This window comes from Amphiura filiformis, chromosome 1 (genome assembly GCF_039555335.1).
Source record: "Amphiura filiformis chromosome 1, Afil_fr2py, whole genome shotgun sequence".
NCBI lineage: Eukaryota > Metazoa > Echinodermata > Ophiuroidea > Amphilepidida > Amphiuridae > Amphiura > Amphiura filiformis.
The window spans coordinates 91,314,953-91,387,041 of NC_092628.1; the positions used below are offsets into that span (position 1 = coordinate 91,314,953).

A 72,089-nucleotide genomic window follows, 5' to 3' on the forward strand; every position below is an offset into this window, starting at 1 on the left:
AGCTTCAATAGAGGCTTTCTTGGGTTATCCAGGGTTGTCAACAACCCGAACAAATCAAATCAAAATCAAATCGTTTTGGTAAAGAGACCTTTTCATATGAAAAAAAATACAATTCTTTAATTCTTTTTAGCAATAAAACAGAATAAATCGATTCAATAAATAGCATCAAATATTGCACGTTTCCCAACGACATTATACATCATATTCATAGAATGATTTGAGCAAGAACATATGTTTCTGTTGTGTCATATCTGGTCCGGAACAGCCTCAAATAATACCTCAACTTTTTACTTTTTAGTAGTAATTTAAATTAAGTTTGTCCAGGCCTTAAGCCTTATCGGTGATTATTATTGTCGTTGCATTCTACTCGTTTTGCAATTCGCTGTTTCATAAAAAAGAAGAACACCGTAAAGAAAGTGTACAGATCACCAGTTTCACTTTGAACTTTGCCCTGAACTTGAAATTTGATCTTTTGTACTGAGTTACATAATTATTCGTGTGCGGGATCCTTTGGAGAGGAGAATGCAATCAACCATAATTATTGTGCTTATGTAAGTTTTCCGTATAACAATATAATGTGCATGGCATTGGTAGCCAAACGAGCAAAAAGGAACATTATATCGCTATAAGATTGTTTGCGAGTCGTATAAAGCAGGTAAAATTTTCATTAATTTATCTTTGATCTCCAACATAAGTGATGTTTAAGTCATTATAAAGGCGAACACGTATTAGACTTGTTTTCCAAACCGAAACAGTGATTATTTCACCTAAAGCATGGCAGTCAAATCTGTATGGAAACACCTTTGCATAGAAGTTACATTCTGATGCGTAAACAGGTGGTTTAAGTGTTAAACAGGTAGTTGTTTAAAGCACTACCCGTTATTATTGGTTAAAAGTTACAGCAACAATTGTATAAGGTTTTTAAAATGCATTTAGCTAATAATTAGAGGAGAGGGCCACGTAACAAGTTTGTTTATCGAGAAAATAATGAATGTGGACACACAGAGATGCCAATGCCTATTCCCTTTTTCATTTTAAATCAAGGTTTTTCCTGAAATTGCTTTAATCTATAATAAGTGCTGATGGATACTTACACACGCCTCTCTGCGAACACTGGGAATTGTGTAATTACATGTGCTAAGATGGTTGGCAGTGTTTTCATATATGTCAGAGTATAGGAGAAATGATCTTCTGAGATTTACTCCATAATATGTGCAGTTTTTTGATATGTTTGCACATTTAATATTTTGCAGATAAACATCTCACAGAAAACAGCATAGCAAATGCCAGAACGTGAAACAAATGACAAAATGGAGCTACAACAGCAAACCAAGGTAATTCTATGACTACTAAATAAATTAAGAATTAAAGCCATTATGTGTCACAGCGATGCCCTCATTTTTCTCGAATTTCTACTTTGTGCATAATTGTAATGCAAAATAATGTACTAAAATATCATGCGAAAGCCTGAAGTGCTGTAGTTACAGTAAAATTTTATAATACAACCGGCATTTATTAACCGATTCTTTTATAACTTAAAATTATCAGAAAACCTCCTTGACAGTCGTTACAATTATTAATGTATGCAATCATTTTTGACAAAGAGTAGCAAAATTAAAATTTAACTAAAATCAAATATTATGGCTTTAAAATAACTAAATAAAATCGAGATAAACCACAATAAAGTATTTTCTCTCATTTGTATGCAGTCTATATTATTCGTACCAGTGGAAAATTATATATTACATACTTTACATAAAACTGCAAAAATTGCCATAACCATAGTGATACTCATTTGTAAAATTTCATGTAAACAAATCCAATAGCTTATTTGGTAAAATGATGTTAATCATACCTTACAATGATGTTTTGTGCTACATCGTAGCACTTTCTCAAATCGACTGACCAATTCTCCCAGCGGAGGACAATCATGTGATCAACTGGGATGACGCAAGCATAAAGGAGAGAGAGAGAGAGAGAGAGAGTAAAACAAAAATAGAAGACACATAAAAGAAGCGATTTGGATTCGGAAAACGGGGGCCAACACACTAAACCGGGATGAAGGGAATCACTTCCTGCCGCACATCTATGACCAGCTCCTAATACCCAAACCAGCGCCACCAACGTCAAGCTCCAACAGGAAGCAAACGAGGAGGACTGGGAGAATTAGAATTGGTTAGTCGATTTGAGAAAATCCTACGATGTAGCACGAAATGTCATTGTTAGGTATGTTTAACATCATTTTACCAAATAATGGATTTGTTGACATGAAATTTTACAAATGATACTGACAATCTTGATGAACTTGTTTACGGACCATAGTGGTACTGCTTTTGATTCCAAGAACATATTAGTTGTGAGTAAAGTGTGATGTGCTCTGAGTAATTTAATTTGATCATTGAACTTTGTTTACATTTTAAAGCTATTTTATGAAAGATGGGAATCCCCGCTCATGTAATAAGCCAGTTAAAAGATCACCCACCACTTATCGCATTCGTCCATCTCCCAAAAGCTCACACAAAAACGTATTCAAAGTCCCGAAAATCCGAGTTGTGCAACAGTGCCTATTTGGCCTAAATCGAAAATCATGGCCGCTTATGCAATGGGTGAAATTTCAAATTTGGTCAAATCTTGTTAAAAATCATTCCAATGTCATACTCTTGTCATGAAGATTCAGAAAAAGTATAGTTTGACCTATCTCCGATGTACATTTCTTGAGCTATAGGGGGAAAGGTCAAATGTCAAAATTTTGATTCCACAGAGGATAGAAATTGAAAAACATTTTATAAAAAGAATAGTTTGTCATATCTCAGGTGGTTTGCTACCTTAGTAACATGGCAAAGAAGATCGAAATCCATTGAGCCGTGTTGACCTTGACCTATTTTGTGATGTTACCTATCTAAAACAATGTAATTTTTTCGGATTTTGATTTATTTTTGCCAAATGAACAATTTTAGACCCGTTGGATTAAAATTGGAGCATATTTCCGATAACTCAAGAACTATATATCGGGGACTAGTCAAACTATACGTTTTCTGAATTATTATGATGAGAGCAATACATAAATATGGTTTTTAACAAGATTTGACCAACGCTTTTTGAAATTCGGGGAACTCAAGTTTTGAAGTGAAAATGCAAGCGTCAGGCAAAGTGATCCTCATCACCAAGATCACTGCTTTAAGTAACGTTTCTGATCCCAGGAATTAATGACGTAAAATATTAAAACATTGTAACTTTCTTGCAGGTTTTAAACGGCGGTTCATCAAATGAAGACGAGAATACCAACGAACACACCTGTGGTTGGCTGTCATGGCGTCCTAAATTGCTTCAAACATGCACCAACAGTCGATGGCTTCTCTTTATCTCAGTGGTCTTGCACTATCATCAGGCCTCAGCATAAACGGCCTTACCAATGTAGCCATTACAAGCATTGAAAAACGTTTTGAACTATCGAGCTCGCAAACTGCTCTTATACCAATTATGTATGAAATATCTTCATCCGTTCTTATTATTGTTATCGGGTATTTCTTTGCTCATGGAAACAAACCAAGATGGATCGCGTCTGGTGGAATTATCGTCACAGTTGGTTGCTTCGTCTTTGCGCTTCCACATTTTTTAACAGGAATCTACGTGTATGAGGGAAGCGGTGGCAACATCACTAATGTAATGTTGTGTCCTAACGAAAATAATGCAACGTCATGTGAAGCCAACGAGTCGATTCCTGAAGCTAGAAGTATATCAAGGCTATCCAAATATCTCTATGTTTTCATGGTAGGACAAATTCTGATGGGTGTAGGCAATGCACCTGCTAATGCACTGCAGACTGTTTACCTAGATGAGAGTGTCAAGGCAAAGAACATAGGAATATATTTGGGTGAGTATTTTTTATTTGCAATCTGAAACATAAAAAAACTGAGTATGTGTTGTTTTCAATTTTGCTACGTCTTTCACCAATTTGGCGTGACATGCCTATAAGCTTGTTCCCATGAGGGAATTTATGTCCAAGTATCTATATCAATGTCGCCATATTTGCCTCGTCTGAGCCTTTCAAAACTATTAACTGTTGATACCGTTTAGAATAATAACCAAGCAAACGTTTTGGACATCATTCGCGAAATGTTTGAAAAGGTTGCCAGAAAACGTTTAAATATTGGTTTATGTAAAGGGTAGGCTACAAAGAGAATAAAACATTTTCATAACAATAAAAAACATTTTTTCATAATGAAAACTTTACCAAGAAAATGGACAAAAACTAAGTGTGAGCCAGAGGTCTGTGGGGACACTGTTATCTTGACTCTGTGACCTATCTTGGTCCACATGTATGGTAAAACATACTAGCGCGTGGGATACTCCGCACAGTCAGTTCTGATGATGTCACAGATTTGAGCTCAACACAGAGGCTAAGTTCGACTGGAACACAGTTTTTCAAGCTAAAAAAAACCATAATTATTTCTGCTTATTCAATAGGAATGAGGTTTATATTATAAGCTGGAGAATTTCAATGGCATATCAATGCAATTTACCCCAAAATGCAAAACCCAAAATATAACCTGTTGTTTTAAAACGTTTTGTGTAATGCTGGGAATGTCATAGTTCCGTAACTTCATTATTTTTTGTATTACAGGTATTCAAGGCGCTGTGACCAATCTGGCCTCTGCAATAGGATTTATTGCTGGAGGAATTATTCTGGAAGTACTTTTTACGGACTACATACATGTGGACACCAAAACGTAAGAAATTATTCATTAATATTATATAAATTTTGCGAAAAGGTTAGAGAATAAATAAATAAAAAGGGAATAAACAAACCGGTCCGACTTCATACAGCATGTTTCCTCCGCAGGAAACGCAGGCCTTTGAAACTGTTCCGAATTCGGCATTCTAGCCTAAAACTATTCATGATGACTTAAGGTTAGCAATTATTTCCAAACTGTTGCGATTTGGTAGTTCAGAGCACCTTGCGAATGGTAGTGAGCTTTGGCAAAAATTACATTGATCATTTCAAAGCGAGTGTGTAGAAGAATTCAAATATTACATGGTTTTGTCGGTCCTATAGTTCTTGAGTTGTGGTGTAAAGAGGGCTGAAACAACAACACTTTTGTAAAACGTACGTTAACAACAATAAATCAAGCAAGTGTTTAAAGTATAATGTATGATTTGTAGAATGAACTTTTGCAAAACATCAAAGCGTTATTTTTGAATAAGATATTAATTTAGATAATGAAAATCGCAAGTCTATCCTTAAACTGATCAGAGGAAATTTTAAATTTACATATATGAGTTACATCTAATTTGACAATTTTTACTAGGTGAAACAAAAATATTCTAAATAATAAAACAATTAACGGCTCCTGACAATTTATTGGAAGGCATTATTATTTTCATAAAGTGAAAAAAATTATGTTTTTAACCATTGTCTTTTCTTTTTAATTTCAAATTCTACGTAATTGTAGTCTTCATTTGCTTTTATTGGACTTAAATCGGACATTACATTTAGGGACCGTTCACAAACACTTGTAAGGGGGGGAACAAAAGCAAAAAGGGGCCCTGAAAAATTTTGACCCTCCTAAGGCCCTGAAAAAAAATACCCACAGATTTTTCTGTGAAAATTGAGTTTATATGCTTTTCTATGGGGTTGATCGATAATTTTCATGTCAAAAAGGGGGGCCCTGAAATTTTTGAGGTCTGTAAAGGGGCGGCCCGAAAAAATGTTGCGATACAATTTTTTTGCATCAAGCCCCCCCCCCTTACAAGTGTTTGTGAACGGTCCCTTAGATCAAACGTTATGGCTGTTTTAACCTAAATAAAGATTTATCCTACACTATTATGTGCGTATACACAGCCGCTGTGTGTTGGATCTTAATTTCGTCTTCTGTCAATCACTATACTTGACCTACCTCAGACCCCGGGGGGGGGGGCACTCACATTTCCCAGCTATACGGGTATGTGCCGCGGCGACGACCCCCTTTTTCAGAGCCGCTGGCCGTTCCTTAGACCCTCTGAATTCATTGTTTGCCCGCTCTGAAGCCCCAAAATTTTTCTAGCCGTTCCATAGACCCTCAGATCATCGATTTCCGCTCTCATCGGCATCTTGAGAGGCGTGTTTACTGTCCTACTATTTCAAGCCCAAAAGCAGACCCAAAAGCTACTTTTGCGAGCCCAAAAACTTCAAAGGGAATTTTCCAATTATTTCTTCCCCATTGAAACACATTGTAAAGTGAACTTTGGGCGGGATTTTGGGCTCCTTTTAGAGTGGCAACACTGGTTGACTGTTCATAAACATTGCAGCACTGCCGAGTGCTTGCAGACCGCGATGCTTTAGTTCCAGCTGGTGAACATTTAGCTAGAAATAAATGATTTTGAGATCTCTTTTGGGAATAAACTTGCAAATATGAGGAAAAGTACCGTAAATAATTATGTACACATCCTTGCAGCTCTCCATAAACAATGAATTAAAAGGTAATTTACGATCTACTGGTCTAGTGAAATCGGGAGTTGAATGGCTGTCAAATTCTGCACACTTCACTCAATCATCTCACACATCGATGTTAAGCATGGCAGTTCAATGTTGTCCAAATGTTTTTCTTTTCGGCACTGAAAAAAATAATTATTCCCGGTAATTATTGTGGGTTTGTTTTTATGGCGGGCTGCTGCTATAATTATTAGTAGGTTATAGCATAGATTGTAGGTCTACAGGGTCTAGTCATTTTTGATTTCAATGCTGTTTTGCTTTGTTGAGGTTTCCATCGTATAGGCCAAACCAGACCTATTTTGCATTAATGGTTTTCCTGATTAATAATTTAATGCACAGTTTAAAGTGAAATCGATTCCTTCAAAAATCTGTGGCAAAAACGCAACAAAATTGAACCCTGGTTTGGCCTGCGGGTTTAGTTTCCGAGATTTTTCGGATTTCGGCTGCCGATCAGTTCCCAAGACCCCCTTTTGGTCGGTCAATCAGTTCCCAAGACCCCCCTTTTTGACCGGCCGATCAGTTCCCTAGACCCTCCTTTTTGGCTGTCCGATCAGTTCCTTAGACCTCAAGTTCGAAACTGGCGGTGGCACACCCCTACCAAAAAAAACATTGAGTGCCCCCCCCGGGCCTCAGACATACTTTGATCGATTTTGACTATACTTGGTCACACCAATGGCTGACCTTGACCACATATGCCACGTGACCCCCGCTAGATCAAATGTCACAGAGGTCAAAAACGCAATTTTCAGCTTAAAATACCTCTTCCACAAATAACACACTAACACACCACTTGCACACATGTATTGAAATCTGCTTCTAATGTGATTTGACATTTTGATTTCTTATTCTATATAGCCTTGGTCTAAGTCCCTCTGATCCTCAGTGGGTAGGCGCCTGGTGGTTAGGCTTTTTATTTTGTGCAGCCGGAGCTTTGGTGTTTGCTATTTTCATCAGTTGTTTTCCACCACAAATGCCAGGTAACTATGATCACTTCGAGGTTAAAAGAAATTGTAAACAACAAAGCACAATATCCGATGTCACCCCCGTAGAGCAGGAAGAAAATTGCTACAAAAGCGTCTGACATTCCAAAGCATACGTGAGTGCCATTGGTAAATTTAGAGGGGAACTACACAGAGAGCCAGAGTGTACTTTGATCAAACTTGTATTGTCAAAAGTGCACAAATTTAGAGGGTAACAACAACAGACAAAAATGTAAAAAGTCAAAGTTTAGGATCTAAAGGGGTCAACGAAATTGGTTTGCACCGGCTAGAATGCTGCGTTACCTAGTACTAAGAATCACAAAATTGTTCATAGGTATTGGGTTGTATGGGGGTACGGGTGGTCCTTTCTAACCATGTTTCCATAGTAATGAACAATATTGAAGCAATCTAGACGGTGCGAAACTATTCATTTTACGACTTACCTTTACATGACGAAAAATTTGATACCAGTTGCCTTGAAAATGGAGCACTTGGTAGTGTTTTAACCCAAAAGACATTTTTGCTTATAAAGCGGAGACCACTGACAGTGTTGATTTCCTGTGCAGCTTGTATCAAAATGAATGCTAGCTAACATGTTTGATTACATTTTTCACAGGTTTTGAAATCTATCGTAAAGAAAGACAGGGGCAGGAGCAGAAGGTGACCGGGTTGGAAAGAGCATCTCAACCGGGGTTTGGAATTACCTTTCGTGATATACCAGCAGCAACTTTGGTGCTATTTAGAAACCCTCTGTACCTTTTTATAATGTTTACCAATATTTCTGATATATCGTTCCTGGCTGGAGCTGAAGTATTTTTACCCAAGTTTCTTGAATTGCAATTTGCTCTCAGCGCTGGTGACGCCGCTATTACAGTAGGTAATTATATTCATCACGGACAATTACATGAACATTTCTTGATAAATGTATCCAGAAACGGGTGAAACAACATTATTATAAACTTAAAGCAATCTCAATATTCATTAAACTTTGTTTTATGGTCTGGGGAGTGTCATAATAAAAACACGGATTTCAACGAATGTGGTTATATTTTTAAATGTGTTTTCAATTATATTTAATTTGACAAACAAAGGTAAAGTAATGTACCAAACTCCTCTAGACTTCTCCGTAGTCCACTTGCCCATTTTGCATACTCTGGCTATTACATTTAAGCATAAAACGCTGATTTATATCTGATATTTTCAGTCACTGTATACTCACTCTGTTTGTTAGCTTCCCAAGTGCACTACTTACTTTGGATTACGGTTAACATTCTTATCACGTGTCTCTGTGTAACTAAAATTGGCCATAATGTAATGGATCTTTAAATGGATCTGATTTGTGATTGGTCGCCCAGATCTCGCTATGGTTTAAATCCTCCGTGCACGTGCCATTACCACTAACTACATCGTACACAACAATCTGTGGAATTTGTGGCACGTTTGTGCTGGCGTGAAAGTTAAACTCCTACTTGGTGCAAGGACGTACGTTGTCTCGGTCCCAGCCGGTTTGTGTTCCTCCGTCACGGTTTGTTTAGTGACGAAGGAGCACAAACCGGCTGGGACCGAGACTAGGACGTACGTTTAGCGCGCCTTCTACTTACACCCTTTGTGCTTGCGATTAAATTGGATTGATAAAGAAGTATGATTGATAGTGTCGGGGTAAAGTGCTGCTTAAAATCCAAAGTACATAATCAGATTTTTTACTCGGGCTTTCGCGATCAATAAACTGGTAGATTCCAAAATCAGAATTGAAAGAGTATTGAAGCAAGCCATTATAATTATCAAGTACTTTTATTGTCACTAATTATATGAACTCTTTATGACCATTTTACTATTGAACACACACTTTAATTTTAATAAACATCAGTACAATTTTGAGTTCAACGGAATGCGTTCATCATGATTAATAATAACATATTTTTATTTATCAAATTTCGACTATAGCATAGTCTAACCAAAGTCACAAAATTGAATCTCATGAAAAATAAAAAATCTGGTGGTATTGGTGACAATAAAAAATAATATATTAGTTATACTTTGACAATGGAAATATTTTACCCAATTCTTAAATAAGTTTAAAAGAATTCATAAAAGACTACCGTCACGTCTGACGATTCTGTCAATCAAAACCCCGTGATTGGTTAATAATCCCGTAAGTAGGAAAGGTACCTTCCTAATGCCGTCCTAGTTACGCTATTAACCCAATCACCGGCTGTGCTGGAGTTTATCGACAGAAATCTCAAATGCGAACTTTTTTTCGGATATTTTTAGGTCAGATTTTAAGCGATGATTGATAAATGGGGTTAAATGTGACATTGTAAATGGTCCCATTTTGGTTTTATAATGAGGATATAGTGTTAATAAAAAATAAATGAAATTGATAAAATAAATAGAATAAATAAATGAAATGAAAGAAATAAAAGAAATAAAATACAATAAATAAGAATTCATAAATAAAATAAATAAAAATAAAAATAAATTGATAAATGATTTATATTGCGCAATTTTCCAGATGATTCAAAGCGCTGTAATAATCGCTGCCACTACTCGCCAGCGAAGTGGATACGTAACTCTCTGGTAACTGGATCACACACCTTTCGGAATTGGTAGTACATGCCATAGACGTTGTGTTGCGATCATTTCGATCGTGGTGCAGAACTCAAAAGCGTGATTCAGTTGGCATTGTGATAATCGGATTACATGTAACACTTCGCTGGCGAATAGTGAATCATCACATTCAGATTGCATCAACTAGGACCGGTTGCTGCCCCGCAAACCCATCCGCACTTAGATTGTAATATCCACCTATTATCTATGCAGCTCCCCAAACTCCATTGGGTGAAGGGAGTTTTTAATAACTAAACAACTAATCACAGATTTTGTACAGTATATCGCTCTCATATGGAACTATATTTCTTTCTCTTCCCACTGATATTTAGGTGTTATTGCGACTGTATTTGGCACTATTGCTTTATTGTTCGGCGGTTGGTTGATTAAGAAATTTGACCTCAAAGTCCGAGGAATGTTAAAAGTGTGTCTCGGAAGTAACATCGCCTGTGCATTCCTGCTATTCACCACCTTCCTGCGTTGTCCTGAGATACCTCTTGCTGGTTTCAGTGTGCCGTATGATACCGGTGAATATGATACCGGTGAATATCAGTAAGTAGGTTTTTGATAGACAGAGATGTATTGTTGAAGAAGTAGATTCACCCTTTGCAATGATTCACCATCGTGCTACCAAAACGAGGTTATCCCTGCAATCGCCACGCATGGCAAAATGTGTAGTTTGTTTCTCGCGCTTTTCTAGCAACGCGCCAGAAGGCTTTTTGAAAGCTTACGCGATAATTAAACCATGCGTTTGATAGGCGTACGCACTCACAGCACGCACTTTCAGGTAGAACCCCGTTTTGAGATGACCGTGCGATCGGCGAATTGTGTTCTTGCTTATACTTGTTGGGAGATAAATTAGATAAAATAATGCACGCGCGCTGATGTTGATGCGTATAATGCACGAGCCCCGAAGCCACAAGTTGACAACGTAGACATCGTCTACATCGCTAGGTCTGCTCATAAAATAAAATTAGTTTCAACGCCCATGTTAACCTGTACGTGACAGCCAATGCAGTTGTGCAGTAGTGAACATAAAAACTCATAGAGGCAGTAGGGAAACATTACCGGCTGTAGACGTATGTAAATGTTAGGCTAAAATCTCCTAGTTGCCGACGAACGTGACTTCATCGGTTGTTCAGACAGTACAGTAGACTATGCCATAGTCGATTTTTGATAACATTGTCCGCACGTTCATTTCGTCACGTGTAGAATTTTCAATACTGGTTAAATACGGTATGCGGCCTAGCTCCGTCATAGGAGGAGGATTTTGAATAGATAGGGCGATGATAGGCGTACAATATTGTGTACGATCACGATGTTGCATTCACGCGCAGGGTATGAAGATCTTATCTGGTATAGGTGTAGAGCACCAAATAATCATCTTATCGTTTTATGTTTTTCTAATTTATATACAGAATATCTAACAACCTGGTTGATTTAGAGGCCCAATGTAATTCCTATTGCAACTGTTCTACTACTAAATTCAATCCGGTGTGTAGCTCAGAAGGTATAACATACTTCAGTGCGTGTCATGCAGGGTGTGAAGTTTTTGACCAACAGGTACTAGTATAATCATGTTTTGTCACCAGATTTCAATGACGAAAAATATTTATTATTATTTATTATTATATTATTATTATTATTATTATTATTATTATTATTACTATTATTATTATTATTATTATTATTATTATTATTATTATTATTATTATTATTATTATTATTATTATTATTAGGCTAGCCAATACTCTAATTGCTCGTGTATTTACGTGACTCAAGAAGTATTGAACCAGACAATGCCTAATGCAGCTGTATCTGGTACGTGTGGTGGGAGCTGTGTTCAATTTTACATTTATGCGGTGTGTCTTAGTGCGCTTATTTTTTTCTATTTACTAACGGGAGTACCTAGGGCCAACGTCATGTTAAGGTAAGACAATTTGAATCTCATATTTTGTAAAGAGAAATTTGTATAATGTAATAGTATATGAACATTGTTATAAAAACGAGCACATTTTGTCAAATTTCGGATGAAATTCGGGTTGTCGGGTGGGCTGACGAGGGTACTAATTCTTGAGTTTTTGATGCATAGCAGCTAGTATCGCAGTGAATTACATGATATTTTTTCGGGTGTTGTTTTCAGATGTGTACCTCATCGACTACGGGCTTTTGCGTCAGCTCTCAACTCGCTGATTGTGCGAATGCTAGGTAAGTTTCCCAGCAAACACAAAACGTTTTCGACATCATTCGCAAAAGGTTATAAAAGGTTGTCAGAAAACGTTTAAATGTCGGGTTATATAAAGGGTATATTAAAAGTATAAAACGTTTTCATAACCTTAAAAAACATTTTTTGATAATCTACTGCTCAGCAAATAAAAATGTTTTATAGAAATCGTTTAAATGTCGGGTTATATAAAGGGTATAAAAACGTTTTAATAACATTCCAAAAACATTCTTGAAAACTTGATACAAAACATTCTAAACAGAATGTTATTTTGGGGTTGAAAAATATTTTTCGAAAAATGTTTGGCCAAAATATTTTCAATAACGTTTTAAAAACATTTTCATGACCTTTATATAACCCGACATTTAAATGTTATTAAAAGGTTTTGAAAAAAACATTTTAAGAACATTTCTGTGTTTGCTAGGTTCAAATATTTTAACATAATGTTATTTAAGTATTGACACAATATTTGGCAAAAATGTTTGCAAAAATAGTTTGTGATAACATTTTTGAAAACATTTAAAAATATTGTTGTAGTGTGTTTTCATACAAAACGTTTTAAAACGTTATCATGACCTTTATATAACCCGACATTTTAATGTTATTAAAACGTTTTTACCTAAACCAAAAGCCAAAATATAACTTATTTAAAACGTTTTTAAAACGTTTTTGTGTTTGCTGGGTTGTTTGTTTGTTTGTTTAAACGGTCGCTCTGTGTGGAGACACGCTTGGGTCCTGATGGGACCAGGCTCAAGCAAAATGCTCTAGCCAGGCTAAAAAGCCTATATAAGCATGCTGGCCTGTATGGAAAGAGAAGTGAGAAACAGATTTGAAGACAAAGAACAAGGAAAAGAAGGCCACTCCAAACAATCAAGTTAACAATTTTACTGTCAGCCTTTGGGTCAAGAGAAAGGAAGTGCTTAATCCAATCTCAACTGCCACCGAAGTTTGGACCATAAGATATTGAAGTCGTGTTCACACGGTCGGATATAAGTCACTATTACCGGTAATAAGTCACTTATGTCCGACAGTGTGAACACGACTTGATTCTCCGTTATTGTATACCTCATAGTGGCTTTCTTCATGATTAATTTTGGGCTTATAAAAAGAACGCTCTTCTTTTTGCGATTATAAATGCTACGCTAGCTCCATCTGTTACAAATGAATACCTGAATACAAAACCGACTCATGGCTTATGTCCGATGCAATTAAAACTTTTCCGCTAATCCCTCAGCGCGTCCACATTAGTCGGCTATGTCCGACGTCTTTATTTATGTCCGTCAAGCTCGCTCTTCAGCAATGAGAGTGTTACAAGTCCTAGACTTGGGTTGTTCTTTAATACATGCTGGATTACAATAAATGTGTCACATGTCTCCTAAAGTCCTAATACTCATAGTCCGAGTTGTCCAAAAAGTCACTCTCCAGCAATGAGTGTGTTAATAGTCCTGGACTTTTGTTGTTCTTTCATACATGCTCCATAGATCCACGTAAAGGTGGCCGGTTTTTGTATTGTTGTTTTATATTATGATAGGCCTATGTATAAGCAACAATTACCCATCATGCTTAAGCCAATTTGGCCAAAGTATCGACTTGGGTGGGTTTTGTATTCAGGTATTAATCAGTAATAATAACGCGATGTCTGTTTAAAATACGCGCTCGTCAACGCTCGTTTACTGCAATTGCTTATAGATCAGGTTAAGGGGGTACTACACCCCTAGCCAATTTTTTGCTTATTTTTGCGTTTTTCTCAAAATTATAGCGCATTGGTGACAAGTAAGATATGTATATTATAGGGGCAAGGACTACAACTACTGCACTGAAAATTCAGCAACTCAAGGCAAGTAGTTATTGATTTATTGATCAAATATTGGTTTTCCTCATTTTTGACTGTAACTCCACAACTGTTGTCTGTGCTGAAATAAAATTTCCAGTGCAGTAGTTGTAGTCCTTGCCCCTATAATATACATATCTTACTTGTCACCAATGCTCTATAATTTTTGAGAAAAATGCAAAAATAGGCACAAAATTGGACAGGGGTGTAGTACCCCCTTAAGGGGTCAGAGTATACAAAAAGTGCGTTTGATGAACTAAACGTTATTTGTTCATTTGTTGTTGTGTTTCCTGGTTGTTTGATTGGGTTTTAATTACTGAAAGTTCTGCTTACAGGTAGCATACCGGGCGCAATTATCTTCGGTCTCATTCTCGACAACTCATGTGTTCTGTGGAATGAAGAATGCGGGGTCAGAGGTCGGTGTCATCATTATGATCGGTTCAAAGTGGCCTATTCAGTTGTTCTGTATGGAGTGGCCATGAAAGTTGTTGCCATTGTATGTTTTATTGGAGCGTTAGTAACGTACAAACCTTCAAGAGAAGTTAAGGAGGAAGACTGAGTTTTAGCAATATTTTGATAGTGGCTTCAATAGTGTGAACATTTTGTTGATGAGTCCTGCGCAATTTTGCTAACCATTCAGACGTGAGACGTTGAGAGGTACCCCATGCATCAATTTGAGGGATCCTTCACGAACCATGTGTGGCTACGTTGTAGGAGAAAAGTACCCTGTACGGTAGAATTAAACAGTATAGTACAGGGCACTCTGCGGAGATATTTGGGTTTGCATTTTGATTTTGCTACATTAGTGGAACCAATGATTTTTGGCATCCTTACACCTCAAATGATAAAACTAGAATTGGTTCCATTTTTTTCAATACCCCTATGATTCCCACGAGGGGTTGAAGGTCATAATAGGCCCAAAATTTAAAATTGTTCTATCATGTTGCAATATACCTCATATTATTCCTCTCAATGTTAGGAATACAAAAAAGGCAATTGTCATAATGTACTAGGGTGCTTAGTTCAGGAGTTATAGAGTAAATTAGGTCAAATGTCAAATATCTCATGCACAGATGCCGAATTTTTGAAATGCGCCGATTCAATCGCGTTTTGTCTCAAATTACTGCTCTCGACAAACGAAATAGGAAAACAATTTGTTTGAGAAATTTGTAACCTCGGAATCTGATGAAATCATGGGTCAAAGGTTATGCATGGACATATTTCTATTGGACTTTGGCTGCATTAACTCTGAAATGGGACATGACAATACAAATTGCACCAAAATTGTGCATTACGTATATGTTTGGGGTTTCTTATGTTAAGAGGAGTAATTTGACACCAGTTTCGATGAAATTGGACCATTTTTTAATTTTCACCTATGTGTATATAAGTTTTGACATTTGACCTATTCGACCTTATAACTCTTGAACTAAGCACCGTAGAATAATATGACAATTGACTTTTTGAGATATTTGTAAGTTATGGCTTTCGCTGGGATCACTGAATGGGGAAACGCTTGTGATTACACTTACCCACTTAAGGGTAGACGAGGTATTGTTGGTCGAAGCAACCTAAAAATCGATTTTCATTATCTATATCAATATATTATTGAAAATTAACGCCTTGATGTTTTGCAAAAGTTCATTCTACAAATCATATACTTTGCAAACTTGCTTAATTTATTGTTGTTAATGAGTTATGTACGTTTTACAAAAGTGTTGTTGTTTCAGCCCTCTTTACAACGTAACTCAAGAACCGCAGCACCTATAAAAGTGTATCTGTGATATTTTAATTCTTCTACACGCTCGCTATGAATTGAGCAATGCAGTTTTTGCCAAAGCTCACTACCATTCGTAAGATGCTGTGAACTACCCAATCACAACAGTTTAAAATAATTAATAACCTTAAGCTAACCATAGATCCATCCTTTGCGCTCATTTCGGTGATAAAAATGTTTACCCACCACCTTATACCCGGAGGTAGGACCGACCATTAAAGACATCCACCATTTTAAACTAAAAGGTTAATTTAAAACTTTCACATTTATCAGAAACTCTTATGTTCGTTTGATATTTAGCCGAAAATCAGTTTTGCCAATACTTTTATACAAAGCCAGAATTTCCCAATTTTGCGAAGGCGTGCACAACTTATGACGTCATATCGACATTATGTGGGGAATATTTGTACTTATTTTGGTATCACTGTATAGTAAATAGAGAACAACCATGGCTATATAATAATGTTAAATAAATTATTAACCCTTTATCAAATTATGTAGCCAGCATTTTTCGATATCTTCTGCAAATAAACAGAATAAAGTTGTAATATCTCTTGTAATTTATATATAGGTCTATGTGTTTCTTGTATAAAGCAATTCGGCCGTTTGGCCACGATGTTAATAAAATCATATAATATCAAATCATAATCAAATATTGTTAGGATCAACCGGGTTTTGACTTTTAAAACCTACATCTACAAAAATTGTGTGTGAATAGGCCGTTTTCAATACATTTACCACGTTCCGCTTTGCTATAAACATTGAATTGCGCGATCTTTTGTTCGATATAAAAACTTTTATAAATTGCTTAAAAGTGCAGTATAAGTCAAAAGAAAGAGAGCAAGGGGGAAACAAGTAAAATACAGACTAGACGTGGTACGCGGGGGGGCCAAAAACAGCAAATGTAGGCATTAGAAAAAGGTAAAATTCGATAGCCAAAGATTACCAGTTGTCCAGTTCAAAGGCCCGCAGAAGTGCTAAACCTGTAGAAACAACATGAATCAATGGGAATACAAAAGTACACTGGAACAAGTGATGGAAATCACTGTGCACATACACATATACGATAAATCAAACAACCTATGTAGACACAAAAACAGACAAAGTTCGATGGTCAAAAATTGCCAATTCCAGAGCCCATATAAGAGTCAGGATAACAGTACAAAAGTACACAGAGGAGAATCACTATACACGTAACAGTCAAACCAAACCAAACAGACAAACAAACAAACAAACAAACAAACAAAAAGCAACAGACGTTTCGAGCAGATAAACTGCTCTTCTCCAGACAAAGACAACAAAATATAAAAGCAAACAACGAAAACTACATGCTGTGGGTTAAAAACAAATTGAACAAATGAAGGCAGGTTCAAATACAACTCAGTAGCAAATAAGACAGCAAGCTCAGAGCAAAATACATGCATACAGCCAAAATTGTGCAAGTAAAAAGCGTCCTCTTTGGTAATTAGAAAATACCGTTGTGACATGATACTTACATTAACTTCAAGGGTATAGTCTTAGCTCTCAAAAGTTTATAAAGTGTTCCTTTGTCATGTTCGTGAAATCAAAAGAATGCATCATGCCATCATTACACAACAAAACAAAATTGTTCTTACTATTTTATTGATGATTCTCTTTTTCCACATAAAACAGATTAAAAGATAAATAAATATTTCACATTCTGCTGTAAAATTAAATACATGTGAATGTAAATGATTTTATCATGGTAAATGCTTTTCTCTTTGTCACGCCATGACAAACAAATATTGCACACTTATAGATTAATGAACGCGTATTACTTGTTGGGAGAAAAAATTAGACAAAATAATGCACGCGCGCTGATGTTGATGCATCTAATGCACGAACCCCGAAGCCGGGAAGTGCAGTAGACGCATCAACATCAGCTATCATTGAATTACATGTACAGCCCTGTTCCCTATTAAAAGTGGCACAATTGGTGATTTTACCCTTTCATTGTTAACGGGGTTTTTTTTAGACAGGCTGTACACTTATATGCATACACTAATGTCATACCTTTAAAAACATTGTTTACATTATATATAAGTTTGGTTTTGCCACACATTAATTATTGTAATATTATTTGGGCTGATCAAAATAACTGTAACTTAAACAAAATTCACATTAAGCAAAAGCGAATAATTTTTGCTTCATTCAATAGTCTCACAGTTTATGAAATCCACAAACTGCAGAAAGCAATTATCATGTATAAATTTTACAATGATCTTCTATCAGATATTTTTGCAAATTATTTTATTAAAGCTAGTACGATCCATGCATATAAATTATAGTATTATACTAGGTCATCGGAAATGTATAGAGCTCATCATTTTAAAAATGATCTAGCCCGTAACACTGTTAGACGACAAGAGTCTATACTATGGAAAAATATTAGTTTAAATACCAAAAATTCACTTACTCTGACAAGCTTCAAAAATAAGTACAAATCTGAGTTATTATATCGTTAGTTTGTAATTTCAAAATTATTATTACTATTATGTATAATAGGTAATCTTAAACCATAGCCAACATTGTCTGTCTCACGTGTCCTGCCCGGTCTTTGTCTGCACATAATTATGTCCTGATACGTCTTTTGATTGTGTTTCGTCCTGAATGTTTAACTTAATACTGTAAAGGGTGGCCAAAAATGGTCGAGCTCTGCTCTGTTTGGTCTCCTACCATATGATTTTGCTTTACTTTGTAATAATTATTAAAGGTGAAATAAAACTGAACTAATATGCATAAAGTATCCTAAACCATGGATATTGTTGGAAAAGACTGTTAAAGAACGATGCATACACTAATATGCATAAAGTATCCTAGACCATGGATGTTGTTGGAAAAGGCTGAACGATGCATACACGAATATATACATATATTCCAGACAATGGATGTTGTTGGATAATACTATACTGTTAAAGAACGATGCATACACTTATATGTGCATAAAATATCCTAGACCATGGATGTTGTTGGAAAAGACTGTTAAAGAACGATGCATACACTTATATGCATAAAGTATTCTAGAAAAATTAAACAAAATAATGCACGCGCGCTGAGGTTGATCCGTCTTATGCACGAACCCCGAAGCCGGGAAGTGCAATAGATGCATCAACATCAGCTATCATTGATTTACATGTCCAGCCCTGTTCCCTATTAAAAGTGGCACATTATTGTGAATTTACCCTTTCGTTGTTAACGTTGTTTTTGAGACAGGCTGTACACTTATATGCATAAAGTATCCTAGACCATGGATGTTGTTGGAAAAGACTGTTAAAGAACGATGCATGCACTAATATGCATAAAGTATCCTAGACCATAGATGTTGTTGGAAAAGACTGAACGATGCATACACTAATATACATATATTCTAGACAATGGATGTTGTTGGAAAATACTACACTGTTAAAGAACGATGCATACACTTATACGGTATGTGCATAAAATATCCTAGACCATGGATGTTGTTGGAAAAGACTGTTAAAGAACGATGCATACATTTATATGCATAAAATATCCTAGACTATGGATGTTGTTGGAAAAGACTGTTAAAGAACGATGCATACACTTATATGCATAAAATATCCTAGACCATGGATGTTGTTGGAAAAGACTGTTAAAGAACGATGCATACACTTATGTGCATAAAATATCCTAGACCACAGACGTTGTTGGAAAAGACTGTTAAAGAACGATGCATATACTTATATGCATAAAGTATTCTAGAAAAATTAGACAAAATAATGCGCTGATGTTGATGCGTCTTATGCACGAACCCCGAAGCCGGGAAGTGCAATAGATGCATCAACATCAGCTATCATTGATTTACATGTCCAGCCCTGTTCCCTATTAAAAGTGACACAATTGTGAATTTACCCTTTCGTTGTTAACGTTGTTTTTGGGACAGGCTGTACACTTATATGCATAAAGTATCCTAGACCATGGATGTTGTTGGAAAAGACTGTTAAAGAACGATGCATGCACTAATATGCATAAAGTATCCTAGACCATGGATGTTGTTGGAAAAGGCTGAACGATGCATACACGAATATATGGTCAATTCCAGCCAAAGCGGGCCAAAATTCTCTCTGGGGGCCATTTTGAAAATGTTTTCCTTTTCAATTCTAGACTTATCAAATGAGACGATCATGTCTAGTGAATCATCAGGTGGAAGTGCCATCGGATTGAAAAATAACTTTTCTTGCTAGACCAAATAAAGTGTTAAATGCGCATATGCATGTTACCCACGAATTCAAGCATTTTTCACCTGTTGTACGCCATAAAATTTCACTTTCTTTAATATCTTTCAATATTTTATGTGTGACTCATATACACTAGAAACCGGTGAAGACTTTGAACGTAAAATAGAATTTTATTACTTATATCTACAAAGAAATATTTTGGTTATTACAAATTTTAAGAAAGAACCAGGTGTACAGTTAAGATTGTGTCAATTCTTCGAACTCTTTCCAAAGTGGCTGTCATTTAACATTACTGTATTATTTCGAAAGATTAGAATAAATGCTTCATATAAATATAAAGTTAGATTTTGTATCTCGTCGCAGGATGAGGATCTCGGATGGATTCGTGGGTAACAGCGTCTGGAAAATAGCAATTCCTATTAATTTTTATGAATAAAAATAAAAAATACTTTTCCGTATGTCAATAATTCAGGCTGCAATGGCACTAAAATGAATTTTAATCAAAATACAGACTACATGGAATATTTAGAATGGATCATTATGGCATTTTGGGTATAAAAGTTTTGAGAATAATGAAGTTGCCAAATTCAAATAGACAGAGCAAACAGTTTTATATTATTATTTTAGTAAAATCATTCCATATTTTCATGCAGCAATATTCTATTAACTCGTTTTTGACAGTTCCTATGAACTAAAACACTATCAATACATTGTTAACTATAATTTAAGTAGGGATTGGTGGGTAACCAAAATGTTCGTGGGTAACACATATTTGAAGGTATGTATTGGTAAGCGGCAAAATAGAAACTATTACAGAAGGTTGGAAACCACCATGCGGTTATTCCTCCATTGTGTTTCAATGATTCCCGTTTCTCTAACTAATTGCATTTACCCAAAAAACGGTAATTTAGGATAATCAATCAAAACTTCATGATGCAGCTTCAGTATACCTTCAAGAGGACGCTATTAAACAGGACTGTTTTGGAACCTATTTCGCATGTTTTCAAAATGTTAAGATGCATAAGAAACATATAATTTACGAGTAAATCCTTGGATTCGTGGGTAACGCCGAATTCGTGGGTAAAGCTATAAGTACTATAGTACCGTTTGGGGTTTGCGTTTCTTAGGTGTATAAACTGTAAGTACTGTCAAAATTATAGCATACCCATGGCTTGAATATGTGCTGATTTAAACTTAAAATAAACAATCTCCTTATTTTTCAAGGTTAGCATCTATTCGGGATTCGTGGGTAACAAAAGTTTAAACCGTCGTAGATTCTTTTTTAAAGCGGTGAACGTATTTTTACGATTTACAATTTTAAGCGCTTGTCAAACTAAATTCAGTGTCCAAAGTCATTAAATGTTAATTTAAGTTATGGCGATTATATTTGCTGGACTCGTGGGTAACAGTTGATACGTGGGTAACGTCAAATTTGATTTTATGGAATTTTATGGGTAAAACGTATTTGCATAAAATAATCACTTGGACCTCAGAATTATAGAACGAAACTTCGTTTCATGATATAGTCATTTATGGCATATTCACTTAACATTTTTCAGAACGATCATTTTATTTTGGATACGCGGGTAACAAAATTATTAGCCAAATTGACTTAATGGCCTCTAGAGTCCACAAACTTTGGTGGAATTCAATCGTTTTACATATGATGAGAGATCATGCAAACGTCTTTCTAACGGTAATAATTTCATTTTGATTTAAGGACATTCAATGACATATATGGTGCTTTATCTTTGAATTCGTGGGTAACGCCAAATCATTTAAGCTATCATAACTTGTCCCCTGGTATGACTTGCTAGTAAAGGCCTATATGCACAAAGAGAGCACATTGGACGTGACATGATATGCTCCATCAATAACGTGATTTCCTTTATTAATGACATTTTAAAGTGGAAAGTTAACATAGAGAGAATTTTGTCCCGCTTTCGCTGGAATTGACCATATACATATATTCTAGACAATGGATGTTGTTGGAAAATACTATACTGTTAAAGAACGATGCATACACTTATATGTGCTTAAAATATCCTAGACCATGGATGTTGTTGGAAAGGACTGTTAAAGAAAGATGCATACACTTATATGCATAAAGTATTCTGGAAAAATTAGACAAAATAATGCGCTGATGTAGATGCGTCTTATGCACGAACCCCGAAGCCGGGAAGTGCAATAGACGCATCAACATCAGCTATCATTGATTTACATGTCCAGCCCTGTTCCCTATTAAAAGTGGCACAATTGTGAATTTACCCTTTCGTTGTTAACGTTGTTTTTGAGACAGGCTGTACACTTATTATGCATAAAGTATGTTGTTGGAAAAGACCGTTAAAGAACGATGCATACACTAATATGCATAAAGTATTCTAGACCATAGATGTTGTTGGAAAAGACTGAACGATGCATACACTAATATGCATAAAGTATCCTAGACCATGTTGGAAAAGACTGAACGATGCATACACTAATATACATATATTCTAGACAATGGATGTTGTTGGAAAATACTATACTGTTAAAGAACGATGCATACACTTATATGTGCATAAAATATCTAAAATATCCTAAGTAGCCATAATAATATCCAATTTATCTAAAATATCCAAATTATCTTAACTAGGCCTATGACATATGGAAAGGTTTCTATACAAAAACGATTCTCTTATAAACCATCATGCGCACAGCTTCCACCTCGATACACCAGAGCACACATGTGCGTACAAGAGCTCTCAAGCAAGCAGTGAATTGTCTCCGCGCAGACTTTGATTACATTACACGGTTGAGTGTATAGCAATGTAAGAGATGTGGAGCTTCTAGCTGAAAAATGGGCCTCTTTGATTGGTTTTTGTCGAGACCTCAGGTGTTCCCTTCATCCAATCAGATGATTTTTTAACAAACGAAAGTTAACACTTCCCCCTCAAAACACTTTTCGTCACTAGGTCAACAGATAAAGCAATTCAATGTTATAGCAAGGCGAATGTGGAAAATCTGTTGAAAACTACCTATCCATGCATATTTTTTGACCAAAATGTAGGTTTTAAAAGTCAAAACCTCAAGTGCTTCTTACAATATTTTTCAAATTTTATGTCATTAAACATGTAAATGAAAAAGCACACTTATATTCTCCATATACTAGCGTCACTAGAATGAGCAATGACCAATTTTCTTTAAATTGCAAATCTTGTGCAAAAAGGTTTTTTCTATTTTCGCCTGTTTTGTCATACGGTTGTAAATTCAATGAACTATGACTTTGCTAAAGAGCGCTTACAAATTGATATGACATCCAAATGATCTGAATTATCCAAATTATCCTAATTAGTCTTAATAATAACCAAAATATCTAAAATATCCAAATTATCGTAAATAGTATAGAGTATAGTATATAGTTTATTTTATTGAATAACGCATTGCAGCCAATCGGCTGATTACATGATTTTTACAATATGATTTAAGTGAACAACCACAAATAACATTTTAAGAAACAATTAGAGTAGTAAAAACATCAAATTACATAAAAAAAGGTTGCACTCAGGTAACATTTAAATATCATGAAAAACATTAAATAATTATTGCACATTACGAGTAAATATCTAACAAAAAAAGAGATTAGGGGGATTGCACAGAACAGACCAGCTGTTAAAAGAAGGACTAATAATGAACATGAGAGGTGGCAAATTCATGTGAGCAGACTAGCTGCCGTAAGATCGATTCTAAAAATAAGAAATTGTACTGAGCATACCAGCTGGTAAATCAAATTTGATAATAAGGAAGAAGCAAGCAAAAAGGTGTATTCGAAATGGAAAAAAAACCAAAACCTGGAAGCAAAATCAGGATAATTTAGATATAATCCCGCAACTGAATGGTTTTTCATGCGTGTGGCTAATTTATTATATTTGACTGCAATAACATGATAGCTCTATTAGACTTCTCAAATATTTTGACCCATGTTTAAATATTAATACACAATGGTTTTTCATCAACACTCTTGACATTGTATGTGCAAACCTTAAATTATTGATTAGTTATGAGCTCCCTTAACATAACTGGAATTTTAGACACAAAGTGCCCTCACATAAAAATCCCACTAGCAAATAAGGGCACGTACCCTTAATTCTTGTTGGGATTTTTAGTGGACATGAATTTTACCCCAAGGCAAATGAGCCCAGTTGCGCCATTGTACGTAACCATGGTAACCAAAATACAAAACAACAACAATGCCTGACTGCATCTTCGTAGTTGACCTGACCAATATTATATTAATCATATTCTTTTATAAATGAAAGCGGACTAGATTACCTATTGTGTGTTTGCTAGCTTTTGCTACAATGCAATTTACTGTTTAATTAATTTCAGTTGCCTTTCGTTGACCTTTCATTAGACCTTAATAATATGGGTGCTATAAACAAGTATTTTTTAATTTAATTTGTTTAAACATTCACAGAAGAATGCATTTTTATCAGTTTTGATAACATAATTACTTGATAACATAACAACAAGCTGATATCTGCAATCAATCCTAGGTTCCAGGATCGTGCATAGGCAAAACTGTGCACGTAAAGCCCGTGCGTTGATACTCAATCAGTTGAGGTAAGCACGTATATGGAAGGAAGGAAGCACTGTATTCTCCATATATTATCTGATCGAACTGTAAGGTAAGTACTAACCATGTACCAATACGTTAAGGTTTTCTTTTCAGAATGCACCGAGGTCAATATTTGTATTGTTGCTTGGTGCAGTTGCACTACGCTGCTGGACACAATTTCATTTAAAGGCCTTTTCAGCGATTTGCTCACTCGGAAAATCGTAAAAATCATCCAAATCCAAGATTAGGGACTATTGAAACTGTTGCCATTTGGTTGTTCACAGCATATTGCGGATTGTAGTGACTTTGGGCTAAAATTACATTGATCATTTCTTAGCGAGTGTGTAGAAGAGTTCAAATATCACAGATATACTTTTGTAGGTCCTGTGGTTCTTGAGTTATGTTGTAAAGAGGGCTGAGACAACAACACTTTTGTAAAACGTACATAACTCATTAACAAAAATAAATTGAACAAGTTTTCATGGTATATAATTTTTAGAATGATAATAATATATTGATTAAGATAATGATTTTTTTTTTTGGCTGCTTCGACAAACAATACCTCGTGTACCCCTAGCAGGCTATGTTAGCACATCTATGACAATGACAATATACCAAAATCTGAATTTTGATGATTTTTACGATCGTCCGGGTGAGCAAATCACTGAATGGGCTTTTACAGGATGACTCCAGCAATCACAACATTGTGCCGTATATGAGAAACTTCATTATCAAGAACAAATTTCGTGGTTTTATTTGAATTTTTTGAAACAAACTCATATTGTCATATTAACTCCAAGCAGTTGCTTTCTTCTATTGACATTATCATTGGTTTGTACCCGGGGTCTGTTCCCTATTTCATTTTTTGGAAAACATTTTAAGTTTATACTGGGGATTGGTGAGTCATTTCAGGCGCGTATGTAAAATCCAGCAACCGGGGTCCGAATTTCTTGGAGAGCTAAGAATTGATCGTTAAACGTCTTATGTTATGTCTCTCTCAAATTAAAACCACGCTGTTATGCAGTTCCAAATTGGGAAACTGGGTCATCTTAATATGACTTAAAATTAGGCCACTTATGAATAGAGATAAATAGTAGTAGATTATTTGATTTGGTACGGGTTTTTTAGAATTATTTATATAGAATCCAACACTAAGTCTTATTTATCAACTAGAAATAAACGAATTTATATAACTTTTTACATCAAACATTGTATACATGTCAGTAATGGGGTTAATATGTCACTACCATGGTTACCAGGCATACAATTGGTACAATGTTCTGATCCTCTATTATTAGTGTCACCATAGACACAAATATGATGTTATTTCTCTAACTAACATTTCTTAAGGAAGTCACAGAAAATACTCTTTGCTGCTGTTTATAGACCACCTAGTGCTAACAGTGATATCATCAAAGCTTTCTGAATTCAATGCACATTCAGTATTTCTTCTTGGCAACTTCAATGTTCACCACGAAGAATGGCTTGGCAGCCGAACAACAGATGCTTCTGGACGTCACACACTTGAGATGTGTAATGCTCTTGGTCTAACGCAATTGGTAAGAGAACCTACCCGGGAAAACTAGATTCTTGACTTGGTCATCACTGATCTTGATGCCACCTACACCGTACATGCAAGACTAGGTACTTCAGACTACGGTCCAGTTCATTTTAAACTGTACGTGCCGCTGTACAGAGATAAACCCTACAAGCACAAAGTGTGGCAGTACGACAAGGCTGACTGCTGGGGAAAGAGAGATGACCCAGAAGAAGCTTGCAGCAACATCACCACTATCATCAGTGCATTGCTCAATTCATAGCGAGCGTGTAGAAGAATTAAAATATCACAGAGATACTTTTATAGGTGCTGCGGTTCTTGAGTTACGTTGTAAAGAGCGCTGAAACAACAATACTTTTGTAAAACGTACATAACTCATTAACAACAATAAATTAAGCAAGTTTGCAAAGTATACAATTTATAGAATGAACTTTTGCAAAACATCAAGGTGTTAATTTTCAATAATATATTGATCTAGATAATGAAAATCGATTTTTAGGTTGCTTCGACCAACAATACCTCGCCTACCCTTAATGGTATAAAACGTTTTCATAACATTAAATAACATTTGTTGGTAATTTACTGCACAGTAAACACAAATGTTTTACAGAAAACATTAAAATGTCGGGTTATATAAAGGGTATAAAAACGTTTTAATAACATTCCAAAAACATTTTTGAAAACTTGGTACAAATCATTCTAACCAGAATGTTATTTTGGGGTTGAAAAAATATTTTGCAAAAAATGTTTGCCCAAAATATTTACAATAACATTTTTTAAATGTTTTCACGACCTTATATATATAACCCGACATTTTAAGAACATTTCTGTGTTTGCTGGGTGCAAATATTTTAACATAATGTTATTTTAGACTTCTCCGTAGTCCACTTGCCAATAATATTGTGCATACTCTGGCTATTGCATTTAAGCTTAAAACTCTGATTTAATTAATTTGTGCACAATTGATAGTTTTTCACATCTGATCTTTTCAGTCGCCGTACTTCCTCTGTTTGTTAGCTTCCCAAGTGGACTACTGACTATGAGATTGTCGGATTTCTGGCCTACTAAAATGGGCCATGATGTAATGCATCTTTAAATGGATCTGGCTTGTGATTGGTCGCCCAGATCTCGTTATGGTTTAAATCCTCCGGGCACCTGCCATTACCATTAATAACTACATGGTACACAACTATACCGCCCTTTGTGTTGGCGGGAACATTAAACTCTCTGTAGGTGCATGAGAGCGTCTTGTACTTGCTTGCGGTTTAATTGGATTGATAAACAAGTATGATTGACAGTGTGTGTTAGGGACTTTGCCCGTTCAAAGTCCCGTTTAAAATTCAAAGTACATAGTCGATTTTTAACTCGGGCTTTCGCGATTAATAAACTGGCAGATTCTAAAATTAGAATTGTTCAGTATTGAAGTACCATAGTTATGCCATTATGATATGTTGCATTCAATAATATAAGCCTACGTATACTTTACTTTTACTGTCACAAATATAATTATATAAACTTTTTCATAATCATTTTATATTAATTTTTGATGTAATAAATATCAGTATAATTTCGAGTTCAACTGAATGCGTTCATCATGATTAATAACATATTTTTATTTATCAAAAATCGACTATGGCATAGTCTAAATGTTATTTAAGTGTTGACAAAATATTTGGCCAAAAATGTTTGCAAAAATAGTTTACAATGACATTTCGAAAACATTTTAAAAATATTGTTGTAGTGTGTTTTCAAACAAAACGTTTTAAAACGATTTCACGACCTTTATATAACCCAACATTTTAATGTTATTAAAACGTTTTTACCTAAACCAAAACCCAAAATATAACTTATTTAAAACGTTTTAAAAACTTTTTTGTGTTTGCTGGGTCGTTATCAAGAAGACTCGAGAATGTATGGTTGATGACCACTGCAAACAGCAGCAACTAAGAAGCGCCGATTATTCAGGAAGTTGAAAAAGAATAACACCAAGGAATACAAGGATAAGTTTACAAAAGCTAGAAAAGAGTATAATCGTGCAGAGAAGGTAGTCAGAAAGAGCTATAACGGCGAGTTAAGGAAGGAACTCTCTTATGGCAGCCTCAGCAGCAAGAAATGGTGGAACACTGTTAATACATTAGCTGGTCAAATTTAATGTTACTTCGATCAGGCTGTAACTTGCGGAAAATGATCACACCGGAAAGGTCATCCAAGGGTCAGGACTAATTCAAAGTTACTCCAATTGGGCTGTAGCTCGGGGAAAATGATCCCTGTCATTTGGGAAGTATAAAACCACAGGTCATCCAAGGTCAATAGTCAAACCATATTTGAAGTTACTTCAATCGGATTATAACTTGCTAAAAGTAATCCTTAACATTTAGATAAATAAAATAAAATAAATTTCGGTGATTTAACGTGCGCTACACATAAGTATCAGCACACTTGAACCATTATTCCTCTGCCATTAGGATAAATAAAAATCATTTCCGCTTCCACAAGTCCGCAACTGATGCGCAGGTGCTCTCAGCCGACTTAGATAGTTCCCCATTTTACACCTGGGTGGAGTGAAACAATTGGGAATTAAGCGTCTTGCCCAAAGACGCAATATATATATAGGTCGTATACACGCGTTGTTGTAACCTATGTTTTACCATAGACCATTTAAAATGGTCTATGGTTTTACACATTTTGTGCACTGTAATTATAAATAATGTATACGACCTATACTACAGGGTGTCCCAGAATGATCTATACCGGGAAAGATGGAATTTTTTAGGTATGAAGGGCATGTTGAATGGTCATATTGTTTCGCATTTTAAGTTCTACATATATTTAGCTTCCTCAGATTTTTTAGATTGGACGTTTCTAGTAGAAGTTATAGAAGATTGCGTAAAAATGGTGAATTCTAAGTTTTGACAACGCAACCTATTTTGAAAATCTGTAACATTACTAACCGTTCAGCACGAAGTTATTTGGAAAAAGTTATGCGGTATTTTAGTTGTGCCCTGCTCATATTTCCACTAAATAGCCGATATCTATCTATTATTTATGACATTACGAAGCAATCATTATATGGAATTAAGGATTTGTGGCCTAATCCCATTCTCTCTTTGGCGGTAGTTTTAAATATAGTTATTGTGGTGTGAGTCCATATCATTTGAAATGCTTGCAGAGGTCGAACTGGTTGTGGTACTGAAAGGCGGCTCCTCAATTTCTGTACAGCAGCGTGGATTTCTTTCAAAAACTTACTGGCAAACCGGCAGCTATGTTGAGACGCAAAGAAGATTCATTAGACGATAGTGTATAACGTAAAGAAATTTGACGAGCACGGAACTGTCAGGAATCGGCAGTGTGAATCTTCAGGTGCTCGTAAGACTGTACGAACTAGAGCGAACATTGCAGCTGTCCGGCAAGCTTTAAGGCGCAACCCCAACAGTAGTTGTCGTCGAAATTGCTGTGCCAAACATCCCACGTTCTTCATTTAATCGTGTCGTGCCATTTTTCAAAGGTATGCGAGTCGTTTTTCATCGATTTTGCATTATTGCATGCCACGCCAAAACAAATAAAGGTAGCGTGCTGAAATTAACAGAATAAGTAGGAGACATGTCCAACATTATAATGCTGGTATCAAAAATAGATACACTGCCCGTCTTCTATTTTTAGTTATTTTTGCAAACACGGTACAAATCATTCTGGGACACCCTGTATGTACCCAGTGCTACGCAGAACCTCGACCATATAACCCTAAGCGATTAACATACATGACACCAAAATACATCGGATGAGTCAGTCTAGCGGGAACTACCCTGCTCTCACATTAGGGATGGTAAGCATGGTAAGAGCTCTCACTGATTGAAAAGAAGGCACAGGGTTAATTCATCATTGTGCTACACAGCTATATGGGGCGGACTATATAGTATATATTATAGAAGGATGAGAAGGAGAACGTATCTCATCTCTGCTAGTATGCTGATATAGTGGGTATTGCTATATTGCGAATGGCTTTTTCGTGGGTATTGTTTTACCGTTTAGCCTGTGTAATGTGAAATTATTTATATGTAATGAGGTAGAGATACCAACTCTCACATCCGTGTTCCAATATATGTGACCGTTCACGGCGAATGAGCCGTAAATTCCTCCCCCGGTCAATTTTGTTTTATTTCATGTTTAACAAATATACATCATAAGCTTTAAAATGGTATATCATTTGACTTCAAACGATACCCAGAAGCGGGGTTATAGTTTGTTAAACTTTGCTCCTTCAACGACATTGAATACGACATTCGTACACATTTTACCCTGTAACTCAGAATACAATTTAGGGAATTTACGGCTCATTCGTGCTGTACGGTCACATATCATCAGTCTATAATCCTTTTCAGGTCAAGTATGTGTTGATGACGTTGTAAGAGGCTACGTTCATGGTGCAACATGCACACATATAGCCTATACGTACACACATACACGGATATATCAAGGTAATGTGGTATGTGGCAGTCCTACATTTTAATCATTAATGCGTGGAAAGCTTTGTTGTGACATTGTGTTAGCCATACTGAAAAATTATTCACTCTGGATGTCGTTTTTCTGCCATTTTGTATGGGTGTTTGAAGGAAAATATGCGTATTTTAACTCTGAGGATATATCAGTGAGGATTATTATCTCTATAAGTAAGCATGCGGATTTAAGGTGCCCAAAATATCTGTGCCAAAAGTCGCTTCCCCCTTTTTGGCAGGCCAAAGGGGGGCGCAAGCATTTTTGGCAGGTTGAAAGGGGGGTCAAGAGATTTTTGGCAGGTCGAAGCTAGGGGTCATGCGATTTTTGGCACAGATATTTTTGGCACCGTTTCTATATTACGCCCTAAAAAGGTATAGGAAAGCGTTCAAATATGAAAAGTTGACTGCTCGCTGCGCTCGCATTATATTTATTATAAGACAATGTAAGGTTTTAAATTCGGGTTCCCCAAAATCTTATTGTGTAAAGGAGGGGGCAAAGATTGTTGGCAAGTCAAAAGGGGGCAGCAAAGGTTTTGGCACGTCAAAAGATTTTTGGCACGGCCAAAGGGGGGCAAGCGATTTTGGCGGACCACATTTACCACCCTGGGGTACATATAATTACCTAACGCCCTGCACTTCATAATCTGTGTTTGTTTACTATGATAATGTTACAAAAGTAATGGTTGCATTTCAAGCTATTTCAGCACATCATCTTTTAAAGGATTTTTATTTATTGTAAGAGGCGCTCTCATAAGTTCAACATGCACAATAGTAACTCGGGGCCCTACTTAGTAACTCTAGACCCCAAGATAGTAACTCGGGCCCGATATAATACCTTGGGGCCCCAAGATTATAACTCGGGGCCACAAGTTGGTAACTCGGGGCCACGATATAGTAGATTAAGGCCCCAAGATAGTAATTTGGGGCCCGACTTAGTAACTTTGCGGCCAGACTTAATAACTTGGAACCCATGATAGTAACTCAGGGCCCCAACCAGAGTTATTATCTCAGGGCCCTAAGTTACTAAGTCGGCTCCCTGAGTTACTATCTCAGGGCCCGAGTTACTAAGTTGGGGCCCCGAATTACTATATCTGGCTATTAATACTATATTGGGCTCTGAGTTACTAAAGTCGGGCCCCTAATCAAGCGATTCATTGATAGGGCGAGTCATTGAGTGGGTGATTGGTCGAGTATTTGAGACGAGTTCGGTAAAATGAGTGAGTGAAATGAATGAGGGATGAGTGGGTGAATGACCCAGGTGAATGTGTGAAAAAGGATGGAATAATAATTGATTAATTGAATTGATTGATTGAGTACTTGAATAATTGATTGGTAATTGGGCTAGTGAGTGAGTGAGTGGAGTGAGTGAGTGAGTGGAGTGAGTGAGTGAGTGACTGACTGAGTGAGTGAGTGAGTGAGTGAGTGAGTGAGTGAGTGAGTGAGTGAGTGAGTGAGTGAGTGAGCCATATGACAGACTTATTCCAAAAGTAAATCAATCAATCAATCCATCAATCAATCAATCAATCAATCAATAAACCAAATATCCTCAATATCAAAATTTTTCTACATGTAAGACAGTCTTACACAGGTTTGCCATACGGTGATATCAAAACCGACACGAAGGCCCTCAAAGAATCTCATTAATATTCATAACTTGCTCTATGCGGTGCCGAAAAGTGCTTCCACATGTACATGCACACATACACGGATAATGTAGTGTGTGACAGCCCTACATTTGAATCATTAATCCGTGGAAAGCATTGTCATAATATTATTTTAGCCATACTGGATAACAATTTACTTTGGATGTCTTTTTTTCTGCCATTTTGTATAGGTGTTTGAAGGAAAATATACGGTGAAATTATAAGACTATATATCAGTGAGAGGATTATTATCTCTGAGATGAGAAGAAAGCACACGGATGAGTGTTGAAGCTGTAGACGACTGTCCGATTCAGCGCGGAAGGTAGGTTTCAGAGGTTTTAATTTACTGCCACAATAGAGTAACCAATGAAAACCAAGTTGATTATGGGCAATGCACCCTGTGTTATCAATTTACATCGTGGCTAGCTATTATAGCAAACGTATATGGTCGAATCCAACGAAAAGTGTACACGGCATGTTCAGGGCCATAACTTAAAAGTATTAATCAATTGACATTCGTTTTTATATTGTCACACCATATCCGCTGATAATAACATAAAAGATTCGTGAGAAACCCAGAGAACAAAACATGCTATACCTCAATGGCCGTAAAAAACAGATGAAAGGTTGTCAATTGATTTCCAAAGGTGTGTAAGGATTGCCTTTTCAATTTTTCACTTTTCCTGGACCATTTTTGAGGGTATTTTTTACTTCCTACCAATTTTTCATCCACTTTGAAAGTGACGCGTATGTAGGGCTGTTATATGACCCTTTTACAGACGTCGCTGTCACCCAAAACCCACATATTTGTTTACCTCCGAACACATGTTCTGTCATTTCCACAAAGTGAGAGAATATTTAGTAATATTAATACTCATGTTCCAAGCTTCAATACCTGTAAAGATTCTGCCTAATTACGCACATATTCGGACTCCATATAGCTTGGGGTAAATATAGAGTTTCACTCCATTCATGAAATCCCAACAATTGGTAAGATTCCGTGCCCTTATTTGCAATGGTGGGAATTTTGCCCACGGGCAGGGTACTTTTTGGTTGGGCCTAAAATTCAACTTATCTAAAGGTAGCATATAGCGCCATTAGGCGAATCTTTTTGTCACTGCATATGAAATTAATTAAATTCGATGTGTTTGTCAACAGAGCAATCAAAATTTAGAACTAAACGTCTGCTCATTTGAAAGAAAACTTTCGTTAAAATTGCCAGTTGGATTTCTTTGTCACTTTGTATAACTAATATTATTTCACTATTTTGTATCTTAATGAATAAAAAATCTAAATTTGACAGAAACCGTACATTGTGGCTTTAAAGGAACACGTGATTTAATTAGAGTTTCCTGTTCCTTTTCAACCGATTGAACAAGAATTAAACACGTAGCTTACTGCATTACAGGGTGATTCAAAAGGAAGTAAGCTCATGTTTGGGGATATCGCTTTTTACCTACAAATCTGAGAAGGAACCGGCTGTAAATGAAAATATCATTGTCAAACAAAAACAGATTCTGAACGTCTAAATTAAAAAAAATGGTTGTATTTACTTTCTGCATCAAATTTGAGGTTATTTATTCATTTGGAAATAAAGAGCCACCCATTTTGGTAGCTGCATGGTACATTATGGCACTTCAATTATGACGAAAATCGTTTAATGAAACTAGAGTCCGTGTGTAAATTCATCGTCTCTTTCGTCTTCAGTTTCCTACACAAGTATACTCATAAATAAGTAAGCAATAAGATATTGTAAGTTCATTGTTACCTACGAATACCCGGGTTTCTTCAATACAGAATGTAAACTTCATTTTCAAAATAAACTAGTAGACAAGCTTTCAAAACATGTTAATGACCGGCAGTCTAAAGCTTCAGTGTCCGGAACCGCGAACTGCTAGATCACAAATAAACATTGCTAGAGTTGCATTGCATATAGACCCTGGAAAGATCAGCAGCTCCAGAAGTAACCCCTTCAATGGGCAACATTTCCCAAGCAAGTTTAAGTCGGACCATCCAGAAGATTGTGAATTACACGAGTTATAAAAGTTATCATGGTTATACAACATTACAAGGAGATATCCATAAAACTGCAGCACCATATAGCGCCATATCAATCAATACATTCTACACGCACAGTAAAACTGTGTATGTGCAGCTACAAAACCCCATTGTTGACGTTATGCTCATTTTATGGGAGCAAGTAATTGTGAGTTGAGGCCTTATGGCTCTCAACCCTTGATATGCCTAAGTTAGTAAAATAATAATTACCTGGCTTTTTTTACCTCTTTTGTTACTGATCATGTATCGCAAACTGCAATTCGCCCTACTGAATATATATAAATTAATTAGATTCGCTGTGTTTGTCAGTAAAATTTGTTGACACATATTCTCGATCTTAGGACGTAAAGTTGTGACACACGTGGTAGTAATACTAATGCATGTGATCGTATCGCACATTCTTCTACATTTTTGTCTACTGGAAAACAAATGCTTTTTAAATTTATAGTTTATATAGTTATAATATATTTTCATCATTCAAATACATGCAAAAAGGAAAATCATGAAATTTGGCCTACGGAGAAATAATCTGCGATTGATCAAATTTTGTCTCATTTAACTAATATGTTTATACTTAGATAGTTTACAGACAAAAAATCTCATCGGAAGACAACACAGGACATACCAGAACACGATGCAGACGACATTACAATGGACCAAGGTAATGTTATGACTATACTTTTGTACAAAAGTCTAATAAACTAAATGAAAATATAGTAACTACATCAAATCGAGACAAATCAAATTAACGACTTGTTTTTATCTTGTTGTTTATGTACTGTTTATATGTATTCGTAGTCGATCGGGTATGAGGAAATCACCAGTGAAAATGAAAGTAGTGTGTGGCAGGAATGGTTTACCTATTTTGGTCCTTCTAAGCAATTCATGGTCAATTGAATTGCTTGAAGTAGACTGTTAAAATGGAATTCAACAGAAGAATAAAGCAAATGGTAACCTCCACGAAACAGTAATGTTTTAGGTTATAATAGTAGTTCTTTTATATAAATGCCAATTTTATAGTTTGAAACATTACACATTGTCTCATTGGCATATTGTGCAAAACAGGCTTTAAATAACCAACCAAAGCTTGCCTATTTTGCAAGTTCATGATATCAATGGCAGATATGCACTAGACTTGAGAAAAGGCAACTAATTTTTATGGGATACCACTATTTTGAAGTGTGAAGTCTTCATCTGAAAGTAAATGATTTATTTTACATAAATTTGTTATAATTAATACATAAATATATTTGTTCAAGAAGACAAAACACTCATAAATGGTTGATTTTCAAATATTCGGAGTGAGGCCAAACATACGCTTTATTTGGGCTAATCAGAGGTACACATGAAGACCTGAGGGCAAGAAGACCGTAAGTCCACTTGAACCCTCAAATGTATACACTAAAGTTGTGTATATTTTCGTATAGTTTGGTAATGTTTTATACATGTTCAGAGGCCAAAACAAATCTTTCACAACCTTTCGTGATGTTTTCATCCTGGAACATGTATTAAATTTATATCTAAATTGTACGTCAGAGGGTGAACAAATTTAGCAAATAAAGGTGCTTAAAAACATTCAATGACGTTTCCATTTTGTAACACAGCACTTTCTCAAATTGAATGACCAGCTTTGACCTTATTGACGTCGGCTGCTTCCTGTTGGTTTAAATAGCTAACGTAGGTGGTGCTGCCAATAACTGATCATAGATGTGCGGAAAAAGTAGTTCCTTCACAATCCCTGTTGAGAGTATTAGCCTGCCCCTCTTCCTTATCCATATTGATTCTTTCAATGTGTCTCCTTTTCCCCATGTTAGTTTTAATGACAAGCCCTGCTTATAAGGGAGGCACACAAAGCCACGACTTTTTTCCGGTGGTTTGAGATTGGTCATTGACTTTTGGCTTACTGGGCAAAAACGGTTTTCCTTGAACCTGAACCTTTTAAAAGACTAGAAGAATTTTCAAAAAACACGGCTACCAAGCGAACTTTAAACCACACAAAACGCTTAGAAATCACCTGGTGCATCCCAAAGATAAACGGGATACCAAAACAACAGCAGATTGCGTGTACGCAATTCCCTGCCTAGGTTGCCCCAAATCCTATATCGGAGAGACTTCCAGACTTTTCGGTACAAGGATGAAAGAACATAAAACGGAATCGGACCTGGCTTCAGAAAAACTATATACCAGGGCCCACAGAAAAACATCTGTCGCCAGCGCCCCTAAGAAATCCGCTCTCACGGACCATGTCGCCGAGGACAATCACGTGATAGGCTGGGAAGAAGCCAAAATAAGAGACATTGAAACTAAAAATGGAAAAGGAGACACATCAAAGAATCAATATTGCACCACCTACGTCAGCTACCAACAGGAAGGTCAAAGCTGGTCATTCAATTTGAGAAAGTGCTTGTGTTACAGCACGAAACGTCATTGAGGTATGTTGCATTCTTTTTAGGCTTTTACATCACCTTTATTTGGATTTGTTTGAGAACATTTTAGTATAATTTTAATGGACAATCCTGATGAATCTATTTGCGAACATGTATTAAATGTTTGTATTATAAAACCCATAAGAAACTTTACGTAACTTCAGTGTATACATGATCGGTCTTCTTGCGCTCAGGTCTTCACAAGAATGTAGAATATAAAATTCATGATGCAGTCATGTCTACAGTAAAATTCATCTCGACCTTTGCAGGATATCTTAACCCCATTAAAAGCTATTAAACCAAGATAACACTCATTGAAACAGCTCAACTGATTAAATCGGATCTTCTCTGGTTGTGCACAAGTGACTGTTTTCATGTGCGATATCGCAATAAAGCTGGTATTCATAGCTTCAGTTCGGTAACCGATTATAAAGGAAACGAAAGGAAACAATGTTATGTGTGGCTTTGTTCACGAAATCAGACAATGTCGTGCTTTTTGTAAACCAGCATTCTTGAAAATGAGCAACATAATGATTTTTGACTTAACACGGTTTAGAAATAATTTCTTCATATTTTTGGTGTTATCTGTCGTTTACATATCCTTCCTAAAACACCAAAGTACGAGTATTTCCAAACATCTAAATTTGCTAAAAATTTAGGACATGTTACAAAACTATATTGTCTAGAATTTTAGAAGATTACTTTTAATATTGGCATTCAGAACATTTTTCACACAGCGACGTTAACTTCAGGCAATGTACTATTACCTATAACATTTTGAACTAAAAGTCACCAAAATTACGAATATTTCCAAACATCTAAATTAGCTAAAATTTAGGACATGTTAAAAACTATATTTTCTAGAACTTTTGTGAAAGTTCGCTTGGTACTTTTTTGAATATTGGCCGGTTATTTTTCACACAGCGACGTTAACTAGTCATATCCCCATACTGTTAACGTAGGGCTATTTCACACAATGACCTAAAATAGTCACGCGTCAATGGGAAATAAAAGCACTGTTTTACGTATTGTGTATACATGTTGAGGAAAACGGACAGTAACTGCAGTATGTTTAACGTTATTTCAGGTTACCAACGGCGGTTCATCTAATGAGGACGAGTATGCAAATGAACACACCTGTGGCTGGCTGTCATGGCGTCCTAAATTTCTTAAAACATGCACCAACAGTCGATGGCTTCTTTTTTGTCTCAGTGGTCTCACCATGGCATCAGGCATGAGTATTAACGGCCTTACCAATGTATCCATTACAAGCATTGAAAAACGTTTTGAACTATCGAGCTCGCAAACTGCTCTTATACCAATTATGTATGAAATTTCTTCATCAATTCTCATTATCACTCTCGGGTATTTCTTTGCTCATGGAAACAAACCAAGATGGATCGCTTCTGGTGGAATTATCGTCGCTGTTGGTTGCGTTGTCTTTGCGCTTCCACATTTTTTAACAGGAATCTACGAGTATGAAACAAGTGTTGGCAATATCACCAATGTAATGTTGTGTACTAACGAAAATAATGCAACGTCATGTGAAGCCAACGAGTCGATTTCTGAAGCTAGAAATATATCAAGGCTATCCAAATATCTCTATGTTTTCATGTTAGGACAAATTCTGATGGGTATAGGCAATGCGCCTGCTAATGCACTGCAGACTGTTTACTTAGATGAGAGTGTCAAGGCAAAGAACATAGGAATATATTTGGGTAAGTAAATTAGTTTAAGTAGTTTTCTTTTTGCAATTTGAAACAATTAGAAAAATTAGTACGTGTCCTCATTTTGGACCATCTTTACCAATTTGACGTCTATATTTGCCTATCTAGCCTACATCTACTTAGAGAAATAATAACTATGCGATGAGGTCTGAATGATGCCATATTTGCCTCGTTTTAAATCGTTTAAATTTAAATTGCTATCGTTTAATATAATATTATTTATTTAACTTATTGATGATGCCGTGACTTATCTAATTTTATTATAGGTATTAATGGCGGAGTGCTCAGCCTGTCCGCTGCAATAGGATTTATTGCTGGCGGAATTATTCTGGAAGTACTTTTTACGGACTTCATGCATCTGGACACAAAAACGTAAGGAAAAATATAAAACTATTTGATAATGGGAAAGAAAAAAGCAAGGTACACCAACTTGATGTGGGGAAACAAGTAAAATGCAGACTAGACAGTACGCAGGGGACAAAAACAACAAATATAGGCATAAGAAGTAGACAAAGTTCGATAGCCACAAATTACCAGTTCCAAGGCCCACAGAAGTGCTGAACCTGCAAAAACAACAAGGATCACTGGTAATACAAAACTGCACTAGAACAAGTGATGAAAATCACTGTGCATATAAACAGACATGCTAAACCAAACATCCAGAGTAGGCACAAAAACAGGCAAAGTTCGATGGCCAAAAATGGCCAATTCCAGAGCCCACAAAAGTGTCAGGAAAACAGTACACTGAAAGTGATGAAAATCACTGTGCACATAGCAGTCAAACAACACCAAACTGACAAAAAAAACTTTAAATATCTTTGAGTGACATTAGTCCACCTATCCTATCTATTCATTCTCTTCCACTTCTATTGATTGATTTGACCCTTTTGACATTTACATCCTGTCAATTAGGATAACCCTGTTGTCCTGTGGTGGTGCTTATTCACATATTGTTTCCCAGTCTCACTTTGTAGTGAAGAACCCCCCCCCCGTTCATCTGTATCATGTAAGTTTTACTCAAGTTTATAATTATTTGGTGCTCAATGTTATGCCATTGAACTTGTTCATACAAAGTCATGGTACGCTTCTTATCCCGTGAACGGAAATATTCATATCCTTTTGTAACGAAAATGTTTGGACTAGAAAACAAACTCAATGACCTTCCCACGGCTTGTTTAACAAGTAGGCCAAATTATGATATTCTTTAAATAATTATATTGTAGTAAATAACAGCTGTTACCATTTTTGTAATCAAAATAATAATTGTCTTTAGGATGTTTCAAGTGTTCATATGAACAAAGGCCTTTTAAGAAAAAAAACAGAGCACCCTCTATTCTGAAATCTCTCAACCCCCTTTATCATATGGTTAGTCCTACTATAACAGGCACAAAAAGAAACTGGTCAGTTATAGTCATTCTTGATGTTCAACAACCTGATAATTTTGGATTATTCTGAAGTATACAATTTGCTAATTGGACTTTGCTTTCTCGCTTTCTCATTTGACACCCTGTTCGTGAAAATCGAGCAAGAATTGACCAAGATATGCACCTCTAAACCCTCAAACCCCAAAATCAAAAGTTGAAATTTTAACTATTCAATTGTGTCTGTTAGACATAAGAGTTCGCTTATGAACTGAGTGTGCCCCTAACTGATATATTGAATAGGTCAGGTTCCCAAACAGTGGAAACAAGCAATAGTTGTGCCTATTCCTAAGCAACTGCTCCCCACTATTGAAAAACTGAGACCAGTGTCACTCACCTTTGTTTTTGCTAAAGTTGCGGAAGGTTTTGTTGCAGGGTGGGTCCTCGATGATATTCAGCATAAAATTGATAAACGCCAATTTGGCAATGTTAAAGGTGTCTCGACATCCCAATACCTTGTTAGCCTTCTTCTGCATCAATCAAGGCGGAAGGAAATCACAATGTTGGAACGGTGGTCCTAACAGATTTTTCCAAAGCGTTTGACTTGGTCGATCATACCATCCTTGTTCATAAGATAATCCGCTTGGGAGTCCGTGGGTCCATCGTTCCATGGATTTGTGATTTCCTTCATGATAGGCAGCAATGTGTTCGTTTTAATGACACTCTTTCAGACTATGTTTCACTTCATGGAGGAGTCCCTCAGGGCACGAAACTCGACCCCATTGGTTTTCAGATTCTCATAAATGATGCTGCTCAAAATTCCACTTCTAGTTGTTGGAAATACGTGGATGACCTGACATTCGCAGAGAATGTAAATGGATCACAACCCTCCAGCTTTTTACAATCTGATCTTGATCAGTTTACTGAGTGGTCCAAGGATAATTTGCTCAAATTAAATCCCTCCAAATGTCAGGCCATCCAGGTTTGCTTCAGTAAAAACAAGCCCCAGGCTGGCGACTTGCGAATCGGTACAGAACCACTGTCATACGTCACGGAGGCTAAGGTCCTTGGCATTTATCTTCAGAACAACCTCAAGTGGGACATCCAGGTTAATAACATGCTTAAAAAGCCAATAAGAGGTTGTTTATGCTAAGGTCCCTCAAGAGGTTTGGCTTTGATAGTGAAGAGCTGAGTGTCGTTCACAGTGGTTATGTAAGACCGATTCTTGAGTACGCCAGTGTTGTGTGGCATTCCAGTATTTCTGTTAAACAATCCAAAGAACTCGAGTCTATCCAAAAGAGAGCCTGTAGAACAATCCTGGGAGGAGATTACAGTTCATATCATGATGACCTGGTTAGTTGTAAACTTGACTCCCTGTCTGATAGGAGGGTGGTGCACTGTCGTAGGTTTGCTGAAGAGCTGCCTAAAATGAACGAACACAGTCATTAATCCCTCCTACCAGACTTGAGAGTCATGGTCGCAATTTACGCAACTCCCACAATTTTTCCCAATTCCGTGCCAGGACTGAGCGCTTTCGGCTGAGCCCTATCCCATATTTTGTTAATCTTTTAAATCAGTAATCTCCTCTTGGGATTGTTCTTCATTGCCATGATTGCTTTTTATAGTCTGGTGCAACTGTTATAATATTTTTGACATGTTTTGAATTTAAGTATATTTTGATGTTTTTCATAGTGCAATAGTATTTTGGTTAAATTAATATTTGTGTGCAATATGGTGCTTTCCTGATCTAATACTTTTTTCCCTATCAATGCAATTTTTGATGTCTTTTAAGAGTTCTTAAAGTAAAGTAATGTAATTTGGCCGTTTGGCCACGTTATGTGAACAATAAAATACCGATAATAATACATTGTGTGATTTATGGATTGGCCCGTGGTGCTTGTGTGCAATACAACGATGCGTTCCCATCGAAAATTGCTGAAATTGCAACTTAAATGTAATCACCCCCCCATACACACACAAGTGTTTGTGAACGGTCCCTAATACAGCTTTGTTTTCACTGTTTTCTTAACGGTAACCTAATTTCTACGTGATTTGACATTCTGATTTCTTATTCTATATAGCCTTGGTTTGAATCCTTCGGATTCTCAGTGGGTAGGCGCCTGGTGGTTAGGTTTTTTATTTTGTGCAGCCGGAGCATTGCTGTTTGCTATTTTCATCAGTTGTTTTCCACCACAAATGCCAGGTAACTATGATAACTTGAACTATGACATGCATGAGAATAACAACTAACTATAAAACGAACAATATAAAAAAAAAAAAAAAACGTCTGAATTTGGAAAGAATACTTCGAAGAGATAATTGGATATTACAAGTGGAAAATATGGCATTCCAAAAGGAGTGTGGCATTATAGAGAGTTATGTTAAATGTTCGTACTTATTGTAATACCTACTTCCCAAACAATTCCAAGTAATACGGATTTCAACCTGAATTCCACAACTCTCTTTGCCTGGTGATAAAGAGTCTGGAATCCAATATCATAAGACCAATCTAAAGGATAGATTCCGGGTTCCACTGTGATAGCCTAGGGTGTATTTTTCTCTGAGAATAGCCAGGGAGCCATAATGTGTTTTGAACACCAGGAAATGAAATATTTCTACACTGGTTTCCTTGTACAAAGTATGACCCAATAATGTGGCTAAGTTAATGAAATTCTTTGTGGGTTTTCTAAAGAGTGTTCTATTATATATGTGACATTTCCACAGGTTCTGAAATCTATTGCAAAGAAAGACAGGGACAGGAGCAGAATGTGACTGGATTGGAAAGAGCATCTCAGCCAGAGTTTGGTGTTACCTTTCGTGATATACCAGCAGCAACTTTGGTGCTATTTAGAAACCCTCTTTACCTGTTTGTAATATTTACCAATATTTCTGATATATCGTGCTTGGCTGGAGCTGAAATTTTCTTCCCCAAATTTCTTGAACTGCAATTTGCTCAGAGCGCTGGTGACGCTGCTATTACCACAGGTATGCTACTACTTGAAATAATAATAAGTCGTATTGAATAATAATAATAATAATAATAATAATAATAATAATAATAAGCCGTATTTTTAATTTAGTCAAAAATACCATTGAATGCCGATGATCTGTGAGATATATCCATCAAATCTTCCTTGCAACTTATTCAACAGTATATCGTTCTAAAATGTAATTAGTTTTCTTTTTTCTTTCTCTTCCCACTAAGGTATTATTGCGACTGTGTTTGGTGTTACTGCTTTGTTTTTTGGCGGTTGGTTGATAAAGAAGTTTGACCTCACAGTCCGAGGAATGTTAAAATTGTGTCTTGGAAGTAACATCGCCTGCGCATTCCTGCTATTCACCACCTTCATGCGTTGTCCTGAGATACCTCTTGCTGGTGTTAGTGTGCCGTATGATACTGGTGAATATCAGTAAGTTTATGATCGTTTGAATGTTAAATGGGTGTTAAATGGCTGCATGATGCGCAACTCCAACCTTGCTTTGCTCTCCCTACCTAACCCCTCTTTCTCCCTGCATGCCCTTACCTTTCTCCTGCATGCTACTTACAGAGCTGTATGTGTAAAAGAAATACTTGAACTTTTTTAATACTGACACTGTGCTTCCATAAATCCTGATCGACTAATATCTAATATGCACAGTTTCGTGATACCCATTAATCCATTATAATTCCTAACTATTTCCCTAGTTTGCATGATTTTATACTTTCCTGTCTGACAGAATTTAGTTAGACTTGAAACACTGAAGTGGATCTGAGAGATCTATCTAGATCTATCTAGATCTATAAAGATTCTTTTCCGAATTTAAATAAATCTACCCATTAAGAATACACAAGGGAAAATTAGAAGCTGTCAAACACAGAATATTTTTCTTGTATGTTACTGGGACACCAAACCATTTTCAAGTTTTAGGAAGCTGGTGAAAACTGTTGAATTAACTGCTAAAAATACAATTTTAGAATTGGCTGTGAGGCCACTTTCAATAATAAAATCAAGTATATCGTATTTGTTCAAATGGCTGATGTAGATTTTAGGCATGCATAAAACCTCAAAACAAGCAAAAAAGTTACATTTTAACCTGTTCCGCACTAAAATCAAGTTATACATTTAAATTCATTATATTTTGCAGTGCTCATGATATGTTGCAATTGACACACCCGTTCATTTGTAACTTTTTGCATCATACCTTACATAATTACAGAAAATGCGCCAAATATGAGTATTTTACATCGTGTGTAACTGGGACACCAAAATGTTTGTGTCCCAGTTACTTCGGACTTTATGCAAAGTACACTATTTAAGTAATCCAGATGGTCTGAAAATAACAGCTTTTTAATAAAACAATGTTTACAGTTTGCAATATACCTTGTTTTTCTTTCCTGTTTTTGAGGCGTCGTATGGACGTGGACACAAAACCAAAATTTTTCACTTGAAATTTATAGTGCAAAAAGAAATTGCGTTTCTTAATAGTAACTCTATGCTAAAAAAGTAAGTTTCAGCCTTCTGCTAACATAAAAATAGTATTTTGAACCCCAACACACCATAATATTGAACGTAGCACTCTGCAAAATGTGCCTATTTTTTATATCACACCATTTGAAAATAAATAAAAAAAAAAGGTCATAAAATAAATCAAAGACAAAGTAAAATGTCGCTGTCGCTGTTACTGTTAAATACACCTACCGGGTACTTCATTTTGATAATTTAAGTACATGCACATCTTGTAGATATTTTAAGATAAATGGGTCGTAAAAGCTCATTTTGGCAGGACACCATTGGACCCCTAATAAATAGACACACCAAACATACCAATTAATTTTTAATAAAGACTTTCAGAATCTGCTCTTTTCAATGATATTCTCATTATAGCGGGTTCCTTCTAGATTTCGCATAAAAGCGCTAAAAACATGAGTTTACTTCATTTTGAATCACCCTGTATATTGCGATGTATTTGTGAGAGGCACCAAATATTATCTTCTTTTTCCGTCTTCTTTTTCTAATTCATAAAACAGAATATCCAACAACTTGTTTGATTTAGAGGCCCCATGTAATTCCTATTGCAACTGTTCTACTACTAAATTCAATCCGGTGTGTAGCGCAGAAGGAATAACATACTTCAGTGCGTGTCATGCAGTGGTGTCAAGTATTTGACCAAGAGGTAATAATTTAATAATAATGTTTTCTTTTATTGCTATTATTATTATACTTATTATTATTATACTTATTATTATTATTATTATTTATTATTATTATTATTATTATTATTATTATTATTATTATTATTATTATTATTATTATTATTATTATTATTGTTATTATTATTATTATTATTATTATTATTATTATTATTATTATTATTATTATTATTATTATATTATCATCATCATTAATTTATAGGCTAACCAATACTCTAACTGCTCATGTATTTCCGTGACTCCAGAAGCAACGAACCAGACATTTCCTAATTCAGCTGTCTCGGGTGCGTGTGGTGGGAGCTGTGTTCAATTTTACATTTTTGCGGGGTGTCTTAGTGGGCTTGTATTTTTCTATTTACTAACGGGAGCACCTAGGACCAATGTATTGTTAAGGTAAGTCAACAATCTCAAATTCACTGGATGAAAACTGTTCCTAAATGTCCTTAGATGTTTACAAAGTGTTTGAATTTTTGTTGCATTACATTTATTGTTTTCATTACAGATGTGTACCTCATCGACTAAGGTCTTATGCCAACGCTCTCAACTCGTTAATAGTGCGCTCACTGGGTAAGTTTGAGCAAGTATACGTTATACGTATACAACACTGGTAACTGTGTCGAATCATGTTTACATGTTCTTATATACCACGCATTGGAAAATCCCATTATTAATGGCCAATTGCTATTTTACGACACATGATGTAATCTGGGAAATTCCAAAGAACAATTATCCTGCCACATTAAACCCCAACATGTTGTCATACTCACTTGTCTGGGATTCCCATAATGGTACAATACACCAAACATTTTAGAAAGGGAATTCCCATTTCCCAACTATCCAAAATTAGAAATGATTCAATTTGTTGTTGCTCAACTTGGTGCATGAGAGGGGAGAAATAGATTTTAATTGTAAACAAAGATAAATAATGAAAATAATTTCCTCAAGGCACATCACAACGTATATACCTAGTCATGTATACTCATGTGACAGGGCCACCTACCTCGAAACACGTATTACACCATATCATTTTCAATTGATTTTTGACATTCGCGTTGCGCCATATAAAAAGACGCGTCATCTGTTGACTAATGACAAAGTATAGTGTTTTAGGGAAGTTTGATTAGATGAAGGGAACATTTTTTGGCAAAACCAACTTCAGATGTCTGTTTTCCACTGATATCTCACACAGCTCTTAGAATACAATGCACTCAACCATGTAGTATACATACAGACTGCGTGGAGACTAGACTCGCTCATTCTCGCTTACCTGGAAATTTTTCAGTGTACACTAGATATATCGAGGTGGAAACTGTAAATGCGTTGATAATGCTTTGATGTTACTAAATGCATTGATCCTGAATCTTTAATTGTGTTTAGCGCGATTCTAAATGGCACAAAGGTAGGTTTGGTAAAATATCGCAGCATCGCGCGATGAAATTTAAAAGCTGTACATTTTAATTTCATCGCGCGATGTTGCGATATTTTAAAAGCATGTGGGTCTGCATCTCCTTTCAATAAGGTCATTCTACCTGACCTTGAATTTCCAGCAGCCAATCAGAAGCGTGTAAACGGCTGCGATATCGCAGGCCCGATGCGAAAAAGTTGAACATTGTTCAACTCATCGTCAATGACCGAAATTTCCACCGCGCGATGACAATTTTATGTACACCGCTGAGCTCGTTTGAAAAAAAATCAGGCTCAGATTACAGAAGGGATATAGCATCGCAGCATCGTATCGCGCTGCGATGTGGAGTTTAGGACCTTCTGGTTTCTTAAGAGAATCGTTTTGATTAGTCAAACCTTTTGACGTATTCGCGCTGCGATGTGGAGTCTGAATCGAACTTTCTCAGATGATCAGAAACTGGATGGACCCTGGTATTATACTAGAAACACCTTAAAACTACATTTGATGATTAAGGATATCCCTTCAAATAATATTTCTTCAAGTATTTGGCCTAGTTTAGATAATAATAGACCATAGACAAATCAAGAGAATGTGCTAGTTATTATATCCCATAGTGGAGTAAAGCATTAAAATTAAAGTCACTTTAGTGCATGTTAACCATATTTATTCAGTATTCTCGTTATGGGATGTTGTAAAAATTCATGTTTATTTGCATAATCTATTATAAAAGGTGCTTGTTTTGTTCGTTTGTTTGTTCCTCTTAATATATTTGTTAATTTGTGGAAAATTCTACTTACAGGGAGCATACCCCAGGCATTTATATTCGGTCTCATGCTGGACAACGCATGTGTACTATGGAAAATGAAGAGTGCAAAATGAAGTGGACGTTGTTATCAGTATTTTTGATCGGTACAAAGTAGCCTATTCAGTTATTTTGTATGGAGTGGTGATGAAAGTTGCTGCATCTTGTGTTTTATCATAATAGCGTTACTAACGTACAAACCGTCAAGAGATATTGTTAAAGAGGAAGACTAGTCTTGGCCAAAAGATCACATAATCCCAATCATTCTTCAATATATAATTCATTCAATTTCGTTTTTCCATCAACTTTAAACGACTACCTTCATTTTGTCGTTGGCCTATTTTCTGGATCTACAATATGAGATGAAGAATTGTGCGCGCTTGAACCAGCAGCCAGTGCATGTCTGCTATAATAAACGGAAGAAGTGGAGTACGTGACCTTTGGCAAAGTAAAACATTTTGCCCGGTGAGCATTAGTTTGGTTTAGTGCGCGAAAGTTTCCAGTTTTTTAGGTATTTGCGAAGTGAAAGTTTATCCACATAGGGGTATTCGTAGGTGCGCTAAGCCCGCGACAATTTTTTACTGATTTTGTATCCAAACTAACGGTGTTTACCGAATGTGTCTATCTTTATACGGTAAGGAATGTGTTTTTTTCTTCTTTTTTTTGAGTTGTCAGAGGGGGCAATAATTAGATCACAATTTGAACCTAATATTAATAAATTACTCTATAACACGGTCAATATAATAGATTGTAGGACAACTTATAGTAACTGTTTATATTTTAGTTTAGTATTTCAATAACACTTTGGTGTTTCTATTGCAACTCTGATTCATGAGCACACAGCTCTTAGAATACTATGAAGAACCGAGGATAAAAACAATAGCGTGGATCCAACAGCGTCCCCACGTGTTTATTGGGGCTGAAGAAAGTCTAGCGAATTGCAGACAGAAAGCTACACAAAAGGTGAGCAATTTTACTGCTGTTGAGAAACAAGATTCGTTTAATATATTTTTTAAAATTGCTTTTTCATATGAACTGCATCAATGTCAAGGGTCTATTGCCGTTTGGTCTGAATAATTTGGAAACTCTAATTCCTGTTCGATCTATATTCAATTGGTCTATTACCAAAAGGAAATTGCCATTTACGTCTAATAATTCTATAGCGCTGGAAATTTCCGGGTCCGCGATGGAGTCTAATATTGTTCAACTGGCATCGCGCTAATATCCAGTATGATCTACTGGAAATGAAGGTCTAATAACCATTTGGAGATGCAGAATATTTTTAAATCAATGACCATTTAGTCTAAATTGAAATGTACATTTTAATTTCATAACGCGATTAGGTACAATACTCCATCGCATCGCGCTGCTAATAACCATTTATACTAATACCATTTCGTCTATTAAGGATATCCCTTCAAGTAATTTTCTTCAAAAAATTGCCTATTTCGTCTACTACTGAATATTCGGTGCTTTTGAGTACGGCTGATTGATATATCCAAAAAATGAAAACTAATACATGTAGCCTGCAGGTATTGTATAATATTCTGTCGAGTGAAAGTGACATGTGTGCCGGTGCTATTTGTCCTTTCCTCGATCTTTAATAAGGTGTGTTTGTGGAAGACATGCACAGTAGTAAAAGTGCAATTTATAATTATTCATGCTGGACAACGACATGTAAAAGTACTATTTTAATGAAAGGCAAGACATCAATAGTATGATCTTACAAAAGCCTACAGATTTGTATGGGTATGAAAGTTGCTGCTATCTTGTGTTTTATCAATTATAACGAAAATCACAAAAAGTGAGTAGTTTTGGCAAAAAGATCACATAGGTACATCATAGCAAAATGCACTGGCTCTTTCAAAATATTTTATTTTGTTTTTTGTAGATCCAATCTTGAGGCCAACGATAAAAAAGGTAGTCGAAAGTGGTTTTTAACAACAGTTAATACTTTCATATTGGCCAAATATACTTAGCGTTATGGAAAAACGAAATTGAATGAATATAAGGCATATTCAACTTGACTGTGTACCGTTTTTTAATAGTATTGCAAAGTACGCCTAAATCTGCACATTCGTCCCGTGCCATAGATGTTGAAGCCGTCTGAGTAGTAAAAGTGATAGTTTTTCTCTGGCAACAACAAACCTACCAGATTTTAGCGGATATGCAAAATCGGAAATAGACCAAAATATAAAAAATGAGAAAACTGTTTTTCTTGAGTCGACTAACATGCTTTTACGATGATCATATTTGCTTACCTGTAGATGAGGGTGTATTGAGTTTATCGTTAGTACTCAAATCGTCATTTATAAACGAGAAAGTATTAAAATTGAAATAATGGCCGGCAATTCAGTTTAAAGTTAACCACATTTCTCGTATACTTTCATCGAATCTGTATGCAGTAGAATGTTTTGGCAGTTTATGATTTAGGATAAGACCTTATAGCATGTGAACATCGGGTAAAACTCAATGCCCGTTAAAGTTGTGATGTCTGAAATCCGATTCATAACTGATGCATATTCAAATTCGATTTGGAAAAATCTAAGCTTGATAAATGACGAACATTTGCACTTTTTTTCCATTGCTGTTATATTCGGAAGCCATTAGCTGACCATTGAAATATGTTTCCAGGGATTTTGCGATGACCCTATAGCCTATGCAATAAGGTACCTTTGAAGTCGGGTGCTACGTATGTCTCATTTCTGTTTGCAAGTTCTATACAAATTTAATCCTATTGTTGAAAGTTTCTCCCTTTTGATACGCAGCAGCTTATTTGTTGCGTTGTTGCGCGCGTGTCAACCGCTGATACAACAAAGGTTGGGTTTAAAGGCAATTCCTTAATTCAGTTCTTCAAATTCACGAATGAAATTCAACAGAATGAAATAAAGTTTTCCTCAAATAGCGCATTTGATGAAAACGGGCATTTATAAACCAACGTAACTTCTTTCCTTGTAGGAACTTATATAAACTCTAAAAATGCCCAGCAACTGTAATTTAATACAGGATAAGCTCAACTTTTTTGAAGAAGTACAACAGTCTTGAGTACACATGTACATTTAGGCTAAGAAAGCCTTAGTTAAATCAAATAGCCAGGTGCATCACTTTTTGTACAGGGATTGAATACGAGTGTCATGGGCCTGGTATTACCTTCTGAACATTAAACCTACGGAAGAAGAAGATTCTTGTTAAGGTGTCAAGGTGTTCAAAAGAGTTAAAAGCACACCTGTATAAAGTACATGATAGTGATCCTATAAATTCCTCAGTTGTCAAATGTTTATGAAATGTCCTCTTAAACAACCAAGAAAAGGTGATGTTGACTATACCTCACACGTTTCACTGTATCACAGTACTTTCTCAAATGAATTGATCAGCTTTGACCTTTCTCTGTCGCTTCCTGCTGGTAGCTGACGTAGACCAATCGGTTAGTAGACCAATCTGGCGAGTAGACTAAATATGCAAGGAAGTGTTAGACCAAATCCCTGGTTTGTAGACCCCCTCTTTCTTATCCATATTGGCTTTTATGTGACTTCTTTTGGTTGGATTTAATGTCTCTTATTTTGACTTCATCCCAGTCTATCCAAATGATTGTCTTAGACATGGTCCATGAGTTTTCTTGGGAGCCTTTCAAATGATGTTTTTCGTTGGGCCCTAGTGTGGTTTCTCCGATGCCAAATCGGTTTCAGTTTATGCTGATTCATCGTATCCCGAAAAGTGTTGATGTTTCGACGATATATGATTTTGGGCATCCTAAGCACGGAATTTCATACACGCAATCAGATGTTGTTTAGTGTCACGTTTATCCTTAGGGTGACAAGATGGATTTCAGACTGAGGTTTGAAATTCGTTGATAGCCGTGTTTCTTGAAAATTCTCCTGTTCTTTTCCGAGAGGCCCTGCTTATATGGGAGGCACGAAACCCCGTTTTGGATTGAGATATTTTTGACTTTTGTTTGTATTTTGAACTGTTTTGAAAGCCTTTACCTCCGGCTATCTACAAAGATGGTTTATGCTGGCCTTCCTTGGTCTTCTGTCTTTCTCCTCTCCATTTGTTTTTCTATCCAATAACGCTGGAGTTTGTGTTGAGTCCGAATAACGCTTTTGTAGTAGCTGGTGTATTAGATTTGTATTATGTCTGGTTTTTTTATAAATGAATTGAATGAACAAGGATTACTTGTATTATACACTGAATGAGCTGATTTTCAAATAAGTTCCAAGATCTGATACTTCTTTCTCTATCTGCTCGTTAGATTCTGCGGAAATAACGATTTCAAACATCGTCCACATAGCATTTCAAGTGGCGGTTACTACATTAAGCGCTTCTTGTTCAGCCACTCCATGTACAAGTTCACTACTATTGGTTTGACCTAGGTAACCCATCGCCGTGCCAAAACGTTGTTGATATATTTGGCCCCGAAACGAAAAGTATGTTTCGTGGTGAGGCGAATTCAAGTAATGTTATCTATGTTAATGGTCCGTTCTTTCAAAGTTGTATTCGTCGTTCCTGATGATCTTCAAGTCACCTATTTGGTGAATAGGAGCACCCATCGCGCAGATATGAACTCCTCTCCGTCATCAATAAGAATCTCCGCTAGACCCTCTGACCTTTAGACCACATGGTAATACGCAGTACCAACGGACCTAAAATACAGAAGTTCATTTTGATGTGTAGATCTGGCCATTCAACAAAGTAATATTTTTCAAATAAACTTGATTTCTGGAATTTCAATTCTAATTATTTTCATTTGAGACTAAGATTATTTATTGATCCTCCTTATAGGTGATGTGGTATGAACGTTTGGACAGCATATTTATGATCATTACTAACACATCTACGTCAGCTACCAACAGGAAGCAACATTCGAAAAAGGTCAAAGCTGATCATTCAATTTGAGAAAGTGCTTTTGAAAACGTCATTTTATGGGCCTATTCAAAATTGATCTTTTCTTGGATTTGTTTGAGAACATTTTATATAAAAGTAAACTTTATATAAGTATTTCAATATATGTTGTTTCAATTGCTGTGTCCATTTCGTGGATCCTAGAGGATCAAAAAGAACGATTTAACAAGACGTTTCTTGTAAATGAACTGATCAGTGTCCAAACAAAAAAGAAGTTTAAAACACACCTCTATAAATTAACTGAAATTGCAAATTTCATATTGATTTTAAAAAATGCCTTGCCTAGCTTGTTCTGAAATCTCAAAACTAATTTGGGGTCATTGTGCGACAATTAAAATTTACATTGAGGACCCAAATATTTAAATGGTAAAATTTTCCTTGAGTTGTTAGAGGGGCAATAATTATCAAATTTGAATAAAATTTATAATAAAATAGTGATCCATATTATATCGCAATTTCAAAAAAGCCAAATATAATTGATGTAAGCAGAAACATTCCTTTTCCTTGAGTTGTTAGGGGGCAATAATTAGTCACAATCAAATGTTTATTTATAAATGTCCATGATGTGCCATACTTTGGCTCATTGAGTTAAGTGGTCCATAGGCCTGTCATATGTATGAAAGAACAACTCAAAATCCTCTGTGTCTATTGAGCATGTGAAAATAGCATGTATGAAAGAATCTCTATTTGTAACACATTGATTGAAATCTAGTATGTATAAAAGTCCACTTGTAACCTCTTCATTGCTGGAGAATGACTTTTAAACAAAAAATGGGTTTAATAAAGGAAAGTGTGTAGTTTATATTACATGGCAGAATTCTTATCAACATTATACATACCTGTGTGCTTTATTTTGTATTATCTTACTAGTGGTAATCTCATTCCAACATTATTGTCTTTGATATGATTCAAAAAAACCACCCAAGGCCAAATTTAAAATGAACCCCACAAAGTCCCTGAAATGAATTGTCACACCTAATTTAAACCCACCCTTTTGCACGTACAACTTGCCATATTGTAAATCTAACTTTTAAAATGATACACAGGTTTTTTTTAAATCACTTCCCATGAACTCAATATCTTGGCGGTATTCAATTGATTGTAACCATACATAGTAACTGTGTGGCATTCCAAAAATATATCTATTTTTTGTGGACTGGGTTTTTGGATTCATGTATTCAATTGATTGTAACGTAACTATAGTAATAGTAACTGGTTTAGATTGCTGTGATTCATGAGTCTTTTTCATACTTTTTAAGTGTTTGTATTTTGCTTCAACAAAGATGGTCGATGCTGGCCTTATTGGTCTTCAAAATCCCTCCATAATTGTTTTGTATTATAATAATATTTCTAGTAGCAATGTATTAATTTGTATTTTGTCTGGTTTTTTAATTTTAAATAAATGTGAATGAAATTCGATTACTTGTATTATACACAGAATAGGACAAATAAGTTCCAAGATCTAATATTTTCTATCTCTTGATACAAAATACATTTCCCGACTCATTTCAGTGGCCGGTTACTACATTAGGAAACATGGTGCAACAAGAAGGAAATAATGTCTGTGAATGTCGCTTTCATTAATTCGCGTGACAAATCACCTATTTGCGCGAGAGCACCCACGCGCACCCCAGCCCCCGGCCGGCCTACACATTACCTTCAGACAGCAGAGTAATACGCAGTACTTTTCCATAAATTGTAGTCTGGCATTCCAAAGTAATATTTTTTAAATAAACTTGATTTCTGGGAATTTCGAATTCTAATATTGAAAGTCAAGAATATTGATCCCCTTAATGTGATCGTTTGGACTTTTTTTCCATGCTGAGATTTTTTGAATTCGCATTTTGAAACGGACTTGATATTTTATATATCCAAATGTAAAAATATCAAATTTTAATGTTTGTCATAAAATTTTGAGATTCGATTATACCGTGAAATTTGATATTTTTGATATTTAAAAAGTCGAAAATTTAATTTGTACTTAAAGAGTATTTCGTGATCCTAGAACCTCTTTTTATGACATTTTTCAGTAGATATCCACGTATTCCCAAAATTTCAGTTGATTCCGATTCTGACAATCTCCATAGACAATGTGTTGTAATCTTCTGGTATACCAGAACGAAATTCAAAATTCACGATATCTTTGCTAAACGAATTAATCTGCAAGAAAGATTTTGTAAATAAACGTGTAGCCAGAGGTTTCCAGTGGTATAAAAATCTCAACATTTTTTGAGAAAAGTGGGGGATGAGGCTGTGGATCACATAAATGCCCTTTTAAAGTGTATTTAGTATGAAAAGCACGATCAATTGAAAATTTTGACCTGTCGTATTGATTTTTCCAAAAAAACAATGTATATCTTTTTATATAAAAGCTCCAATTTTTCAATTGATCGCTCTTTTCATCCCAGCTCATACGCTTTGTTGGTTTTTGAAAGTTTACTTTAAGGACTTTAAATATCAAACATTTTTAATCATTTGTCATGAAAATGTATTTATCGCGAATTTCAAAAAATCCAAATTATTTGATATCAGAAGGACATTCCTCGTATTCAGAATCCAATTCGATTGTTGATGTCTCATCCCATAATGATAGTATCCAATATAAAATAGTATCGAAACGTTCGTAGAACCTTTAAACATATTAAACTCGACGTTTGTAACTAATATGTGACGTTATATCGAAACCAGACACTTTTGGGCAGGATCGTAAATGGAGATATATCAAAAAGTCTGCCCGGGGTGATTTTTCACAATTTGGGGTTGTAGCGAATTTGTGATGTTATTAATGTTTAAAATATTGTCTGATAGTTTCAGACCGAAATATAACTGGCATCTTGTATTTACTGAGACATTTTTCAAGGTAATTCCTACTCTCAACATTGTCAATAATATTTTTAAAGGCCGATAGCTCAATTTCCAATTTTGTAATACCATAACTTATAAACTCAATATCTTCGCTTAGGAATGTCCGATTTCATTTGGGAAAACGGCGTTGTGGAGCAAAATATATTAAAAATAATTAAGTAAAAATCTCAAAATTAATAACTTGCCCAAAAGTTTTTTTGACATGAGTCACGTATGATGAAATCTCCCATAAAACGTGAGGAATTCAGACATACGATATTAAAGGTGAGTGGTAACACATCTTTCTGCTACCTCATATTGTGGTACATCATCTGAACATTCTTATTCCAAGTTTTGAGTTAAGTTGCTCTGGCAGTTTGGATTCAAAAAGGACAATTAATGTGTATTATAATTGTTGCCCACAGAACAGTACGCGGCTTCCGGTGTGGTAACCAATAAACAAACATATTTCAGGCTTACAAAACCTGTTGTTAAACAACTGTGGTGTCAAGATTATCTTCAACGCATTCAAAATAGGTTGGTGGTGGGTTTTCTTCATACTGTTCATATGCAATGGACGGATGTACATTAGAGCAGTCTATAGAAACATTAGCATTATGATCCATCACAGATGACGAGGCATGTATTACTGGCGAATATCTGGCGTCTTTGGTCATCTGTAGGTGAAGTGTCTCGTAGTCACTATGGTCACTGCCATCTATCGTCGAAGACTCCGAGGTGGCCGCAGGAAAATCAGAATATCCACGCTGGTTTGACAGGCTACGCCTTCCTTCGTTATTTGTCAATGAAGGAGTACTTGAGTGCATTGGAGGTTGCTGTCTCGATGTAGGAAATGATCCGTGTATTCTGTTGGAGTGAGATTTTGACATCTTGTTACTTGGCGTTGATGTTGAATTGTGAATATGAATATTTACAACGGCACCTCTGACTCCTGGAGACCTACAATACAAACAATGAGAAATAAACGATACCATCTTGCTGTACTATTAGGTACATGTGGTGTTCTTAATTATTGTATCAACGGTGTAATCTGGTAATTGTCCAAAAATGCGTAAAATGTTCTAAATTTTGCAACGGATATTGTATTTGTGAACAAATGTTGAACCGTTTGTTGCACTGTCTTGATGCTACGTAATTTGAATAGACCTGCGTACATATAGTGCCTATATGACAATATTATTATAAATCCAATAAAACAGCCATAGGTGTCAATTTTCTGTTTTCTGCTATTTATATTGTACTAACACATAATTATCCTGAAAATACAAACGCATACTTTCGGGACAACTATGTGTTAGTGCACTAACACATAGCTGTCCCGAAATTACATGGTGTAATTTGTATCAAGAGCAAACAAATACGAGCCCTTTACGAAAAGACTAACTTTGACACATATGGCCATTATATCATATAAGCACTGCATGTACACAGGTCTATTTAAAGTATAGCCTACGTAGCATCAAGAGAGTGCAACAAACGGTTCAACCATTTGTTCACAACTACATTAACCGTTGCAAAATTTAGAGTAGTAATATTACCCGAATTATTAATATCTAACATTGCATCTAGAAGGATTCTTAAATTGACGAATCCTATTATGTCCCCTCTTTGAAAAGTGTAGGGGGACATGTCCTCCTGTTCTCCCAGGATTGACGCCCTCGTTCTTTTTATTTAGTTGTCACTCTTTGTACACCGCGATTGTGAAAAAGAAGTATTCTTAGTTTGGCAAAGATATGATATAAACATGCTAAATTAAATCAGACTAACATTATTGTTCTTTACCTTTTTAAGCGAAAAATAGTTCCACCTTTTGCATATTTAACATTTTATCTAACATTTTTTAAATCATGCAAATAAATCCAGAACAATTTGTCCCCATTGCTATGGATACCCAAATGCCATAAGCAGCTTTGGTTCTAGTTGAGCTTCCAGAGACTTGCTTTCTTTGTCTCAGCTTACCATAAATAAAAAAAAGTGTATTACTCACGTCCCACCGTCAGAATAATCATGATAATACGTGACATTTGAATGCTGACGACCATCTGGCTGTTGCCATGCATTTGTTGATCCTGTTGGAGTCGTTGCTATGGCATATGTAGGTGACACATCCAAGGCAGAATTATACTCTCCTTCAAGCACACTATTCTCTCTGTGAAGGGTTTGGCTAAGACTTACAGTTACCACAGGCATTCTATGTTCTCTTTCAAACCTCGCTTTCCTGCGAACATACCATGCTCCTAATCCTATTCCCATCCCAATTGAAAATATTAATACTCCTGCAATAGTTATTCCTTTTACATTGCCATCGTGGAACCAAAGGGTGATCCCGCCTAAGATCATTGCAATGCCACAGCCTATAAGAATTAGACTTAGGAGTAACAAACTTCCTGGTGTGGTCAATTTTACTGCTCTTAGTCTTGCTGATGAAGTTAATGAGTATGCATCCTCGCCTGGTGGTCGATCACTGTGATGGTCCCTTAAGTGGTTGAGTTGATCAGAGGAAGATCCTTCCATATCTGTTTCGGGGCATTTCATGAAAGTATCCACAGGGGCTGAGAAGATACTAGCAGAATGTCATAACGACGTCAGGTATCTGTAAAAGATGTTCATGTAAGTTGCATTACATGTTCGTTCAAGTTTAACACTAATGTTCATTACATGATGAACTTTAATGATTTTATACTACTCATAACAGATAAGATTGAGTATTGTCGCAATTCACACTTTTGTCATAATGGCGAATATCATGATAATTATTATGGTACCTTTATGTTTGTTTTTATTGCTGCATACCGTTGCAACTGTTTGAACATTACTTTCCATTTATACTTAGTGAGCTCACTTTATATCTTATCGTATGCGTTATTAAAGTATATACTATTATGGTATATTTCAACTGATTTAAATTTTCATTGTACTCGCTGGAAAGGAAAACGGTATCCAGGAGGTGGTTGATGATAAAAAGAAATTGTTTCCAAGAAACGGTAGAGGGCTTGTGTATTATTGATGGCTGTTTCCTGAGTGCAGTAAGGCTTGATGCAGCTGCTAGTTATGTTCATAGAAAATGCCTGGGAAACACACAGGACTAGCGACTATATTGTACATGTTGTTCAACATGTTTTGACACATACCAAATAATATCAACATGTTTGCCTGTACAATTAGCTTACTAACTATAATACTGTATATCTGATAAAGCTTGCAGATAATATTGTTCTGTGTAAGACTATTATTAGATAACATATAACCCCAAAACAAGCTGTTCTCCACCAAGGCTCATCATGGGTATTCAACAAATAATTAATTTGTTTAAATAATATGATAAGATAAATACATTTTTAATCCTATATACGCAGCGTTCTACGAGAGATGCCAATTTGATGTCACTTTATACATGTGACCAATCGCCATTCCGGAAATACTTGGCGTCAAATTGTCAAATTGACGTGACGCAGACAAACGCCGCGTACACGGACCAACTTAACTGTAATAGTGTTACCATTTTTGGTCGTATAAAATTGTGAAATTACATGTTTGTGATGCACACATTCATTGTAGCAAACTGTATGTGACAAGTATAGTAAACATCATGCAATGTATCTATACATATTTCAACATAATAGCGTATTAACTTACCACTTACAGTCAAAGGAAGCCTCCATTTTCACAGTAGCAAAAGAAACCAATCCTGTTTATTAATGGATGTATAACTTGTTGCAAAATACGAGCAGTATATACCATGCTATCTATTTCCATTAATAATTTCAACACACCATATTGCATTGTGATATTGAATCACCAATGTTGTCTCTAACGTTGAAATTAACGTGAACTTGCTATATGAATGCTTATCAATATTACGACAGCTGAAGATAATTAATAAAATGATCAGTTAGATTGCATACTCGCCATATTTGTGTTTGCATTTGCATGAATCAAAGGGGTAAAGATCAATTGCTGACTAGCGATTGTTCATCAATTCCCAGATTACAGCAATATGAAATAGTGCCCCCATTAGCTGGTCCTATTATTCCCGGGCTATTATTTTACCATTTTACAATTCAAAAATACAATATCGCAGATTTAGAGAATTTATTCACCCTCTTTCTGGCTGTAAGTGTAACGATTAATCGCATTATGTTCGTAAGTTATATCATTGTTTGAGTGCATATTAATATAAAAGAAGAATTACGCATCGCACACTAGCACAATTAAACAAGTAGGTATGTTTCAAATGGGTTCAAGTCCCTGCACAGGCAGGTATGTCCGGAGTTTTTACTCTGGCATATCTGCCTATGCATGTCATGTTTCCATCTGTAAATTCATGTTTAATTGTGCTCGTTTGAATAACAATTAAGCATCAATAATTGTATATCGTGCGCTAGTTTGTAATATTTCCATGTTCCAGAGTATGATGCGTAAGCCTCTTCCCTTGTTTGCATAAAATACTTAGTTACCGATCTTGCCTATCCTCTTTAACTCTCTCCACGCGGGTGTCGACTGCAGTCGATAAGTTTTTTAATTTGAAAATTTCAGAATTGTAAATTTTCATAACCATATTTGTGAGCGTACACCACGAATGAGCCGTAAAGTCGGCCAATTGTATTATGAGTTACAGTGTTAAATGTGCACGAAGGTCGTATTCATAGGTATCTCAATTTGGTTCTACGTGTATCTCATTTTGATAGCGCCAGTCAAACACCTTTTAAACCAATCAATAATCTTATTGTTGAAGAGGAAAATAAGCTTCTACCTTTATCTATAGAATTTTTAAATAGCTCTAGTCTTTGTTTGCTTTGGCTAAATCCTGTTCAAGTGGTGGGTTACAAAGCATTGTATGTCTAGGTATGTATAACCAGCAATTAACAATGAGAGGACATTCCTGAACCTCATTGACTTGGGAAAGATTTGAAATGACCGCCATTTATGACTGTTTGATATTTATTACCAGCAATGTGGAAAAAGAGACACATGTAGAACCTAAAAAGGGTACCATGTTGTTAAAGGAGCAAATTTCAAAAAACCATAACCCGGTTCTGGATATCGTTTGATATATATTTTCTAAACAGGAAATAAAACAAAATTGACCGGGCCGACTTTACGGCTCAATCGTGGTGTACGGTCACATTTGGAATTAGCATGACAAATGAATAAAAATGAGTAAACAAATATCCCAAAACTTGGACTTTTATTTTTATGGGGGCAACGCAGAGCATGTCTAAAATAAATCAAAAATAATAAAATTAAAAAAAAGATCTGATAAAACTCTAAAATGAGATACAGGCACAGCAATTTAAAGGGCGTGTTTCCCTTTTTAATGTGGCAGTATTGCCCTGATGATATGAAACCTTTTTTGTGGTCGAAAGCTTTTGTTTTAGAAAATAATGTGACATTTTAACCTGTCCGACAGAAAACATGACTTCTTTGGCTCCAATCTGCTCAAACCTCTTCCTGAGCTAGTTTATTTTCCATCGTTTGTAGAAGGGAATAGTGCCCTCATTTGACTTAAGATGCTAGATTGACATTGCCCACTAGGCGTCGATTTGCTGATGTACTGGGGTTTTCCTTTGTCATCCGTTTGAGTTTGAGCCTTTATAGTTGATACAGTCAGGCTCACAGTCTGGTAGATTTTAAGGGTAATTTGCAAAATTCAATTAATAATATCTCAGGGACATTATGATTTAATTATCATTTAACGCTAATTGCTCCTCAATCTTGCAAGCTATACAAATCTTGAAGAATATCTAAGCTGAGAATGTCTTACAGCAGCAGTTAAAGTAAAATGTACAAAGATAATGATTACAAAGATATGGATAACGTCTTCTCCTTCACCTACTTTCACAATTTACTCAAGCTCTACACAAACATAATCATGTTGTGCAAATGTTTGGCAATATAGTAAGTCCACGTTCGCTACAAGCATAGGTGGTATTGAAATTGAATGTGATTTCTCGGAAAGCTCTTTACATAAAATGTGCTTCAATTACAACGTTATTCTGAAGTTTACTGTCCTAATAATGTTATACCCGATGCGATGCTTTTAAATCGGTTCATTTTCATTCTCTACATGCTAAAGTAAACTTGTAGTGTTTTAACATGTTAGGCTTTTTGTTTCTAGAGCACTGTTGCGAATGTGGGGCTTTCTACTAGAATTTCTAGAGCACTGTTGTTGAACCTAGGCAACTGAAATCCTCAAACGGTTTAAAGACGAGACGAAATGTCAAGGATCGCTATCTTTCTGATAATTTGATCAGCAGCGACTGATAATCATTCCTTTACATCGATCTCATAGCGTTCACTGGGTTTCGTTTGTCTTTCATGATATGAAGCAAACATGGTATTGAAGTTAGATATCCAGTAAGTGACACTTTTACTTTTTGTATGGACACAACAAAAAGGCAATATGTACTACACTCGTAGCCACACACACCTCGGTACCCACGCACCCCTGCACACATACATGCCACCTCCACACCACCAGGGCCGGATTTACCTATTGGTGGCCCTGGGACAAGCCAAATTTTGGAGGCCCCAAACTCACCGCAAAGGCATGTGCCCTCAACTCAAGTGGCTAAGTTTTGGTTTACAGATAGGGGGCCGACTATAAGATCAACAGTGGTGACGGCAGCATTACAATTTAGATGGAGACGAACACATTTCAATTTCTGAATATTTTAACCCAGAATAAAGGTGAATGTTGCTCTGCAAAGGGCCCTAATTATGGTCAAAAACATGATTTGGAGTTTTCTGGCTAAAAAGAACATGCACATGACAATTTTGAAACCCGGGCCCATCTGACCCAATAATAAATCCGGATTTCTTCTTGTGGGGTTATCTAAAATCCTAAGACGTGATGTGAATGCCATCTTGCGGAGAGCTGATATCTGCATGCAAAGGAATGGAGGCCACGCCCTGACGGCCATGTGGAATACTAAGACCTGAAGACTGGTAATTACTGTAAAGAAAGTGGTGAAACCTATGGTTTTCATGTTGCTCTGATTTTGATTGAATTCGTGCAACTGCATTTTTAATCGGCTCGCAGAAGTAGCCACTGATTCCTTATTAATTGTCATCAAGGTCACATGCCAGTGATTTTATGGGAAGACAAAATGTTAATTCATCTGTCAATTTCAGCATTTTGACGAAATACCTCATACTTTTTAATCTAATTTTTCAAACTGTATTTTATTTTAATACACCCTGTACATATACGTTAGAATATCACTTTAACATTATTTTCGTATCAAAGATTACTGTCGATGCTCTATCCAGACTGTTAGAAAGTATCACCGGCTGAAAATCGATTTAGCATCCAGATGTCATAATTAATAAGTCTTTCTTTGTAAATTATCTAATCGAAGATCGTAATATAGCCTATAGATGCCTATATAATGCCTGGCAGTATGCGCACGCATCATCACGATTTCCATTGTTTTTTGCCTGGCAGTATGCGCACGCATCATATTTTGTTCAGGGCTCGTGTTTCACAGTGTAGTGGTTGTATGGGATTCATTCAAGTATATCGATATACTAGTCCCTTGCCTTTGTTGATAAACATTGAGGTCAACTCATCTATTTAAGAAGCACCTGTTATACGATTTGACACTAGTTTACGCTACGGATCCAAATTTGATGCACGCGTAAAGCTAAATAACATTTGCAGTTGTGGCAGCTAATAGAATTGCTATGTAGGTCGCAGAGTTGCTTGGTGTGTTTAATTTACCTAGTATTTATGTTACCAAGACATTTCTGTAATATGAGTCGATGTGATTTACACATAAGTGGGACACATTAAAATACGTTCGGTGCTATCTGAAACTTAATTCGCAAGTCAATTATATTAGTACACCAATCACACACCGACATCTCCTGGCTAATAATTACTTGGTACAGCAGAGATACTAAAATGAATACCCGGGATCGATACGCGTGAATGTGCTATTCACGATTTGATATTCAGACGATAAATCTTTGGATACCGGTGCAGAAAATGATGAATATCTCCCGTAATTGATTTAGTCTAAAGAAGCCAGATTTTGTTCCTTGCACTTGAATATACGTGTTCAACTGATATGATAGTCGTTAGCTTGCGTCTTGAGAAAGAACCATTGCGTCTTGAACTCAAAAACTGACAACAATATTCTGATTTTATATGTGCCGAACTATAGTGCAGCGTAGGCTAGCTGCACTCACTCGTGCAAGCAGTCTAAAAGCACACAGAGAGGTCAATTACCGGGCTATTGTCAGTAGCCTTAGTCAGATGCCCTCGGCTCATTATGCGTCTCAAAGGTCGGAACAAAATGGCCATGCGTGGCTGTGGATTCAACCTACCATGGCGATTTCTGCCATGAAGATATCGGGACGATGACAATGTGAAGCATGGACCTGAGAAATGATTAGGGTGATTACGTAACTGATGCATGCTTGAACCATATTTTGTAATTGTTCCCAAAATTACAACAAAAATACAATTATCGTAGCAACGATATGAGGCTAGATAGGTGTTCAGCTTTATCATGGTTTATTGCACTCTACGGAGCCGATTCTTGGACATTGCCTCAACCAAACCCCGGAACCAAACCAAGCTTGAAGTATTTCTCAAGTCCATGCTTGGTGTACTAATGTAATTGACTTGAGAATTGAGTTTCAGATAGCACAAAACGTATTTTAATGTATCCCGCTTATGTTTCAATCACATCGGCTCATATTATAGAAATGTAACATAAATACGAGGTAACTTAAACACTACAAGCAAATCTGCGACCTACTTAGCAATAATCTATTAGCTGCCATAACTGCAAATGTTATTTGGCTTTACGCGTGCACCAAATATGGATCCGATATAATCCATTTTATATCGAATCAAAGTAACAAGAGAACATTTCTGATTATGAAAATTAATATGATTGTTATCATTTGATGATAAAAACAAATTGAAAACCAAAAAAACGAGAAACTTGCGTTATTGTTTTAAATTTTATCGCACTTTTGATTCTAACCGTAAAAAAATGTTCTTCGCATTTTACCAATTATATAGGACTCTGATTGGTGCGTATCCCATACGTATGTCACATTGATGACAAATAAAGCCCAGCTTATTTGTACGAGGTGGGCGTAAAACAAAACTTACATAACACAAATGATTCTCTTCCTGACTGTTGATTAGAATACTTTAATTCAATTCAATTTCAATGGTTTAGGCACATTTCCTTCTTTTTGGTTGCAATTGCATACTCAGAATCTTCAAACGAAAGCCGAGAATGCATGTGGCTGTATGAGTATAATTAACACATTTCGTTCACTCATTGACGTATTATTTATACCTTTTTGTATCATATTTCCAATAAGCTAGTAAATCAAATGTAACATGAGTAAAGTCTTTTTATATAAAATAGTTATACATTACATTACGGTTGGAGATGTGCCTCGGGAAAAGCCATATCTAATTATAGCATTTACGGTTGGTATAAACAGGAGTGAACTATTTTCTCGCTGATTGCATAAGCTACTACTTTTGCGGCGAGGTATTTATTTTTGCAAAAGCTTAAACGAATTTAAACTAGTTTATTGTGGAATCGGAAATTGTTAATTAGCATTTGATAATTAGATTTTAATTGTTAATTAGCATCTAATTATTAAATGTGTTGTAAATAAGATAAATTAATGCAAGAACAATAAGGTATAACTCTGGCTTTATTTGTGTTTGTAACAATTTAACAATATTACTGATTTTAAACCAGCTATTCCATAAAGTAAAGGCTCAATGGCGTACATTAAATTATATAATATGGATATAACGTTTCGTGCAGCTCTGTAAAGTAATTAAAGTAATTAAAGTAGGTAATGGGTACAGCAATGCATTAGCAAAGTTGAACACTTGCACAGGAACAACACAATGGTGAACGATTGCTCGCTACAAGAGGAAACTGAATATAATCAATAAGAAGGAAAGAACAGTTTACCAACCCAAAGTGATACAATAATTAAGGGTGGTCTTAACCCTGCAATCACAGAAACTTTTGGGCATCACAACTGCTAAATTGTTGGTCTAAAGTATATAAAAGTATGCATTATTTAGAATGGCCACGACTTAATGAATTCATCTGTGAGGTCAAATTTTTGGCCCAAATTTTTTGGACTACGAGATTCTTGGGAAAAACTCCCAACAACAAAAAATATGTTTTTAAAACGTTAGAAACGTTATATTCGCGTTTTGCCTTTGTCAAAACATTTTAATAATATTTAATTGTCGGGTTATATAAAGGTCGTGAAAACATTTTTAAAACGTCTTATTTGAAAAAACACTATAACAACATGAAAAATGTTGTCAAAATGTTATTGCAAAATATTCATTGGCAAATTCATTGGCAAATGTTTTTTAAAACAGTTTTAAAAAACTGTTTTATACTCTTTATATAACCCGACATGATAACCTTTTAACCTGTAAAGCGTTTTGTGTTTGCTGGGCTCTGTATTATATTATATGTATTTTTAAGTTGTTTTCAATCAACTTTTATAATCATTTACGCAAGAAATAGAGCGGGTTGTTTCTTAAGTGACCGAGAATAGGCGTATTTACCCTACATGTGTTGTTTAATTAACCTTTATGACTAAAAACATACAAAACAATCCTCCATTGAATGGAAGATTACGTTTGATGTATTATAATAACCAGGATTCATACACAGTGAGAACCAATCACAGCAAACGTTAGTAAATTACTAGCCGTGCATAAATGTTGTACAATTGCACAGGCGCACACTCCGCGTAGTACGCGCAGTGCTTTCGGACGCGTTCATTTTACTTGCGGGTTGATCATGTTGATGCATTTATATTATTTTGCTTGCATTTTCCAACATTTTTAGTGACAATTTTGTTATAAAAATGCAAAAATCACATTTTTTCTCGTGTATAAAATAGGTTAATAAATGCGAATCACTTACGAACCCCGAACCAACAAGTGATACGCATGTATTAACCTATAATTAAAGAAACTAGAGTACGTCCCGTGATTGGTCAGTAGCAAATAAAAGGGAAGTTGATGCATCTGGTGCTTTAATCGGAGAAAAGGAATCTCGAGAATTGAAGGCTAACAGCAACTTGGCATGGTGCTTTCAGCAAAGGAAGTTTCTTATTACTAAGTATCACAGGGTACGCTCTTGTTTTTGTTTTTTGTTCGTTTGTTTTTGTTTGTTTGTTTGTTTGTTTGTTTGTTTGTTTGTTTGGGGTTCTTTTGCCTCGTTCAGAAATTTCAATAATCACGAAAAATCAACCATCTCTGACTTTGATTGACAGGTGACGTCAGACGCGAACTGGTACCATTAATTTCATATGGATAATATTCATAAATACTTCATATGGAAAGGTTTGTATACAAAAACGATTTCTCTTATAAACCATATATGCACAGTTTCCACTTCGATACACCTGAGCACACATTTTCGTCCAAGAGCTTCTATACAAGCAGTGAATTGTCTGTACACAGTCTTTGATTACACTTCACGGTTGAGTGCATAGCATAAGAGCTTTACGAGTTTCTAGCTGGAAAATAGGCCTCTGATTGGTTTTTATCAAAACCTCAAGTGTTCCCTTCATCTAATCAGATTTTTTTTATATCGAACGAAAGCTAACACTTCCCCCTAAAAACACTGTTTCTCATCAGGTCAACAGATAACACAATTCAATGTTTATTGCAAGGCGAATGTGGTAAATCTGTTGAAAACGACCTATCCCAGCACAATTTTTGACCAAAATGTTAAAAGCCAAAAGTGAGTGTTCCTTACTATATTTTTCAAATATTATGTCATTAAACGAAAGAGTACACTTATATTGCCTCATTAGAATGAGAAATTGCCAATTCTCTTTAAATTACAATCTTGTGCAAAAAGTTATTTTTGTCATACGGTTGTAAACTCAATGAACTATGACTTTGCTAAAGAGCGCTTACAAATTGATATGCAACTTTTATTATATCTTTTTAAATAAAATAAAACAGCCTGTAAAATCGCAAACTAGTTGGTTGTTCTTTATGCGTATACTTCAGGTACATGCAGACTTAAAGTTAGCAACTATTTTAAACTGTTACGATTTGGTAGTTCACAGCATTTTGCGAATGGTAGTGAGCTTTGGCAAAAATTGAATCGATCATTTCATAGCGAGTGTGTAGAAGAATTCAAATATCACAGATATATGTTTGTAGATCATTTGGTTCTTGAGTAATGTTGTAAAGGTGGCTGAAACAACAACACTTGTAAAACGTACATAACTCATTGAGAACAATAAATCAAGCAAGTTGTTAAAGTATATGATTTGTAGAATTAACTTTCGCAAAGCATCAAAGTGTTACTTTTTTGGTGGCTGCTTCGACCAAGAATACCTCGTCTACCCTTAATCAGCTGCTGAAAAAAACATGGTTACAAAGCAATACTAACAAATTTTGAGTATACACACAACTCGTTAAAATCTTAATTACTACTTTAAAATGTTAGGAAATGATTTTATCCACTTAGAGATTGTCTAAGACACTTGCCAAATAACTGTCTCCTAGAAACATTAATAAACAACTATACTTCCTTGGAAATTTATTTATTTATTGAAATACTTTTGTTTTTATTCGGTTACCCACTTTATTTACTGTCAAATTATCTATTATATGACGTACTGTTTTGAGTCGGAAAGAATCAAGGATAAATACACCGTGTGACAGTTCTTACACGTTAACAAAAACACTCAATTATAAACGAATACTTTTGTTAGCCAAATCCAAGGAAAAACTACTCACGAATCTGAGAAATCCGACAAATCAGAAACAAAGGCAAGAACTATTTCAACCGTCACGAGTGAGGACACTTTCTAGATCATGTATATGACCCACTGCTAAAATCAACATCACTTCCGGGTAACGATGATGCGTCGTTAGCAACCAAGTCTCGCGGGAAAAGCAGTGGACCAGTTCATCTGTGATCAAGCCATCAGCCAAGATGGCGAAAGCTCAGATTCGTGAGTAGTTTTTCCTTGGATTTGACTATGATCTCAACAATCCTACCAAATTTACTGAAAAACACTCAATGCTCTGGACGGCTCTCTGAAATAATGACCAGTGCAACTTTGTAATTGGCTATGATGACACAGAAAAGGATGCTATTTTCACTATTTACTCGAAGGCCAAAATAAATTCCTCTTTTCGGGATGACTGCGCTTTATTGGCGTAATCTAAAATATCTTATTGGTTCACAGACTGAACATATGTTATATATAGCACCTTCTCTATGACTCCAAATGGATTGATTCAAAGTGCTCAACTTTGCTATATACATTGCTGTACTAAATTCATATAGATCACAGCTCACTTAATTTCATCTGAAGATCTGCCCGAAACTCTCTTGCTTTTCTCTTTTATACCAAACTTGTGAAACTTGAAAGTCCCAGTTATTAATAATAGGAAATTTTCCAGACATATAGATTGCATATGCAAGTAGAAATATGCAATACTGTCTTTGTTTAATCTAGACAAAATAACATTGATACAAATATTTTTACTACAGTCAGTCCAATTAAATTCGAAACCTCTGAGTCAGGTGAATGAACTGAGGAAAACGTATTTTAAAACACCCGTTCAATGCGTCATGTTGGAAAGAACACGCACACTTTAATACCGAGATGCTGTTGACACATTGACACAATGTAATTGAAAATGGCATACCACAAACACGGACACAATAACAAAACGATGTAATCACAAAGTTCACGATTTCAACAAGACATTGTTTACATTTCGATGACTAGTTCAACTGTGTACTGTTTTCATCGTTTTTATTACATATAACAGTACACTATAAAAAAGTTTTTACCACATTTTACCACATACGGTGGGAAAGGGGGACAATATTCCAGGGACATACGTGGATTATTTGTGATCGAATCTTCTACCATCAATAGGTTATTCAGAAGCAATGGGCTATTCCAGTTGAAATCCATACATCCCCTATGGAAGACATGACCTTAATCTTCTGGCTCTTGGAAGATAGCCCAATGTCTACCCTTTTCATATAACTGCTACAGCACTCTTATTCAAGGGTTGGAAGATCCTTCTTAATCAGGCAAGCAGGAAAATACATATTATTTGCGGTGATTTTACACATTTCAACGCCATTTGTTGCAACACGGTTATCCCATTCTTTCTTTCTGGTATTTAGCATCATTGTATTAACCCAGACTGGTAAATTATGATTGCTGGCACGATTATAATAGGCAAAGCAGTAAAGCACTGATAATTTTCCTCAACTTCAATAATATCGTCTTTGCAGATGCAATAATCCATGTGTTCAACGCTCGTGTAGATTTATATGAATCATTTGCACTAATTGGTGATGCTAGCAGCAAAATTGAGCGAGTCTCAATTACCATACCCATTGTGGGTTTTCTCAATTCAAATGTAAAAAAAGAACGATTTATTATTTAACTTAATTCCCTAGATTTTCCTTTTAAATACTTTTTTTGCTGATTCAATCGTTCATTATAGATGATATTTTTCATATGTTTCCATCGAGATAATGCAGACTGGACAGCAGATTATTGACAAAGCTTTCTCTTCAAATATCGTAAGTTCATGAACCGTCCTGGATTGTAAAATCTTTGTAACAAAATACATTGATGACATTTTACTGGCCATTGTAAACTTACTCCATATTTGTGCACCTGTATTAGGAGAGACGCCAATTATTATAATCCTTTTCAAAGATGACATATAAGTACATTACAAGAACTCAAAATTCAAATATGTATATTCGTATAATAAAGAAATGAAAAGCACTCGCGGTTGACACTTCAAGATGATGTTTCACGTTGACACTTTCAACTGGATTTACTTTCTTACGGCTTTACATCGTGACATTTTGAAAATCCATTAAAGCGATAATAAAGTAGCAGCACAGGCAACACAAGTGACACAATATTTGTGTCACACAAAAGTTGAAATGTGACACCAGACTTTTCTCATACAATAGCTGAAATGTGCAACAGTAGTTCCATTGTATCACAAGAGTTATAAACTATTTCACATGTTTAAATCACGCGTGACACACATATATAACATCTGGTCATATTTTGAGACAATGTTTCAAATATATCCTTCCAATATAGCTTCTACTGAACCAGGATTGGTCATTGTTGATGATCTCGGTTTTGTCATAAGAGGTTGAGAAGATCCTACTCCGCCTCCTTCTCGATATTCCCTATTTTAGAAAAGGAAAATAAGGAAAGCTGTAATTGATAAACATATTAAAGGAAAATTGACGCACATTTTTATTTCAGTTCAATGATATTATTTTCAGGAAAAAGCCAACCACCTCGGTTAGCCACACTAACAGAAAGTATATTTTAAAATAAGTGATGGTCAATGTATTGTCAACAATCAAGCCTATGGTGCCAGATGTCTGGTCTTCCTAATGGCAAACCTTACATACCAGCTTTACCTTAAATTTAATTATGCCAATGTGAAATGGATGTTATTTACAATTAACAAAGTCCTTTATGGTTCTTTCTACTTGATCATTTGCCATCATATAGACAATTGCAACGAAGACCCTAATATATATAATAATATATATCACTGTACATACCTTTTGCCATCACAGTCTTGCGTAGGCAACGATTGTGTGGAAGTGTTGAGACCATCTTTCCTAGAGCCAAATTGGCTTTCCGAGATGTTTTCATTTGCACCTGATCCAGTCGAATACATTGTTGGTATTAATATTTCACATTGTCCTTTGGTATCTAAAGCACCTGTCGGTGAAACTCCACCTGAAGTTGAAGCAGTGGTATCCGATGCTCGTATTGGAATGTCTTTCCGCCATCTGGTACACATACCATACATCCAATACATGCAAGACGAACATAACATTACTACACCTATTACTAAAGCAGGTGGACCTATATAAGCCAACATTGGATGCAAAACTGGCTCCACATTGCCAGTTACTGTCATAATAGCACCTCCAAAGGCAAGAAACAGGCCAGTTGAGCCTAAACAAAACACCCAATTGCTAATTTTGTTTTTAGGTTTCCATAAGGTATTGTGATTGTGTGGATCTAGGTGATGTGTTTGATAACCACCACCTCTAAGTTCATTTGTGTTGGAATCATCCTCATTGTCCTCGCCACATGGATCATTGATATCAGTGTCGTCATTGCCATCTTCTGTGTTAATCACTGGGATTGGGTTAGGAATATTGGTGGTCATGATCGGATATTTTCCTTTCAAGTCTTACTGCTTCCTACGGATCTGTAAGTATTTGGAGAAACAAAATTCGAGTTAATGATCTTTGTTTACAAAAGAACACAGTCATTCATTCAGTACTTTGTGATCATTTTAATTTTACTTGATCAACTTAGTGGACTGGGGAATTATATATGGATGTGGTTTGAAAGACATGCGGTGCTCAGGAAATCCGGGGTTTAAAGATCTCTCTGACCAATATGCGATTTCGCACACTGGCCTTTCATCATCTTGAAACATCGCTGTCCAAGCTCCACCTCGTCGGAGCTCACGGTTGTTTGATGTATATAGAATTGGCTTCATTTCAAGTAAAATTAGTAAACTATAGGTGGCGCTATTTATCATAAATCATATTTCTTAATTGCAAGGGGTATGTAATCAATACTGCCATTAAATAGAATTAAATAAAAATTAAAGACATTTTCGAAACATATTTCATCAAAAAATAAAAGGAAGTATTTTAAAAGCTTGAAAGAGTAATTCCAGTAACTAAATAGCGCCATCAATCTTGTCATAAATAGACACATTTTATATCCGAAAAAGCTTTTAAAAATGCTGTGAAAGTGAATAATTTGTAAATAAGGGGAAATTGAAGTTGAAAATGATTCAAAAGCATCTGTATACATTAGCATGATACCGCTTTTAGCTGTTTAAGCCTAAAATTGGGTTGTATATGA

General features: G+C 35.8%; 3 protein-coding genes and 2 long non-coding RNA genes across 5 annotated transcripts; 3 read left to right on the forward strand and 2 right to left on the reverse strand.

Moving 5' to 3' along the window:
• Nucleotides 1-1,246: 1,246 nt before the first annotated feature.
• Nucleotides 1,247-46,053, forward strand: LOC140157395 (solute carrier organic anion transporter family member 4C1-like). Its single transcript, XM_072180579.1, has 9 exons — nt 1,247-1,334; nt 3,245-3,874; nt 4,625-4,730; nt 7,328-7,449; nt 8,069-8,329; nt 10,392-10,611; nt 11,478-11,622; nt 45,368-45,558; nt 45,668-46,053. Exons 2-9 carry the CDS (start codon nt 3,334-3,336, stop codon nt 45,774-45,776), a joined length of 1,695 nt encoding a protein of 564 aa, XP_072036680.1. The 5' UTR covers nt 1,247-1,334; nt 3,245-3,333; the 3' UTR covers nt 45,777-46,053.
• Nucleotides 11,803-14,518, forward strand: LOC140157402 (uncharacterized). Its single transcript, XR_011859676.1, has 3 exons — nt 11,803-11,989; nt 12,203-12,267; nt 14,450-14,518. It is a non-coding gene; the product is annotated as an uncharacterized lncRNA (long non-coding RNA).
• Nucleotides 29,368-35,106, forward strand: LOC140167535 (uncharacterized). Its single transcript, XR_011861060.1, has 3 exons — nt 29,368-30,098; nt 32,594-32,724; nt 35,039-35,106. It is a non-coding gene; the product is annotated as an uncharacterized lncRNA (long non-coding RNA).
• Nucleotides 46,054-55,348: 9,295 nt separating the features above from the next.
• Nucleotides 55,349-57,720, reverse strand: LOC140167541 (uncharacterized). Its single transcript, XM_072190848.1, has 2 exons — nt 57,124-57,720; nt 55,349-56,075 (listed from the first exon to the last, which is right to left on the reverse strand). Exons 1-2 carry the CDS (start codon nt 57,669-57,671, stop codon nt 55,607-55,609), a joined length of 1,017 nt encoding a protein of 338 aa, XP_072046949.1. The 5' UTR covers nt 57,672-57,720; the 3' UTR covers nt 55,349-55,606.
• A 10,140-nt stretch (nt 57,721-67,860) lies between these two features.
• On the reverse strand, nt 67,861-71,410 carry LOC140157432 (uncharacterized). Its single transcript, XM_072180635.1, has 2 exons — nt 70,757-71,410; nt 67,861-70,369 (listed from the first exon to the last, which is right to left on the reverse strand). The coding sequence occupies exons 1-2, from the start codon at nt 71,374-71,376 to the stop codon at nt 70,255-70,257; spliced, it is 735 nt and encodes a 244-aa protein (XP_072036736.1). The 5' UTR covers nt 71,377-71,410; the 3' UTR covers nt 67,861-70,254.
• Between the last annotated feature and the right edge of the window lie 679 nt (nt 71,411-72,089).

Coding starts and splice junctions, on each gene's coding strand:
- LOC140157432 (XM_072180635.1), bottom strand. CDS start 71,376: ATGACCACCAATATTCCTAACCCAATCCCAGTGATTAACACAGAAGAT. Junction 70,370..70,756: donor CAAGACTGTGATGGCAAAAG/GTATGTACAGTG, acceptor TTTCTAAAATAG/GGAATATCGAGAAGGAGGCG.
- LOC140167541 (XM_072190848.1), bottom strand. CDS start 57,671: ATGAAATGCCCCGAAACAGATATGGAAGGATCTTCCTCTGATCAACTC. Junction 56,076..57,123: donor GATTATTCTGACGGTGGGAC/GTGAGTAATACA, acceptor TTTGTATTGTAG/GTCTCCAGGAGTCAGAGGTG.
- LOC140157395 (XM_072180579.1), top strand. CDS start 3,334: ATGCACCAACAGTCGATGGCTTCTCTTTATCTCAGTGGTCTTGCACTA. Junction 7,450..8,068: donor TTTTCCACCACAAATGCCAG/GTAACTATGATC, acceptor CATTTTTCACAG/GTTTTGAAATCTATCGTAAA. Junction 10,612..11,477: donor TATGATACCGGTGAATATCA/GTAAGTAGGTTT, acceptor ATTTATATACAG/AATATCTAACAACCTGGTTG.